General features: G+C 37.9%; 1 long non-coding RNA gene across 1 annotated transcript; it reads right to left on the bottom strand.

Moving 5' to 3' along the window:
• Nucleotides 1–33,513: 33,513 nt before the first annotated feature.
• On the bottom strand, nucleotides 33,514–50,148 carry LOC143679502 (uncharacterized). The gene is made up of 3 exons (XR_013173804.1): nucleotides 50,050–50,148; nucleotides 44,177–44,325; nucleotides 33,514–33,899 (listed from the first exon to the last, which is right to left on the bottom strand). It is a non-coding gene; the product is annotated as an uncharacterized LOC143679502 (long non-coding RNA).
• Between the last annotated feature and the right edge of the window lie 21,941 nt (nucleotides 50,149–72,089).

Genomic DNA, 72,089 nt, shown 5'->3' with positions numbered 1-72,089 from the left:
TAGTTACAAGTTTTACATTTCTTTCAGTATTTAAGACCCTTGCATTCATCCAGTCATTCTTAATTCATTCAATTAAATGGACATTTATTGAACACTTACTATGTGTCAGGAAGTGTTCTAGGCACTAGGGCTCCATTCGAGAATAAAACTTATGTAAATGTATATCTTTATGGAGAGGGGGTACTCAAAACTAACCAAATAAATCAGTAAATCACATAGCATGCATTCTAGTCTGCCAAAGCTGTCAGAATGCAACATACCAGGAATGGAATAGCTTTTTAAAAGGGGACTTTAATAAGTTGCTAGTTTACAGTTCTAAGGCCAAGAAAATGTCCCAGTTAAAAACAAGTCTACAGAAATGTCCAATGAAAGGCATTTAGGGAAAGATACCTTGGTTCAAGAAGGCAGATGAAGTTCAGCGTCTCTCTCTCAAGTGAGAAGGCACATGGTGAACACAGTCAGGGTTTCTCTCTATGCTGGAAGGGCACATGGTGAACATGGCATCATCTGCTAGCTTTCTCTCCTGGCTTCCTGTTTCATGAAGCTCCCCGGGAGGTGTTTTCATTTTTCACCTCCAAAGGTCGCTGGCTGGTGGACTCTCTGCTTCTCATGGCTATGTTGTTCTTCTCTGCTCTCTCTGAATCTCTCACATTCTTTAAAATGTTTCCTCTTCTGTAGGATTCCAGTAAACTAATCAAGACCCACCTGAATGGATGGAGACATGTGTCCACCTAATCCAGTTTAACAACCACTCTTCATTGAGTCACACCTCCAGGGAGATGATCTAATTACAGTTTCAAACATACATTACTGAATAGGGATCAGAAGAAATGGCTGCCTTTACAAAATGGGATTAGGATTAAAACATGGCTTTTCTAGGGTACATACATTTTTTCAAACCAGCACATTCCACCCTCCGGACCCTAAAAAATATATCTTTTCCCCATATACAAAATACATTCATTCTATAACAATATCAGAGAACCTTAAACCATTTCAGCAACAATACAAATACAATATAAAGTTAAAACCAGTACAAAGTCAATTACATGCATGGTCTGTCCTAAGGTAAAATTCTCTTCAGGTTGTGGACCTATAAAACTCAAACAAGTTATTTACTGCCAGCATACAAAGGAGGAACAGTCATAGGAAACATATACCCATTTCCATAGGGAGGAAGGAACACAGGGGTCACTGAACCCCTGCAGTGTCGAAAACCTGCAGGGCAAACTCCATTAGATTTCAAAGTCTGAGAAGCATTTATCTTCAGGGCTTTAGAAAGTGGTAGTCCCACCCTTTCCAAGGGCCTACACAGAGGTCTGCATCTCTCCAAATGCAATCTTGAAGGACATTGGGGAGATCACCTTTTTCTCAGCTCCACCCTCTCCAAGCATTGGGGCTGCACCCAGGCTCTCTGCCATCTCCAGGGCACATGCTCAGCCCTCCACGTGGTGGCAGCCAGGCTCTCCCCAAACTCCAAGGAATGTGCTTCACCCTCTCCAAGGCCTGAGGTGGCAGGGCTCTTCCACTGCAAGGAGGTGGAAGGTTCATCCTCTGCATTTTGGGTAAACTCACCCTCTCCATGGACTTGGGTGGGTCTGCTCTCCTGGCCTGAGGCTTCTTAACTTCAGACCTCAGCCTCCATGGTTTTGCCTCTGAAGTTATTTTTCCTCCAATGTGTCTCTTCTGTGAACCCTCTAGTCTAGACTGGCAGCAGCTCTGTTTATACAGGTCCCACAGCAATCTCGTTGGCTTTCTATGCAGTAGCCTTGAATCATGCCCATCAGACATAAGGAGTTTCCACAAATTCTTCCTGGATAATTCCATGTCCAACCCTGGCTTTCTCTGAAGTGGCTGATTGGTTCCACATTTGGCCAAGACCTCATGTGGGGCACTATTCTCTGGGGTATCCCTTCCTGGAAGCCTAGAATTTTCTAGAATATCAATTTCTAGTTTCTTTGTACCCAAGTGATCAGTTCTCAGCTTATCTCTTTCTTGTTGCATTTCACTATAAACTGTGAGGAGAAACCAGGCTGCACTTTTGACATTTAATTTGGAGATTTCTTCTGCTAAATATCCAAGTTCATGGCTTTTAAAATCAGCCTTCCAGCCAAAGCCACTCGATTTTGCCAGATTATCTGCCATTTTAAAACAAGGTTCATCTTCCTTCCAGTCTATAATAAAAGTACCTCATTTCTGTCTAAGGCTTTATCAGAAGTGTCTTTAGAATTCACATTTCTATCAACAGTCTTTTCAAAGCATTCCAAGACTTCTCCATCTTTCTCTTCACAGTTCCTCCAAAATCTTCCCCTTAGACATCCAAACAACCATTCTAACATCTCTGGTATTTGCAAACTGCAACAGTACCCCACTCCTGGTACCAAAATTTGTTCTAGTTTGCTAGCTGCCAGAAAGCAACACACCAGAGACAGATTGGCTTTTAATAAAAGGGGATTTATTTCATTAGTTCTTCAGAGGAAAGGCAGCTAATTTTCAACTGAGGTTCTTTCTTACATGGGAAGGCACAGGGTCATCTCTGCTGGCCTTCTCTCCAGGACTCTGGGTTCCAACAACCTTCCCCAGGAAGGTTGTGGTTTCTTTCTGCATCTCCAAAGGCCTGGGCTGAGCTGAGAGTCCTGAGATGAGGTATGCTGAGCTGCTTGGGCTGTGCTATGTTGAGCTCTCTCATTAAAGCATGAGCCAATTAAATCAAACATCATTCATTGCAGCAGGCATGCCTCCTAGCAGACTGTAGATGTAATGAGCAACAGATGAGGTTCACGTACCATTGGCTCATGTCCACAGCAACAGAACTAGGCACGTTTACCTGGCCAAACTGACATCTGAACCTAACTACCACACAGCTCATCTGAATTCCAAGAATAATTTCTTTTGCTTTCATGCTAAAATGAAAAGTGTGTTATAAGATGATAACTGTTATGTGGAAGAGTATGGCAGAGCAAAAGGATAAAGCATGCAGGGCCAGGCAGTGGTATACAGTATTGATCAGTTATTCAGGGAGGTTACACCAAGAAGATTGTATTTGATCAAATACTATAAGGAAATGAGGATGCAAACCATATATATATATGAGGACAATATTTGAGATGTAGGAAACAGTAAGTGCAAAGATCATTTTTTTGTTTGTTTTTTTCTGGTGTGGCTGTAATAATTTCTTTAAAAAATTTTTATTATAAACAACAAACAGACAAACACATTCTTGACATACAAACTTTCTTGACATGGTTACATTCAATGGTTCACAATATCATCACATAGTTGTGTATTTATCACCATGATCATTTTTTTTAACATTAAGTGCAAAGATCTTGAGGTAGGGATGCACTTACCTGGAGCACAGAAGGGTAGGAAGAAAATGTTAGGCTGGTGAAAATGTAGGATTGGGATGTTGGCCAGCAGTGACTTAGATAATATATAGACTTGTATAGACAATATAATATTTTGTAGGCTTTGCCCTCTATTCAGGGGGTTATTTGTCCATTTTGCATTTACCAATGTATATGTGAATTATCAATATTAGGCTTTTGTTTCTACATCTATAGTCTTAGATGCATTTAAAATGAGTACTGTCAAAATTCTGATGACCCCAAACAACATCATTTATAGAGCAATGGTTCTTGATCTTTTTATTTGAAAGTGGTCTATGTAATTAATAGTGCTGAATCTTTAATTCTAGTTAAAGGCATCCTTTCCTACAGCTTTCCCATCTCTAGCATACCTTTTGTAGCCGAATCTTTCTGGTCTACCTGTCACTCTAGCTATGTCAATTCTCCATAAAGAAAGGGCAGAAATATCAGAGGTGGAAAGAGAGCTGAGGAAGAAAGAGAAGCACAAAAGAGGAAGGGGAACGAAAGTGAGTCAACATCGAACAATTTTGACAATGAATAAAATCTGGCTATAACAGCCCTGGGCCAAAGTCATACATGATGCCCACTTCCCAGCTGAGTATAAGGTATCAGGTTGTACTGGCTTTGGATTTTGGTAAAGGTTTGTGATTATTATCAGGAACATTTCTTTTTCTTTTCCTTTATGCAGTCTGTAGTCTAACCTTTCATTTCCCTTGCTGCATGTCATTTGAAAATGTTAGTGAGAATTTGTTCTACCTCAAAATCTAGAATAATGGTATTCTTTCATTTTTTTAATACTCATCTTTTAAACATTGCTGTAGGTGTGAGGGGCAATAGAATTAAAGCCATAGAGATACAGCATCTTTTTAAAAAATGATGACAAAATGGTAATAGGTACAGTTTAGTGGCTACAGATATGCTAGGGGCTATTTTAAAGGCTTTGCATGCTATATATCATTAATTTTCACAATTTTAAGAGGTAGACCCTTTGTTTCCATTCTATAGATGGAGAGCTAGTAAGTGGTGGATCTAGAACTCAAACGTAGCCCATTCTGACTCCAGAGCGTATGCTCGTCACCTTGATGCTCTAGTGGGAATGTTTTCCTTTTAATTGACATTTTGCTTTGGGGGGGACATTAACAGAAGTAGAGGGAATAGTATAATAAGCCCTCCACATGCATCACCATAAAGCTAGTCTTGTTTCATCTGTTTTTTCCCTAACACTATCTTCAAGGAACTGTATCACTTCATCTGAACACATCAGAGTTAGTATTTCTAAAAGAGATATGTAACCACAATAACATCATCATTTAAAAATACGAAAAAAACAAGAATTCATTAGAAGCATCAAGTATGCAGTTTGAGTTGCAGTTTGACTATAAGGACATAATCTTATAGGTGCAATATGATTTGGTACAGATGAAGAAATAAATCTACCAACCCACTAATAGCATCATTTGTATTCTAGCATTAACACTTAAAATGGTGTTTGATCAAATGGGACTATTTTACATGCAAGTTGCTTAGGCTATGTATTTCTCCATTTGGCACAGTGGAAAATAATGGGATTTAAAAAATTTAGGTTCAGATTTTGGCTTCCATGCTTAAGTATATCACTTATACTTTCAAAACCTTAGTTTCCTTCACATAAAATGAGGTATTTGAAGTATCAGTGATTGTATTTCAAAGTTGTTGAGTTGCAGATCATTCTAATGAGTATAACTTCAATATAGCTAAGGATAAAGCCCCAAGGAGTTTTTATTTAATAAATCTTTCTAAACTTGAAAAAGTGGAATACTTGGTGTAAAAAAAGGCTAATTTGGTAAAAGATTTCAAATAGCCTCTTCTTCAATAAATTCACTCAATAAATTTATGTCGCTATCCTCTACCCATCCATAGTCTACCAATACATCTATCCATTCATTCATCCACCTACCTATCTATATATCTAGCAAGGGATATATTTAATGACAGTTTTTTAAAAATTATACATGAAAAGAGACTTATTTTTCATAGAACAAAAATAGTTAACATGTAAAGTGCAATGTTATAAATATGATTGCTTTGTTATGCAATGTGAGAAAAAAAGAAATAATTGCAAACTCAGATGAGAATAAGAAAGAAGAGCTTAAGTGTATCTAAAAGCAAGATGGTCTTTTGAAGTTCCACTTTTCTTCTTATGGGCAGATGACTGACCCTTAGTCTCTCTTTACCAAGAAGAAAGTGATAGATCATTAAAAGCTCATCACTCATGGCTTCAAGGAAGAAGTGGCTTTCCAAGAATTTTTAAAAAAATCTTTCTAATCCATTAGCTTAATGAGCAAGAGAGGGAAATAATCTCAGAGAGAGGAATCTGAAATGATGAGCAGGGAATAAGGATAAAGGCAGTTGATGAATAATGAACTTTCATAAACAGAGAATTTAAAAGGAAATAAGTAGAGAATAGCATTGCAGGAACTGAAAGGATGGTCAGAAGCCCTGATTCTCTAAGGACCCATTTAGCTTACCTCCCTAAAGCAATTGGAACTTGTCTCCAAGAATGGAGAACAGAGAAAACTGCTTCCTTAGCATTTAGCATTGCAATAGGTCTACTTAGTTTTAAATTACTTTTAAATTACTTCCTTCATCATTTAGTGGTCTCAGTAGTGGTAGAATATTAAATAAAGTACTCAAAAGCCAATAATGATTGAAGGATTAAATAGGTCACAAATTTTAAAGAGATGTGACCAAAATTTCTTTAAAACTGTTTATAATCAAAATCATGAAAAATATAACCCAACAGGACTTTTGTTGACTGATGTCCACTGATATTCTATACACAAGAGGTGGGGCAATATGGAGGCATAGTGAGGTGTGGAATTTAGTTTGGTCGTCCAGAACAGCTAGTAAATAGTCAGGAAGAGTACACAACAACAGCTGAGGCTACATCAGTGACCAGACACACAGTGTATGCCAGTCTGGATTAGGTGGAATGGCTGAAATCCTAAACAAAACTGTAAATCCCACAAGTCACAGAGGTGGAGCCCCTCCCCCCATGGGCACAGCAGGCTGGTTCCCTGAGGGAAAAGGAAATAGACTTTACTAGTAGCATGGGCTTAGCTCAACCAAGCTGAATTGTGGAATTAATTAAAATTCTGACTACCGAAAACAGGCCCCAGCACAGATAAATCTGGAATAAGCACTAAAGGAACTAGAAGTTTTGCCCCTGCAGAATGAGGCAGGGCTGATGGAAAAAAAACCACAACAATAACTAGAGGCTTTTTGAGTTGGCTAGCACAAAATACTGGAAAAAAGCTGGACCCTAAGAAAAAGGGGTACATAGAGTTTGGAGATACACAGAGCCATGTACAGACTCAAGCTCTTGATTAACAAACCTGAGGAGCAGGGGTATGGCTCTGAAGAGGTTTTTTTTGTTTGTTTTTTTTGTTTGTTTTTTTAACACTTCTTAAAAAGCTCAGAGAGAACTGCAAGTACTCTCAGGCTTCATCACTGCCCTAGGCAAGGGTGGAACTAAAGCTTGTTTGAGAGGCAAAGTAATTAGTCAGTCAGGTGAAAGGGGTTACTTCCTGTGCTGGTTTGAAAGGATGTATGTCTCCTAGAAAAACCATGTTTTAATCCTAATCCCATTTTGTAAAGGCAGCCATTTCTTCGAATCCCTATTCAGCATTGTATGCTTGGAACTGAAATTAGATCATCTCTCTGGAAATGTGATGTAATCAAGAGTGATTGTTAAGCTTCATTTGGTGATGACATGTCTCCACCCATTTGGGTGGATCTTGATAAGTTTCTGGAGTCCTATAAAAGAGGAAACATTTTGGAGAACGAAGGAGATTCAGAGAGAGCAGAGAATGCTGCAGCACCACAAAGCAAAAAATCCATGAGTCAGCCACCTTTGGAGATGAAGAAGGAAAATGCCTCCTGGGGAGCTTCATGAAACCGGAAGCCAGGAGAGAAGCTAGTAGATGACACCGTGTTTGCCATGTGCCCTTCCAGATGAGAGAGGAACCCTGACCATGTTCACCATGTGCCTTTCCAGATGAGAGAGAAACTCTGACTGTGCTCACCATGTGCCCTTCCACTTGAGAGAGGAACCCTGAATTTCATCAGCCTTCATGAACCAAGGTATCTTTCCCTGAATGCCTTATATTGGACATTTCTATAGACTTGTTTTAATTGGGACATTTTCTCGGCCTTAGAACTGTAAACTAGCAACTTTTTAATTCCCCTTTTTAAAAGCCATTCTGTTTCTGGTATATTGCATTCCAGCAGCTAGAAAACTAGAACACTTCCCTAAAGGGTATATCTTTCCCAAAGATCCCAGAGTTTGTCATGGGCTATTATACAATCCTCTCAGATTTTGCTTCTAGCTGTTCCAGAATATAGGAGGCTGGAGGGCTTAAGTTTTTTTTTTTTTAATTATCACAATTGACTTTTTCCCTTCTTTTTTTATGATATATTTATGATTCTAAAAGAGAAAAACTGTCAACCAAGAATTCTATACCTAGTAAAACTGTCCTTCAAAAAATGAGGAGATTAAAATATTTTCAGACAAACATTCACTGAGAGAATTTGTTACTAAGAGACTGGCACTGTAAGAAATACTAAAGGGAACACTACAGGCACAGAGGAAAATGAAGGAGAGAGGTTTGGAGAAAAGTGTAGAAATGAAGCCTATCAGTAAAGGTAGAAAGATAAAAAAAAATTAGACATAACATAAAATCCAAAAGACAAAATGGTAGAAGAAAGTACTGCCTTTACTTTAATAAGATGAAATATTACTGAATTAAACTTCCCAATCAAAAGATATAGATATAGATTGGGAGAATGGATTAAAAAAATAGGACTCATCTATATGCTGTCTACAGGAGACTCACTTTAGACCCAAGGACAAAAACAGGCTGCAAAATGAAAGACTGGGAAAATATATTTCAGGCAAAGAGAAATCAGAAAAGAGCAGGAGTAGCTGTACTAATATCCAACAAATTAGGCTTCAAATGTAAAGCAATTTAAAGAGACAAAGAAAGGCACTAAGTACTAATTAAAGGAACAATTCAACAAGAAGACATAACAATAATAAATATTTATGCACCAAGCAAGAGTGCTCCAAAAGGCATGAGGCAAACAATGACAACACTGAAGGGAGAAGTGGACACCTCTATCATAATAGTTGGATCCAATTCCCTGCTTTCATCAATGTTTAGAACATCTAGACAGAAGATTAATAAGGGAACAGAGATTTTGAATAATATGATAAATGAAATAGATATAACGGACATTTGCAGAACCTTACACCCCACACAGAGTCACATTTTTCTCAAGTGCTCAGGTATTATTCTCAAGGATAGACCATATGCTGGGTCACAGAGCAAGACCCAATAAATTTTAAAAGCTTGAAATAATTCAGACCACTTTCTCGATCACAATGCAATGAAGGTGGAAATCAATAACAGGCAGAGAAAATTCACAAAGGTTAAACAACACAATTTTTTTCACATTTGATACATTTATTGGATATCTGGATATTCTTTATTGTAAGTGTTTACCTTTTTTATTAAATAGTATAACATATATACAAAGCAAAGAAATAAAAAAGCAATAGTTTTCAAAGCACTCTTCAACAAATAGTTACAGCACAGATCCCAGAGTTTGTCATGGGCTATTATACAATCCTCTCAGAATATAGGAGGCTGGAGGGCTTAAGTTTTTTTTTTTAATTATCACAATTGACTTTTTCCCTTCTTTTTTTTATGAAAAATAACATATACACACAAAAACCTATAAATTTCCAAGCACAGCACCACAATTAGTTGTTGAACATATTTCAGAGCTTGACATGGGTTACAATCACACAATTTTAGGTTTTTACTTCTAGCTGCTCCAAAATACTGGAGACTAAAAGAGATATCAATTCAATGGTTCAACATTCATATTCATTTGTTAAATCCTATCTTCTTTGTATAACTCACCATCACTTTTGATCTTTCCATCCCTCTCTTTAGGGGTGTTTAGCTATGGCAATTCTAAATTTTTCATATTGGAAGGGTCTGTTACTAATATGGGGTAGGGAGATGGAACTATCTGATGTTCTGGAGAGGCTGGGCTAGGTTTCAGGACTTATCTGGATGAGAATCCATCTGGAGGTTTTAAGTTTTTTTGGAAAGTGACTCTAGTGCATAGAACCCTTGTGGAATTTTATATATTTCCCTAGGTGTTCTTTAGGATTGGCTGGAATGGTCCTGGTTGGGGGTTGGTAGGTTATGATAGGTAGCAAGGTCTAACTGAAACTTGCGTAAGAGTAACCTCCAGAGCAGCCTCTCAACTCTATTTGAACTTTCTCTGCCACTGATACTTTATTAATTCCACTTCTTTTCCCCCTTTGGTCAGGATAGAATTGTTGATCCCATGGTGCCAGGTCTGGATTCATCCCTGGGAGTCATCTCCCATAAATAACACAATTTGAAACAACCAGTCTGTCAAGGAAGAAATTACAAGAGAAACCAGTGACTACCTTAAGGCAAATGAAAATGAAAAAACAACATATCAAAATTTATGGGATGCAGCTAAGGCAGTGCTGAAAGGGGAATTTATTGCTTTAATACCTTTATTAAAAAAGAAGAAAGAGCAAAACTTGAGGAATTAACTGTTCATTTGGAAGAACTAGAGAAAGACGAGCAAACTAACCCCAAAGCAAACAAAACAAAAAAATAACGAAGATTAGAGCAGAAATCAAAGACATTGAGAATATGAAAACAATTGAGAAAATCAATAAAACTACAAGTTGGTTCTTTAAAAAAATCAATAAACCAATGGACCTTTGCGTGGTTGAAAAAAAAGAGAAAGAGAGGATGCAAAGTAAACAAGTAAAATCAGAAATGGAAGAGGAGACATAAACACTGATTCCACAGAAATAAATAGGGTAATGAGAGGATACTATAAGCAACTATATGCTAATAAACTAGACAATGTAGATAAAATTGACAACTTTATAGAAAGGTATGAACAACTGGCATTGACTTGAGCAGAAATAGATTACCTCAATAAACCAGTCATAAGTAAAGATAGAATCAGTCATCAAAAAGCTTCCAAAATGGAGGGCAGGCCATGGTGGCTCAGTAGGCAGAATTCTTGCCTGCCATGCCGGAGACACAGGTTTGATTCCTGGTGCCTGCCCATGCAAAAAAAGAAAAGAAAGCTTCCAAAATAGAAAGTTTAGGACCAGATGACTTCACATGTGAATTCTACCAAGCATTCAAGAAAGTATTATTACCAATCCTGCTCAAACTCTTTCAAAAAAATTGAAGAGGAGGGAAATATACTTAACTCATTCTATGAAGCCAAAATCATCCTTCCAAAGTCAGACAAAGATACTGTAAGAAAAGAAAATTATAGAAAAATCTCTTTAATGAATATAGATGCAAAAATCCTCAATGAAGTATTTGCAAATAGAATATAGCAGCACATTAAAAGAATTATACTCCATGACCAAGTGGGATTTATTCCAGGTATGCCAAGCTGGTTCAACATAAGAAAATCAATTAATGTACTACATCATATCAACAAATCAAAGTGGAAAAACCACATAATCATCTCAAGTGATGCAGAAAAGACATTTGAAAAAATTCTACATCCTTTCTTGATGAAAACACTTCAAAGGATAGGAACAGAAGGGAACTTCCTCAACATGATAAAGGGAATTTATGTAAAACCCTCAGCTAACATCACCCTCAATGGGGAAAGACTGAAAGCTCTCCCTCTAAGATCAGCAATAAGACAAGGATGCCCACTGTCACCATTGTTATTCAACATTGTACTGGGAGTTCTAGATAGAGCAATTAGACAAAAAGGAAAGAAAAAAAGAAATAAAAGGCATCCAAATTGGAAAGGAAGAAATAAAACTCTCACTGTTTGCAGATGACATGTTTCTATATGTCGAAAATACCAAAAAACCTATAGTATAGCTAATAAACGAGTACAGCAATGTGGCAGCGTACAAGATCAATGAGAAAAAATCAGTAGTATCTTTATACATGTGATGAGCAATCTGAGGAGGAAATGAAGAAAAAATTCCATTTACAATAGCAACCAAAAGAATGAAATATTTAGGGGTAAATTTTAACTAAGGACACAAAAGACCTATACACAAAAAACTACACGAAATTGCTAGAAGAAATCATGGAAGACCTAAATAAATGGAAGGGCATACCGTATTCATGGACTGGAAGACTAAATATAGTTAAGATGTCAATTTTACTCAAATCGATTTACAGATTCAATGAAATACCAATTAAAATCCCCAAAACTTACTTTGCAGAAATAGAAAAACCAATAACAAAATTTATCTGGAAGGGCCTGAATAGCTAAAAATACCTTAAGAAAGAAAAATGAAGTGGATGTCTCACACTACCCGAGTTTTTTTTTGTTTGTTTTCTTTTTTGTCCTGAGTTGCAAGGAAGGGGCAGGGTCTGAGCTCTAATTTTTTGCCAATTCTCTGAATGTTCCAGAACAAATAGGTATAATCAAAATGCTTCCTGCTGACTCTGCAGAACCTTGGAAGAGGAGTCTACAAGTGCTAAACACAGGTTTCCAAATCTTTATCTTCAATGTTGCCCTTTAAGATATAAAGGAGAATGTTTGGGGAAATTTGAAGAACAAACATGCACAAGGTGTGGTGGTTGGAGAGGGTAAGGGGGAACTGAAAAATGTAGGTGTCTCCAGCTGCCCCACTTACTTTCCCTGCCTTCGCTCTCTTCCCCCATGCCTTCACTGCAGTTTCTTATCACACAGAGCTTTGGATTTTGGGAAAGTCTTTGCCTTTTGTTTTATTTTGCCTTTGGTCTAATCCAATCGCAAGCACAGATGAAGAAGCAAGGGTGTGAGAAGTTAGATGCTCTCTGAAGCAGTGTATTTCCTTAAGGTCTTTGAAAATGGATGACAAGAATGATAGAACAGCCTCTTCAATAAATGCTGTTTGGAGAACTGGATATCCATATGCAAAAAAATGAAAGAGAATCCATATCTCACACCCATACAAAAATTAACACAAAATGGACAAAGACCTAAACATTAGAGCTAAGACCATAAAACTTTTAGAAGAAAATGCAGGGAAATATCTTATAAATCCTGTAATGGGAATTAGTTTCCTAGACCTTATACTCAAAGCATGAGCATAGAAAAAAATAAATATAAATGGGATCTCCTCAAAATTAAACGCTTTTCAACATCAAAGAACTTTGTTAGGAAAGTAAAAAGGCAGCCTATGCAATGGGAGACAATATTTGGAAACCACATATCAGATGAGGGGTTAGGATCCAGAATATATAAAAACAATCTTCAACTCAACAACATAAAGACAAACAACCCAATTAAAAAATGGGAATAAGACATGAAAAGACACTTCTCAGAAAAGGAACTACAAATGGCTAAAAGGCACATGAAAAGATGCTCAACTTCACTGGCTCTCAGGGAAATGCAAATCAAAGCCACAATGAGATATCATCTGACACCCACTAGAATGGCCATTATAAAAAAAAAACAAACAGAAAATGAGAAGTGCTGGAGAAGGTGTGAAGAAAGAGGCACACTTATCCACTGAGGTAGAAATGTAAAATGTACAACCGCTGTGGAAGTCAGTTTGGCAGTTCTTCAGGAAGCTAAGTATATAATTGCCATATGATCCAGCAAACCCATTACTAGGTATCTGTTCAGAGGAACTGAATGCAAGGACACAAATGAATGGGCATTTGCAGATCAATGTTTATAGCAGCATTATTTATGATTGCCAAGAGATGGAAACAGTGCAAATGTCCATTAATGGGCGAGGGCTAAGCAAGCTGTGGTATATTCATATAATAGAATATTATGCAGCTGTAAGACAGAATAAAGTCATAAAGCATGTAATAATGTGAATGAACCTTGAAGACATTATGCTGAGTGAAATTAGCCAGAAACAAAAGGACAGATACTATATGGTCTCACTAATATGAGCTAACCTTAACTAGTGAACTTTGAGAGTTGAAGTTAAGAACACAGGTTATCAGGAAATAGAAATAGGGTAGAGATTAGGCATTTGGTGCTCAAGGAATATAGATTGCACAACAGGACTGATTACAAAAATTCAGAAATGGATAGCACGATACTACCTGATTGTAGCACAATAATATAAGTACACTGAATGAAGCTAAACATGAGTACAATTGAGAGAGAGGGATTGGGGGCATATTTGACACCAGAAGGAAAGCTAAAGGATAAAGACTGAGATGGTATAATTTAGGAATGCCTAGAGTGGATAATGATGGTGATTAAATGTACAAATATAAAAATGTTTTTGCATGAGGGATAAAAAATGAATGTCAACATTGCAAGGTGTTGAAAATGGACGGTATACCGGAAAAAATACAATCAATGCACGCTAGGGTCTATAGTCAACAGTAACACTGTAATATGCTTTCACTGAATGTAACAAAGATATTATGCCAAAACTAAATGTCAACAGGCAAGGAACATGGAGGAGGGGTATGAATTCTTTGTGGACGGAAAGGAAATGTCTTCATATAGATTGTGGTGACAAAGATACATCTATTTACCTAGGTTGGATTGTGTGACATGTGAATAAAACTGTTTAAAAATGAAGAGAAAGAAACAAGTGCTAGAGGAAATGTGGAGAAAGAGTTGTACTTATTCACTGTTGGTAGGGAAACTAAGTGCAGCCCTGTTCTAGTTTGCTAGCTGCCGGAATGCAATATACCAGAAACAGAGTGGCCTTTAAAAAGGGGAATTTAGTAAGTTGCTAGTTTACAATTCTAAGGCCGAGAAAATGTCCCAATTAAAGCACGCCTATAGAAATGTCCAAATTAAGACATCAAGAAGAGGTTATCTTCGCTCAAGATAGGCCAATACAGTCTGCTAGCTTTCTCTCCCAGCTTTTGTTTCATGAAGCTCCCGTGGGGGCGTTCTCCTTCTCCATCCCCAAAGGTCCTGGCTGGTGGACTCTGTGTTACTTTCGACCTCATGGCTCTGCTCGGCTCTGCTGTGGCTTTCTCGTGACTCTAAAAAGGGACTCTCTCCAGAAGGTTTTCTCTTTTAAAGGATTAACGGGTGGAGTCACAACTCCATGGTAGCTATCCGATGAAAAGTTCCTACCCACAATTTGGTGGGTCACATCTCCATGGGAACAATCAAAATGTTCCCAGACAGCAATATTGAATGAGGATTAAAGGACATGGCTTTTCTAGGGTCCACCACAGATTGAAACTGGCACAAGCTCCTTGGAGGGCAGTGTGGTGGTTCCACAGGAGGTTAAGGGTGGAGTTGCCATATGACCCTGCAACCTCGTTGCTCAGTATATATGTGAAGGAACTAAGTGTGGGGACATGAATGGACACTTTCACACTGGTGTTTCTGGCAGCAGTGTTCAAGATTTACAATGGATAGAGGTGGGCTAATGCTACAATGACTGAGGGAAGGAAGGGAGAATGGTGGTATATACACACAATGGACTACTGACTGGCCACAAGAAGGAATGAAGTTGTGAGTCATGCTACTAGGTGAATAAAAGTTAAGGACTTCATGTTGAATGAGATGTCAGAAACAAAAAGACAAATATTATCATGCCTCACTCATATGGACTAACTATAACATAAAAACTTGATGAATTGAAGTTGAGAACATGGGCTATCAGATTGGGGCCTATTGTAAAGGGTCCTAGATTGCAAGCTCTTAGAGCAGTCACATATATTCAGGAGTTGTCATGACTATTTCTAAATTCTGAGATAATGAGCTGTTTGTATATAACCTGGTCATTCTCAGAAACATCAGGTACTTATATGACCCCTGAAACTCAGAATTAGTGCTCTGAAGCAATGAAAGTCAGCACTATCCCATACAGGAGCTGTTTAAAAAGTTGACAAAGGGATGAGACTCTGACTAGATATATGAATGGAGCTGATCTGGCTAGGACTAAGTTAGATCAGAATTCAGGGTAAAGGATTATATCACCCATATTTTAAAACTTCAGTTTCTGTGTGAAATCAAAGGGAGAGATGGCTATTTGGTGCAAAATTTATATTTCGGGTAGTGTATTAACTAATGTAACTCGTATGGTCGGTTTATTTAAACACCATAAGTACATGAAATCTTGAATAGGGTGGTTTGTTGGTTTGTCCAGGTTTGTGTGATACCCTGAAACATCCCAGAGTAATTTGGGTATTGAATGAAGAATTCCCCAAAGGGGCTTTAGGTGAGCCCCTGATCTTGGGGTTTGCCCCTATGGAACTTATTCCTGCAAAGGATAGGCTAAACCTACTTACAATTATGCCTAAGAGTCACCTCCAGAGAACCTCTTTTGTTGCTCAGACGTGGCCTCACTCTCTAAGCCAACTCAGCAAGTAAACTTATTGCCCTCCTCATTACATGGGACATGATTCCCAGGAGTGTAAATCTCCCTGGCAACATGGACAGGACTCCCGGGATGAGCTGGGACCTAGCATCATGGGATTGAGAAAGCCTTCTTGACGAAAAGGAGGAAGAGAGAAATGAGACAAAATAATGTTTCAACAACTGAGAGATTTTAAACACAGCTGAGAGGTTATCTTGGAGGTTATGTCATTATATAGACATCCCTATTTAGTTTACGTTTTTTTGGAGTGGCTGCAGGGAAGTACCTGGCACTGTTGAGTTGTGTTCCAGAAGCTTTGATTTTTGAAGATGACTGTATAATGATATGACTTTTACAATGTGACTATGTGATTATGAAAACCCTGTGTCTGATGCTCCTTTTTACCAGGGTATGGACAGATGAATTTAAAAAAATATGGATAAAAAACAAATAAATAATAGGGGAGAGAAGGGGTAAAATGAATTGGTTAGATTGAAATGCTAGTGGTCAATGAGAGAGAGGGATAAAGTGTATGGGATGTATGAGTTTTTCTCTTTTTCCTTTTTATTTCTTTTTCTGGAATGATGCAAATGTTCTCAAACTGATCATGGTGATGAATACACAACTATGTGATGATATTGTGAGCCACTGAATGTATACCATGTATGGACTGTATGTGTTACAGACTATTGGAAAGTCATTTCGCCAGTGTGAGTAAAATATAGAAACCTTAAAAGATCCTATACATAGCTGTTGCTTAGAATCTATGAATATTGTGCATAGAAATTCTTACAACTGTGGTAGCTTTGTACTGTGTCAACATAGCTAAGCTCGAACTATGTTTTCCCAGATTCCTTTCCGTGTATTGTTCTCAGTTAATGCTGGCTACAGACCTGTGTTGTGAGATGTGGAAGTGAGTCAGCAGCCATACTTCTTACATCTGAGGGGTGCCATGGGCTCCAAGTGCTGTCGCAGCTTGTGCATGTTGTTGCTTGTCCATTAGCTCATCTGGCTGGCATGGCATAGCACCTCAACTCACCACTCCTCCAACTCCCATAAGATCTTGCTCCTTCAGTTTCTCCAGGTCCTGGATCAGGTGCATATGCAACTCTATGCTGAAAGGCATTGGCTTCTGCATCACGGTTGGAGATGGTCAGAGACAGAGGCAGGTTCTAGTTCATCATCTCAGGTTCCAGTTTGTCCCTGCTCTCAGCCACATCCAGGTTTCCTCCTATTTTTCAGTCTGGGTGACCAAAAGCCACTTCATGTTAAACATAACTTTCAGGGCTAATCGTTTGCAAATAGTGCCCCATCAGCTCCAACAATTGCATAGAAGTCTAAGACTTATAATGAATCCCTTATTTTCCTGTCATACAGAGAAGTTTGCTCCCTTATCTTATACATAGGAAAACTATTCATATTCAAGAACATATTCACTCAGTGTTTGAGGGAAAAATTTCTTCCAAAATTCATGTAACACTGGCCAAATAGATCCCAAAGTGACAAATGGCTTGAATATTGAGTATAAAATCTTATCTGATCTCTCCTGATGCACCAAGGGAGCTATTAGTCAATATTATGTCCATTAGACCTAAAATATCAGATATTAAATAATTCTAGAGGTGCTCAATTTACTTGGCCATCATATAGAGCTCACAGGAAGATAAATTTATCCCATCAAAATCTAGCACAGATGTTTGAGCTTCATTAAATATTTATATTTTACTAACTATTAGTAAATTTTCAAAATTAAAGAAACAAAATCAAGGGGAAATGCCCAAAACTACACATTAAATTTAGCAAACAACTTCACATGTCCTATTGCTTTAACAATCTCTTCCTTTATATTCCATTTTCCATAACACCTTTCCTGAACTCCAAATCCAAATCTGCAAATGTATGCTAGATGTATGGAATTGAATATTCCATTGGAATCTGATCCCAAACTCAACTTTTCAACATCCTCCCCATTCTCAAGTGAATATGCTCTTTCTCCTGACTTTCTGATTTCTGTTAGCATTAAATGGTATTTGTCAAGAGTTGTGCTCCACCCCAGGATCTTTTTAATACCCTTCTTATGTCTGAGGAATTTTCCCACTTCAGGAAGCCCTCTTTCCAAGCCGCCTTGCTTCCTTCTTTCTAGACTATTCCCATTAGTTGCAACCAGGTAAGACTTTCATCTAGAAAAGACTAATAGGACAGAGTAGAAACCATTTGGAATTCACTTTCTGGCAAAGGTTGCAGTTAGACTCCTTTGGCTTTCCAGGACATCAGGGCTACAGGTTCTGGCTTCTCTTGCCCAGTTCAGAGGTGTGAATCATGGTATCTGTTCCCCATGGCAACAGCAGGGTCTTTGCAGTATGCCTTGGGAACTATTCCTGTTAAATAGCCTCCAAGCCTGATTCTTAGGGCATCTTGGGGATTTTATGAGCTATCTAATAGTTTAAACCAGCTACGGCATTTTTTCTTACTTGCAATTAAGAATCTTGACTGAGGCAGTCACACAAGACTAAAACATCAAAGTCATCTAAGCAGGTGCAAAATCTGACTCCTTTATCATCCATCTGAAAAAAATAGCTTTAGAAGTTGTCCTCTCCTTTCTATCCCAAAGTCATTACCCTAAAGAAGCTCTGAAAGTAGGCTAACAGTGTGCTTTTCACATGTCAGATTGGTCTAAACTTTCTTTTTCTAATTTATTAGTTTATTTAATCTTCCTATCAACTCTGTGTTGTAGACACCATGCTATCTCCAATGAGACTAAGGTCTTAGAGAGATTAAGCAACTTGCCAGAATGTTGTAGAGCTGAGACTGTAAGCCAATTTGTCTAATGCCAATGCCCATACTGCTGTGATAGCTTGTGCATAGATCGCAATCCTTCCTTCATGCTGACTAGAATGAGTTTAATCTGTCATGTTATTCCAGTCACTCCCCTACTAAATTCCTTCAGTGACTCCCTGGTGTCTTTGAATGGAGTTCATTCAAGATCATCAACAGTTTGGTCACAATCATCTCCTCTTCATCTGTGTCTCATGTTGCCTCTGCTTGCCTCCCATGTCCTGAAATATCAGACCACTTTGCTTTTCATAGATGGTGTACTATGCCTTCCCATTTCTTGCGACTCTGCTTTCCTTAATCTCTAGAACCAGAATGACTCCCCAATTTTTGCTTACCCAACAAGAAGTATCATGTACCAGGCATCACATATATACAAAGCCCCAGATAAATAGGACATATATCATCTCCTTCAATCTTTATATTAATCCCAGGAAATATGTCTTATCATATTTCCAGTTTAAAAGCTGGAGGGTCAGAAAGGTTAAAAGACTTGCCAAAGATCACAACACTTGTAAGTAGCAGGGTCCTAAAGCTTAAGCTATAAGCTTTCCATTTTATCAAGATGTGGACCAGATGTTCCTTAGATATGAAATCTTCTTCAGTCTCTCTGGCTAGAAATATTCTCTCCTCTCTGAACCAACAACACTTATTATAAGTCTTGTATGGAAATTATACACTCAATATTTAACAATGGTCCTTTATATATGTTTATTCATTCACTCAACAAATATTTCTTCAATACCTATTTTGTGCCAGACACTGTCCTTGATATTAGGGACATAGCAGGGAACAGAATAGACAAACTCCTTGCCCTCATGGAGCTTACATTGTAGAGGGGAAGACATCAAAGAAACATGTAAATATACATGTAAGATGATAGTTACTACCATAGAGAAAAATAAGGTAGACAAGAATTGTCAGATGGAGGGGGTTGCTCTTTTCTAAAGAACAGACAAGGAAGAAATTTTTAATAAGGTGATATTTGAATAGACACCTAAAGAAAGAGACCAGCTATGGGGATCACTGGAGGATGAGTGCTCTAGGAAAGAGAGGACAACACATGCAAAGATCCAGAGGCTTGTATGATTGTAGCACATGGTGCAAGTAAAGTTAGAGAGGTAATAGGAAAATTATGCAAACCTTCTGTAAGCAATTTGTAAGGCCTTCCACTTTTACTTTAAGTCATATGGGAAGTCACTGGAGAGTTTTGAGGAGAGGGATGACATGATCTGATTGACATGTAGAAATAGTCTTGGGGGCAATAGTGGAATCAGTGAGGTCAATTAGGAAGCTGTTGATTATTGCAGTAGGTAAGAGACAATGATGGCTTGTGTCCAGGTAATAGAAGTGGAAATGGATAAAATGTGAAGGTTCTGCATATATTTTGAAAATATCAATTCCCCAATGGGTCTTTCTGAAGGATGCTATGGAATATGGTAGAAAGAGAGAAGCCAAAGATGACTTCAAGGATTCTGGCCTAAGTAACTGGAAAGATTGAGTTGCTATTTGCAGAGATGGGAAATACTATGAGAGGAGCAGATTTGGGGAGGCAAGACAGGAATTTAGCTAAAGACATGTTAACTCTGCCTATTAGACCCCCAAGGGAAGGCAGCTGACTATGAGTCTGGAGTCAGAGCTCTGGGCAAGAGACATCATTTTGGAGGATTATTTCTATTAAAATCTTGGTAACAGCAGAATCTGTGCTTGCTTCCTCATATTTGTTTCCAGCATGAAAATAGGGGCTCAATATACAACCATAGAGGAAAAATCTAAGGATAAAAATCGGGCTAATATTTAAGAAATTAGCGTCTTAACTTACTTAATTGGCTCACAATATAATATAAATACCCATTAATATTATTCTCTAAAGAAACATTACATCAACAAAATCAAAACTAGAGGAACTATAAATACTTCAAGGTAAAAACTAGTACATTTGTAGATCACGGAACATAAATATATTGTTTATGTGATTTTTATCAAGAGAGTTAAATACAAGAAAGCATAGAAAATGAGCACAATTTGCTGGGAAAAAGTGGCTAATCAAAAAATGTTGAACAAATGAAAAGCTATCTCCAGGGCAAAGAAAATAAAATGTGTAACAGAAAAATTTCAAGATATTATCAATACTGTTATAGGAAAATGAATAAACAAAAATTTGAATTTGGAATACACATAGAAACTCAATAATTAAGAATACCAGAAATCACGTTTTAATGAAAGGATGTGTAATGGATAACCTCACTTATAGAAATATGAATCTATGGTAGAGATTATGAGTTCATTCTTCAGTTTGTTCTGATTTAGTAAAAGTGTGGGATATAAGGCAGAGTGATTGTACATGAAAAATACAGTAATTTTTAAAAGCAGTTTTATTGAGATGTATTCATACACCATACAGTCCATCCAAAATGTACACTCAGTGTTTTTTAGTATAGTCACAGAGTTGTGTATTCATCACCACAATCAACTTTAGAACATTTTCTTTACTCTAGAAAGAAAAGACCCATCCCTTTTGTAGTTACCTTTCAATCCCTCTATTCTTCTCCAGCCTACTTAACCGCTAATCTAATTTCATCTCTCCAAATTTATTTATATTTACATTTTATATTAATGGAATCATACAATATATAATACTTTGCATCTGGTTTCTTCCACTTAGCACAATGTTTTTTAAAATTATTGTAATTTTTCATTAGAGAAATTGTAGATTTACAAAAAAGTCATGTAAAATATGTTTCCATATACTCTCCTATTGTTAACACTTTGCATTGGCGTCTTTTGCTACTTTTGCTACTATTGTTGAAAGAATACTAAAATATTACTGTTAACTCTAGCCCATAGTTTACAATAGGTGTATTTTTCCCCATATACCATGCTATCATTAACACCTTGTAATATTTTCATGTATTTGTCATAATTAACGAAAGAATAGTCTTATATTTATACTATTAGCCATAGTCCATTGTCCACAACAGGGTTTTGACTTCTAACATTCCTTCTAGTAACATACACGACCCAAAGCTTTCTCTTTCAATCACATTCACACACACAATTCAGTGCCATTAATTATACTCACAATAATGTGCTCCCATCATCACTATCCATTTCCAAACATTTACAATCAGCCTAAATAGAAATTCTGCACAAATTAAGCACCAGCTCTGCTGTTAACCATTCTATCCCCTGGTTAACTGTATTCTCGATTCTAACTCAATAAGTTTACTTATTATAATTAATTCAAACCAGTGAGATGATACAATATTTGTCCTCTTGTGTCTGGCTTATTTTACTCAACATAATGTCTTTAGGGTTCATCCATGTTGTTGCATGCATCAGGAGTTCATTCCTTCTTACAGCTGAATAATATTCCATCGTATGTATACACCACATTTTGCTTATCCATTCATCAGTTAATGGACATTTGGGTTGCTTATATTTTTTGGCAACTTTGACTAATGACACTTATAAACATCAGTGTGCAAATGTCTGTTCAAATCTCTGCTTTCAGTTCTTCTGGGTATATATCCAATAACAAGATTGACAGATCATATGGCAGTTCTGTACTTAGCTTCCTGAGGAATTGCCAAACTGTCTTGCACAGCAGCTGTACCGTTTTACATCCCCACAAGCAGTGAATGTGAATGAGGTTCCTATTTCTCCACATCCTCACCAGCACTTGTAGTTTTATGATTTTTGTTTTTCAATAGTGGCCAGTCTGGTAGATATGAAATGATATCCCACTGTGGTTTTAATTTGCATTTCCCTAATAGTTAGAGATGTTGAGCATCTTTTCATGTGCTTTTTAGCCTTTTGTGTTTCCTCTTTGGAGAAATATCTATTCAAATCTTTTGCTCATTTTTAAATTGGGTTGTCTTTTTATTGTTGAGTTGTAGGATTTCTTTATATATAAACCCTTATTGGATATATGATTTCCAAATATTTTCTTCCATTGAGTAGGTTGTCTTTTCATTTTCTGTCAAAGTCTTTTGAAGCCCAGCAGTTTTTCATTATGAACAAGTCCTGTTTATCTCTTTTTTCCTTCATTGTTCATGCTTTGTGTGTAAAAATCTAAGAAACCATTGCCTACCGCAAAATCTTGAAGATGCTCCCTACATTTTCTTCTAGGAGTTTTATGGTTCTGGTTCTTATATTAAGGTATTTGATCCATTTTAAGTTAACTTTTGTGTAAGGTGTGAAAAAGGGGTCCTCTTTCATTCTTTTGTATATGGATATCCAGTTCTTCCAGCACCATTTGTCGAAGAGACTATTCTGTCCCAGTTGAGTGGACTTGAGGCTTTGGCAGTCAAATATCAATTTGTCATAGATGTAAGGGTCTATTTCTAAACTCTCGATTCGATTTCACTGTTCAATATATCTATCCTTATGCCGATACCATGCTCTTTAATATGCTTTAAAGTCAGGAAGTGTATGTCCTCCAACTTTATTTTTCTTTTTCATGTTTTTGGCTATTTGGGGCCACATACCCTTCCAAATAAATTTGGTATTTGGCTTTTCATTTCTGCAAATTGGCTATTACAATTTTGCTTGGGATTGCATTGATCTGTAAATCAATTTGGGTAGAATTTGACATTAAGTGATATTTCATCTTCCAATACATGAACATGGAATATTCTCCCATTTATTTCTTTGATTTCTCTTAGCAATATTTTACAGTTTTCTGTGTACCTGTCCTATACATCCTTGGTTAAATTTATTCCTAGATATTTGATTATTTTAGTTGCTATTGTGAATGGAATTTTTTCTTGCTTTCCTGCTCCTATTATTTGTTACTAGTGTATAGAAAAACTACCAAGTTTTGCAGGTTGATCTTGTATCCCACCATTTTGCTGAACTTGTTCATTAGTTCTAGTAGCTTTGTTGCAGTTTTTTTGGAATATGTATATATAGGATTTGGGGGGAACATATATACACACATATATGTGGGATTTCTGGGACATATGTCACCTGCAAATAAAGTTTTACTTCTTCCTTTCAAATTTGGATGTCTTTCATTTCTTGCCTAACTGCTCTAGTTAGGACTTCTCTCACAATGTTGAATAATAGTGATGACAGTGGGCAGCATTATGTTGTTCCCAATCTTAGAGGGAAAAGTTGTCAGTCTCTCACTATTGTGTACAATATTAAATATGGGTTTTTCATATGTACCCTGCATAATGTCGAGTAAGTTTCCTTCTATTTCTATCTTTTGAAATGTTTTAATCAAGAAGGGATGTTGGATTTTGTCAAATGCCATTTCTGCATCAATCAAGATAATCATGTGGTTTTATCCCTTTGCTTTGTTAATGTGGTATATTACGTTAATTGATTTCCTTGTGTTGAATCATCCCTGCGTAGCTGAAACAAAACCCACTAGATCATGGTGTGTGATTGTTTTAATGTGCTATTGGATTTGATTTGTAAGTAGTTTGTTGAGGATTTTTACATCTATATTCATTAGAGAAATTAGACTGTAATTTTCTTTTCTTGTAGTATCTTTATCTAGCTTTGATATTAGGGTGATGTTGACTTCATAGAATAAGTTAGGTGGTGTTCCTTCTTCTTCAAATTTTGGAAGAGTTTGAGCAGGATTGGTATTAATTCTTCTTAGAATGATTGGTAGAATGCACATGTGAATCCGTCTGGTCCTGGACTTTTATTTCTTGGGAGGTTTCTGATGACTGATTTACTTGTAATTGGTCTGTTAAGGTCTTCTATTTCTTTAGAGTCAGTGTAGTTTGTTTGTGTTTTTCTAGGAATTTGTCCATTTCTTCTAGGTTGTCTAATTTGCTGGTATACAGTTGTTCATAATATGCTCTTATGATCCTTTGAATTTCTGTAGGGTCAAAAGGTCCCTCATCAGTTTATTTGCATCATCTTCCTTTTCTTGTCAGTCTAGCTAAGGGTTGTCAATTTTATTGATCTTCTCAAAGAACCAAATTATAGTTTTCTTAATTCTCTCCATTACTTTTTTTATTCTGAATTTCATTTATTTCTGCTTTAATCTTTGTTATTTTTTTCCCTTCTGCTTGCTTTGGATTAGTTTGCTGTGCTTTTTCTAATTTTTTCCAGGTGTGTAGTTAGGTCTTCCATTTTAGTTCTTTCTTATTTTTTAACACAGGTGTTTAGGGTAAAAATTTTCCTCTCAGCACTGCCTTTCATTGCATCCCATACGTTTTGATGTGTTGTGTTCTCACCTTCATTGTCTCAAGCTATTTACTGATTTCTCTTGCAATTTCTTTTTTGACCCACTGATTGTTTAAGAGTGTATTGTTTAATCTACATATATTTGTGATTTTTCCACCTATTATTGATTTCCAGCTTCATTCCACTATGATCAGAGAAAGAACTTTGCATAATCTCAATCTTTTAAAATTTATTGAGACCTGCTTTGTGACCCAACATATGGTCTATCTTGGAGAATGAGCACTTGAGAAAGATGTATATCTTGATTTTTTTGTGGTGCAATGTTCTGTATATGACTGTTAGGTCTAGTTCATTTACCCATATTATTCTAGTTCTCTGTTTCCTTATTGATCTTCTGTCTAGATGTTCTTTCTATTGATGAGAGTGGTGTATTGAAGTCTCCAGCTATTATTGTAGTGACATCTATTTCTCCCTTAAGTTTTGCCAGGGCTTGCCTTATGTACTTTAGGACACCCTAATTAGGTGCATACATATTTATAATTGTTATTCTTCTTGGTGGATTGACCCTTTTATGAATATATAGAGTCCTTCTTTGTCTCACAACAGTTTTGCATTTCAAGTCTATTTTGTCTGATACTAGCATAGCCATCCCAACTCTTTTTTGGTTACTGTTTTTATGGAACATTTTCCCAGTTTCAACCTATTTGTGTCTTTAGGTCTAAGGTGAATATCTTGTGGACATACTTTTAAAAAGTATGCGTGGATCATACTTTTAAAATCCATTCTGCCAACCTGTGTCGTTTCATTAGGGAATTTAATCCATTAGCATTCAATGTTATTACTGTAAAGGCAATATACTTCGACTATTTTATCCTTTGGCTTTTGTATGCCATATCTTATCTTTGTCTTTCTCTTTATCCTTTTAGTTACGCTTACATCTTCATTTCTATACTCTTCTCCAAGCCCCCCTCTCTCCTGTCTATTCCTTGCAGCCTGCAAAACTCCCTTTAGTATTTCATATAGGGAAGTTCTCTTGTGATGAATTTTCTCAGTTTCTGTTTTTCTGTGAATATTTTAAACTCTCCCTCACTTTTGAAGGGCACTTTTACCAGATAAAGAATTCTTGGCTGATAGTTTTTCTCTTTTAGTACCCTAAATATATCATATCACTGCCTTTTCACCTCCATGGTTTCTGCTGAGAAATCAGCTTAGTTTTATTGAGGTTCCCTTGTATGCGACAGATCACTTTCCTCTTGTTTCAGGATTCTTTCTTTATCTTTGGAATTTGACATTCTGATCAGTATATGTCTCCAAGCAGGCCTGTTAGGATTTATTCTGTTTGGAGTGCTTCACATTTCTTGGGCATATATACTTGTCTTTCAAATGAGTTGGGAAATATTCAGCCATTATTTCCTCAAATATTCCTCTGACCCTTTTCCATTGTATTCTCCTTCTGGAACAGCCACAATGCAAATGTTTGGGTTTTATGCTGTCATTCAACTCCCTGAGATCTTGCTCAATTTTTTTTCCATTTTTTTCTCTGTTTTTCTGTCTGACAGATTTCGATTGTCCTGTCTTCCAGTTCACTGATTCTTTCTTCTTCTCATTCAAATATGCTGTTGTATGCCTCTAGTATATTTTTAATCTCTTCTAATGTGACTTTCATTTCCATAATTTCTGTTATATTTGCAAATTCTTCTTCATGCTCATCCAATGTCTTCTTAATATCCTTTATCTCTTTTGCCATATCTTCCTTCATCTTTTTGAATTGATTTAGGCAATTTGTTTGAGCCATGTTGATTGTTTCTAATTCTATGTCTTCTGGGAAGTTTTGACTTGTTCCTTTGACTAGGCCATATCTTCTTGTTTCTTCATATGACTTGTAATTTTTTGCTAATATCTAGGCATCTGATTATCCTGATGAGTTTCTGAAAGTCAGTTTCTCTCTCTTACTCAGGGCTTTATTGGACTGGCTTTGTGTTAAGGCTCTTCTGTTACACTAGGTTATTTATTCTAGAATGTTGGAATTGTCTATGTTTAACTGAGCAGATTTTTTCTAGCTCTTCTCCACCTTTTTGCCCTAGATACAGGACACAAGTTTTACAAATGAACTACTTGTGCAATTGTTTAACCCCCAGGGTAAAGCTTTCTTTTCTCTGTTACTTCTCTGGTTATCTTGATCTGTTTTGTTCTGTTCTGCCTCTATGTTGTTTGTTGTTGTTGTCATTTGTTATTTTCCTTTTGTCTCCAGCTGCTTTTGCTCAGAGGGCAAATTCTGGGAGAAGGGTCACCCCAGAGACAGCTTTCCCAAGTCACTATTTCCCAGCAGAAACAAGGCCAGGGAGCCATGAAGACAGTGCAAAAACAGATCCAAAGACCCCTGCGGAGAGTGTCAGAAAGATGCCAGAAACTTTTTTGATGACTCCTTGACGCTACATTTTCCTGTCCTGCCCAGTTGATGGCAGTCTTCAGAAACTTTTCCTTGCAGCCCTAAGGAGGTACTGTGTCTTTGAACCTCCACAATCTCTGCCCGTTTTGGGGGCAGGGTTGAAACAACAGCCATGCCATACATGCCCTGGGCAGGCTGAAACAGCAGCTCAGAGCTGAGTTCCAGTGATCCAAGTTCATTGATCAAAAACTGTGATCAGTGCTTGGCTTTGCCTACCCCCTTCCCCTCTGCCTTCATTCTTAGTGAAAGAATTCTCACATCCTGCTCTGTCTGCTGCAGCCAGCCAGGGACCAGATTTGAGGCAATGCACCTCAAGAGTGGGGAATGGGCACTAGCAGCTGGTGCCAAGTGAGCTACTCAATTCCTTACCACAGTTTCTTCCCCCTGCTCTTCCCTGGATGCTATACAGTGCTCCCTGGGTCTCTGGAACCCCTGTACAGTTGTTATAGACAGTTCCTCCCTATCTACTTGTTTTTGGAAGAGTGAGTCCTGGAGCTCCCTACTCTGCCATCTTCCCAGAAGTTCTCCCACAGTAATTTTTAAATAAAAGTAGAAGCATACTATCAAGATAACTTATCTGTAAGAAATAAAACACATTTGTTACTCAAACTAGAGAAATATATTTAGTTAAGTTTATAAATAAGACAGGTAATGTGGGAGGCATCTGACCTTCTCAGTCAAGCAGCAGACTGGGTAATCAATGTCTTTTGAGGTTCTGTGACTCTGCTTTTTAATTTGCAGTATCACTGAAAAAAATTTTCTGGCATTCTACAGTCCAGCCCTAGGGGTAAAGTAATTGCTGACTCTTGGTTTTTGTGAGCAATCTGAATAGCAAAGATCACAAAAGCCACATCAGGGGAACATTCAGTTTAAACTGTATGTTTCTAGGCTGCTGGTTCTCAAAGTTGGATTTTCAGAACTACGTGGTGCCGAAGTATGTCTTGGAAACGGAAAAAGTTCAGAAGAAATTATGCATAAGGTATCAATGTAATTAGAATCATGGAACATTGCTGATCACTATCCTTTTGTCTCTATCCTCTTTCCCATCTTTCTGTGCCCAGAAGTTGAACCACTATGGACTTAATTTTCTGGATGCCAAGGAGGAGAGAAAGTTTGAGGTATTTTCATTTTTCTCATTTTCTGGAGGTAGCTCTGACCCCCAATGGCTACAGCTACAGCCATAGGGCACCTCCTCTGTGGCTCTAGAGATGCTTTTTCCTTCACTCCCCACTATAGCACTAAAGATGACAATGGCTTCTCACGGTTGCTAATCTCTGGGTGCTTCATTATCTCTTTATACACTGTCTTTACCTTGCCTACACATCTGTAGCTAGTCCCTTTGTTAAGATCTTTTGAACCATTTAAACAGGATTCTTCTTCCTTTAATGATATAGATATACCAAGTAAATTTAAGGTGGTGATGAAAAATTGAAAGGTAGAACTGCATAGTCTTATAATCCCCAGAAGATCTTCCATGATACTTGAAATGTAGCGGGATCTTAACATTTCTGGTGAATTATGGGCTATAAGCAAAGATACTGCTTCCTGTATCAACTATACCCAGCTTTCCCTCAGCACAGTCAATTCTCACTCTCTGATGTTTTCTATCATTCCCTCAGAGGATACTGGAGGAGTAGAGATCCAACCTAACAAAACATAAAAATGTGGTTTATATTTATTATTGTTCTGTGGAACTGATATGTGACACAGCAAGGGAAAGATTAAGAATGAAATTATTTGAAAATAATGTTTTCTAGGCTGAAACAAATGTAACCATTTGTATCTATTTGTCTTGCTGGGACTATGGAAGTCCTTGGAGATTATCTTCCCATTACCCTTGACTGATGCTGTCCAGGGTAACAAATGTATAAAGTAATATTTGCTGTACTATTAGAACGCAAAGCAACATACTACAGAATATAAGACTCTCACAACTATAATGGACCATCACCAAGTTATACATCAATTGGCAATATTAAAAATGTCCATGATTACCAAGAATCTGCCATTAGGAAAATGTACCTACAACTCTTTAAAGTAACTTATCACATTTAATTATCTGAGACCAGGTACTAGGTTATTATATATCACTTTAATATCATGGTTCACCACATACTAATTCACCCTATATATCATATTGAATTTCTACTCTAAACTTATCAACATATTGATTACAATTAGACTAAGAAATGGATATCTCAAGATAATTATTCCAAGAGCCTTCCAAAGAGGCACGTTTACTTATTCATTTATTTATCCTGCAAACTATCGAGCACAAATTATGTACTAGGCTAGGTGCTAGATTCTAGTAGTACGGTGACAAATAATATGACCTTGAAGAACACAACATCTGAAAGAATAAGGTAGGGGAGAAACAAATAATTACAAATAGGGAGCCGTTTTAGTTTTCTGGGCTGTTCTAGCAAATACCATGAAATGGTAAGGTTAAACAATGGAAATTTACTCATTGAGGTTGTAAGGTTATGAAAGAGCTCAAATCAAAGCATCATCAAAGCAATGCTTTCTCCCCTAAAACTGTTGCATCTGGGGACTGGCTGCTGGTAAACCGTGGTCCTTAGCTCCTCTGTCACATGGCCTCTCCCCACTTCTCTGATCTTTTCTAGATTCTGCTGAATTTCATCCCCATGAAATCTCTTCTTTTTTATCCCTATGGCTTTCTCTCTCTCTCTGTTTAAATTTCAGTTGGCTTATAAAGTACTTCAGTAATAGGATTAAGACCAATTCTGACTGGTCTGGACTGTACCTTAATTGAAGTAACCTCATTAGGGGATTCGCATCCACAGGAATGGATTCAGGACATGTATTCCTGGAAGATTTCAGAGCTAGTTTTTCTCGGGTACGTATAGCTTTATACCACATGGGACACATAGCATAAAGGGCAGGAGAGAATCAGTGGAGGGCACAAGTTGTACCCTTGGGGTATTTTGGGGGAAGCCTTTGCTGAGAAGTTAAAGCTCGAGTTATGCAGGAAGACAAGGGGATAGGCGACATCTTCCATATAGAAGTGACATTCTGAAAGAAAATGTTCCAATGAAAGGTTGCTTGGGTATTAATAAGGCTGTAGAACCAAGATTATACAGAAAGAGGTAAGGTGAAGGGACTGGATGGACAGCCAGGGACCTTGTGTGTTGAGGGCTTTGAACGTGCTATGTAATCTCTGGAGACCATCAGACAACTGTTTGATTCATCTGACTGTTCAGTCAGTTTGATTCATCTGACTGTTCAAAAAGTATCTATCTTAAACATACAGGAAGTTTACCGACAAAGCAGATACTTATAGCACCAGGCTATAAAGCGGAACCAGATAGAAAATAGCCCTATTATCATGGACAGCAGATTATCAAGGGAAGGGGGTGGATACATCTCAGGGGTACTTCTTTTCTGTCTTTTGATTTGGTGTATGGGAGAAAGGATTAATCACAGCTTATTCCCAGGTTGATGGACAACTATGTGAATGATGCGCCTTTTCTGGAAATGTGGATGATTGGGGGTGAGAGAAAAAGGAAACATAACAAACACACACCTTAGAAATAAAATCTCGCTTGTGTTTGATGGATTTACTAAGCTTTAAGGGGTAGGTAAAGGCAGGGAGACTTCCAGACACTGGAGAACTTTACATCCCAAAGTTAATGAGGCTGCTATAAAACGCTGGGAAATGATTACAATGCTGCTATAAAATGCTGGGATAAGCACTGGTGAGAAATGAGGGGAGTTTGAACTAAAGCAAGGGAAAGGTGGATACAGTGGAGGCATGGATTCAAGACATATTAAGAAGGTATGATTTGGGGGGTTGTAAAATGCTGCAACCACTTTTTTTTTTTTTTTTTTTTGCCAGGGGCAGGCACTGGGAATTGAACCAGCATCTTTGGCATGGCAGGCAAGAATTCTGCCACTAAGCTACTGTCACACAGCCCTGCAACTGCTTTTGAAAACAGTCTAGCAATTCCTCAGACAGAGTTACCAGATGATCCAGCAATTTCACTCCCAGGAATTCCACATTTTCATTTCTCCCACCTGGAATGGGTGGAGGGAGACACATCTCTGCCTAATCCAGTTTAACAACCACTCTTGATTGAGTCACATCTCCAAGGAGATGATCTAATTGAAGTTTCAAACATACAGTACTGAATAGGGATTAGAAGAAATGGCTGCCTCTACAAAATAGGATTAGGATTAAAACATGACTTTTCTAGGGAACATAAATCTTCTCAAACTGGCACAGGTAGATCCTAGCTAATTGATAGCTTGCTGGTACATTTTTATGAGAGCACAAACAATGAAAATTTTTCTATTTTTTTTCTCTGAATAAATACTCTTCAGTATAATTTCTGCCTCAACTATTGAAGATGTTATTTTCTGCTACTATTTTCTCCCTATTGAGAATTTGCATTTTAAGCTTGCAAAGTCCAACCAAGCTGCCATAGTAACAAGGCTGCCCATTCTGGGGCCAGGTTATTTCTGTTTTCTTGATCTTATAAACAGCCTTTGCTATATGTCCAAAGCAGGGAAGAAAAATTGGGAAATGCATGACAGTCACTCCCTGACTTTAGCACCTAAATTATGAATTTCTATATATAGGGTGTCCTGTGCTAAGCCCCAAGAAGTAGGTGGATTGTTTTGTTTCTGTTCTTGGGAAGCCGTGGCAGGTGCAGGGTGGACATTTCCTTCTCCTCATGTACGAAGTGCTGGTGCAGCTGCAGTGGGAGTCTCCCTTGCCCAGCCTTTTCTCATCAGCAGGGTGGTGTCTTCTACAACTGCTTTGAAAATGGTCATATATACTCTCAGCATCTTGAGTTGCCATTCATAAATAAATTTTCCCATAGGAATGGTGAATAAATAGCCATGTCAGTCCAAAAAAATCTTTTTGAATCCCAAACACAGCAGAATTATTACTCTTATATTGTGTCCACACTGAGATTAAATAGACATTGGTGGGCTAGTACAACACATATAACATGAATTTCTGTCAAAGTTGAGCTAGAAATGACAAATTACCAACTTATAAGTGAACTTTTGGTATGCAATCCTCATGTAAAGTGAAAACAGTTTAGGCATAGGATGCTGGTGATGACTCTTTCATCAGAGCTAATCACTCCATTGTTTGCTGCACAATAGCATGACTTCCATAAAGGCACTGATTTCCAAGTAAATGAAAAGTTTTCCAATTACATTTGACTCATTTTAATGAAAGTGCCCATCTTCTATTAAAATTTTAGGTGCTATTATTTGCAATCAAAGGAACAAGAGCTATTTTAGCCAACAAATGCAAATTTTAAAAAAAGTTTAAACTGGTTTCTGATTTATGAATGCGTAACCTGTCCTCTTTTGCATCCGGGCATTAGAAGCAGATCTATTCCAGTGATGCTACAAATCCATCCTCAGATTTCAAACTTGTCAAACTGGCTTCTAAAAACAAAAATCATGGCATACAATAACCAAGCACAATCTCCTATAGTAGTTAGTACTTTATAACTTGCAACATTCTTTCATATGTGACATCTCTTTGGACTTGCAAAGAGTAGATGTTTCCATTGCAATGATGAAAATATCAGACCCAGAGAAAGTAAATGACTTTGCCTCAAGTCATAAAGATATATATGGACAAACTTAAAGGCATGCTACCTTGAAGCCCATTGTTATTCTAATTCATGTACTTTTGTTTTGGAATAAATACCTTTCCAAATGAAATGTAGCTTTTCAAGACTTCTCCTGGACAAGGATGGAAAATTCACCTAACCTCCCTGATCTTATTTTCATTTTTAAAATGAAAACATTGTTTTCCTTCCTCTGTTGTTACATAGAGCAAACAAAATGATGTGAAGATGCATGTATACATAAATGGTGAACAAACTATAAAGTATCATTCAAAGGGAAGTGAGTGTAATTATGCTGGTCTTCAAAAAGTACTTCTATATTGCTCCTCATTGCTTCTTTTTTAAAAAATTTATTTACACAAAACTAGGAAACTGGAAAATATATTGAGAACATTGTCAGCATCAGTAAGGGCATGGGGTTGGTTACAGGAAGGGCTGAGCTTTAGCTCCTGTCACCCACTGTGGCCAGTTGGAATTTGTTTTCAGTCATGCTAACAGACCACATGGAAACCAAGTGAGGGATCCACTACGGCAGGTGGCCAGAGCCCCATGCCATCTTATATGCTGCTGACACTTATCATTTGAGCTCCTTTGCCCAAACACAGACTGAATGATAAAACACATATCAGGTTGGGCTATCTGGTATTTTTCTCCCTCATCCTTGTAATCAAGCATGATTGAAAAGGCACTAGGTAGCAGGTGGCCCACACAGCATTACCAGCTGCACATGCTGTGCATGTGGTTCCAAAAGTAAACATCAATAACCATTTGCTGAGAATTGGTTAAAAGTCCTGATCTGTCCCATTATGCTGTGATCATATTAATTTCATTTGTGTGTACTGCAGGTTCTGCAGATATTCTGATAGACGAGCCAGGATGACCAAAATATATATATTCTGTAATATATATGTTACACACATGCATATTTTCTTTTTTCATTCCCCACAGATGCAAGAAATTGTTTTGGTTTTTCTCTTACAGAAACATTCAGTTTCATTTTAACAAAGCCAAAATGTACTGCTTCCACCTGGAACAGACTTCTTTCTTCTTACTTGCCTCCCTCTCTCCTCTTTGCTGCGGGCATTCACTGAGTTCCACCTTGTACCAAATACCTGTAGACCACAAACGGAAGACTCAGTCCCCAAACTTGCCAGCACGGAACCCAGGCAACTAAATTGACCACTACAATTCACTGGATGCATGTTTTGATGGGGTAAGAGCAAGAAGTGTCGAGCACATTGCCCAGCCTCAAGTGATAGGTGAGGACTTCCTGGATCAAGGTTGCACAAATTATTTAAAAGACAAGATGGCGATAGTGGGTGGAGGTGGACGTGTCCAGAGGGAGAAATGAGCATATGTGCAAAGGTGTGGAGGCCTGAGAGGACACGGCTCTTCCAGGTATTGCAGGTAGTTTTAGCTGAGAGTGAAGGAGGAAGCGAGGCCCGAGTTGGGATAGAGGGAAGAAGGATGGTGGAAGTGATAGGAGATGAGACAGGAGAGATTGACAGGAATCAGATAAAGGAGACATTGAATGTCACACTCAGAAGATTCAACTTGATGCTCAGGGAAGCATTGGCCCAAAAGAAATTAGAGTAGGCTAAGTGAAAAATAAAGGCTTCAGAGCTATGTGTCATCTTTGTCTTTCTTTCCTATTCCTTTTGCTTGGTTTTCCTGTATGTCAGTGTTCAGGGGAAATTACATGTGCATTAGCTGCATGCAGATGCTGGACTCACTCAGTTGATTGATTCAGAAAACTGAAAGAAGCAGTAGGTCAGGTTAAGGAGAAGGCACTTCATATTTCAATATGTGTGCATGGCAGAGGTGGATTCTGTGATCTAAACAAAAATAGGGAAGTGATTGTTTTACCACTCTGAGATGATGGTGGGCATGATTATGGCACCAGGAGTGATGAGAATTCCTTATATTTGTGCATGACTGCACTCACTTGGAGTGCTCTTATGTCCATTTATATGGCATTATTTGGGGAAGCATCCTGTGAGGTGTGCTGAACATGGATTACTAGCCCCATTCTGCAGACAAAAGAGCCAAAATCTGGGGAAGTTATGGAATCACACTGTCTCTTTGATATTGGCTGCAGTTTAGACATTTGTCAGCCCAAATGCCTCCTAAGGATCCTCTCACCTTTTGTCGCTTCATTTTAAGAACAATTACTCTGTGGGTGAATTTAGGGAAAATATTCCCTTTGAAACCTAAACAGCCTTGTTCTGTGCATGAATCTATCAGTGGTGGCATTGAGAAGCCAAATGTTCCCTGGCAGATTTCTTAGTAAATCAGGACTACATCAATTCTCCATGGGTTAGGGTCTAATATCTCAGTCCTCAGTGCATTTAATAAAGATATTGAGGCACTTTCATTTTTTTTAGCTGCATAGTCTGAGATTTCCCAATGGCAGGAGGAAACAGATAGGTTTGGCTTCCTAATTACATTAGGGAGTGTTATGCATGGCTCTGGGCTCTGATTCCGTATGTTTGCTGCCATAGCACAAATAGGAGATCGCTTCTCCTATTTTTGAAACTTTTCGAGTTTCTGTTTCCTTTTTCCCCTATATGGCAAAGACAAAAACCTTTGAGTTACTTGCTATTTAGAAAACACCTGGGAAAAATATAAACCAAATGTGAACAGTGGCTAAATCTCAGTGGTCTACTTAAGGTGATGTTTATTTTCCTCATCTATTAATTTATACTTATTTTCATTTTTCATATTGAGAATATATTTTTAATAAACAGAAAAGCATTAACACTGGATCCTACCTGCAAATGTAAATATTGTCTATACTCCAACTTATACCCCAAACAGTACATGGTTTATTTATCTCAAATTGTCAGTACCCCATAGTTCAGCCATTGGTAAAAAATAATGTAGGAGCTCTCAGAATCTCATCTCCAGTAGGGTACAATGCTCAGACAGTGAATCCTTTGGAGATGAAGCTTCTCACTATTCTAATTGAGGGTAAAAATAAGGCAGTGGAATGAATGATTCCTTAAAAAACCAAGTTTCTGAGTGATCACTTGGGGAGCTTCTGGGACCCAATTTCAGTATATTGACTTAACTCACTAACAATTTCTGACTACTGATGGTGACAAATATAGAGAACCACCCCTTCTTTATCTGTGTATGTTCAAAATATCAATGCCCTATGTCGTGATTTGGACAGATTGTTTTTAATGTTATAATCAGAATCATGTGAAAATGGAAATAATCTGTTTCTTACATCTCTCCTAAGCTTAAAAGGATGTTTATTGTGACCTCCAGAAGAATTTGAAAATGTCCATAATCACAGGCCTGTGATTAGAAAGACAAAGGTCCAGCGCAGTTTTCTAGTTAGTGAGTGGCACAACACTGCATGTCTAAGAACCTGTGTATTCCATATGGGTGATGTTCACTCTGGCCTGTGGTATTAACTGACAATGAATTTTAATATTATATTTATTTATGTATTAATATTATATTTAATTTTTATCACTCACTAATAAGAGTAAATAGTACTAAAATAATAGCTAAAGTCTACTATTATCAGGGTCTATGACAGATGGGTAAACTAGAAATACCCCAACATTAACAAATGAGCAGTTCTCCGTATTGGTAGAAAATGGAGTCCATGCCACAGAGAGATGGAGGGGTTGAAGGTAATTGTGAAGTTGTTGGAAGAGGCGATTTTGGGGGTCTTGGTGTTGCCAATAAACAGGATTGGGAAGGGGAAAAGGGTGAGGATTTGTGGAAATCATGAGTTCAGTTTTAGACATATTGAGTTTAATTATCTATGGGAACATCCAGGTAGACATGCCCAAGAAGTTATTGGATACACAGGTTTAGAACTTGGGAAAATGTCCATGTCTACCTATCTGGAAACCCTTGTCTAATCTCCCTTTTTGTATGAATCCTGAACTTGCAGTGCTGTTCCTGGCCTACAATTCCAAGTAGTAAGGTCAGACAGACATTGAAGAGACGGAAGGTGAGGTATCAAGAGAGAGCATCCAGATAAAAGTCAACATGTTTCAAATCCAAAGGGTCTGAGTATGGAGGAAAAAAACAAGTCCAGGGCAAAAGTGGTGAACTGAGCAGAAGCAGTGGGGTGACAGGTGGTAAGCAGAGCTCGAAAAGAGATTCAGGCACTAAAGCAAAGCCGCAGGTGTTTTTTATGGAGCTCTGAGTCTCAGCTTTAAATGTGGAAGGGAATGTAAAATTAGTCTTGAAAAACCTGATTCCCATTCAAATCATTCCCGAGTTCAAGAGCTATACCTTCTATAAAATAAGTATTCATAAAGTGAACAATATTACACATCAACTATAGGTCACCACACTTTTTTACATAGCTACATTTTCGTGAATATTCTTAGAATAATTCTGTATATTATGGATATGAATCATATTCTTTAGTTTGGATATAAAATGTAATTATAAGTAAAAGTATGAGTACCCTATGGACTATGATGCAACAATTAAAAACATGAAAAAATATAGCAGTACCTAAAATAATTGAGATAATATATGGGAAATGTAACAGTAGATCAAAAATATCTCAAATTAACAATAGCTGTTTAATTAGAAACACAACTATATAAATCATACTTTGGTCCCCTTCCAGGCATTGAATAATTAAAAAAATAATTTAAAACAGTTTTCAAAAGAGATATACCAAAGAATTAATAAATGTCTGACTGAGGGAAGAGATAGAGGGATAAGTCATTAATGCCAAAAACAAAAAGGAGGTGAAGAAAAATAAAAATGGAGGAGTCAATAAATTTGGGAGTAAGATGGTCATGGTGATTGACAGTGGAGCAGCAGTTTCAGGGGTGGGTGGAATTCAGATCAGATGAGGGGCTATGTGGAGACCACTGGGTAAGGAGGGGAAGGCGAGAGCAAAACAGTATGGAAGGCAAAGTCTAAGTGAAGACTTTTTCTTTGAGAGGAAAAATAACTCTCAAGTTTTACCAAAACATCAGATAAAGCTGCATAATGAGAGTTTAGACTATCTCAGATATACACTTAAAGTTTTTTTTAAGATGATACACTCTATACCTTGTAGGAAAGAGAAGCAGTAACTTGAAGTGGAATGATTGTGAGAAGAGTTTCTTCTCTTCCTAACCAACCGTGGGAAAGACACTTCCATTTGATTGGCCTCAGTTTCCTTCATTTTAAGATGTGTGGTTTGAATCAGCTGATCTTTAACAATCACTTCAGTTATAATACTTTATATTAATCTCTGAAATCTCTAATTTTATTTTTAAAGTTTTAGCTTCATTCTGTCAACAGAATGATTAGAACTAAGCATAATGGTGAAGAAAAAGAGATCAAGGATTTGGTTTCATACCCAAATGCCTGATTCCTATGCAGGCCAAACAATCAGTTCACTTGCCTAAAAGCACTTTAACACAAGCAATTCAATAACTGAAAAAGGAAAGGTAAAGTCAGAAGAGGTAGAACAATAAATTTTCCCTTTTATAGGTATCTGAAGGCAAATAAATACTATCTACCCAGGCAAAGGACCAGAAATTATCATTAAGAGAAAAATTAAAGGTGAGAACTGAAGGTGCACACTGGAGGATGCATGGTTTACCTTCCTGAGCCAAGCAAGCCAAGGTGCTTTCTGAGGTGCACCCAACTGCGGGTATGAAACTGTCAAGCAGTACAACACCAGGTGTTTGCCACTATGTGCTTAGGATAAACACAAATGAGATCTGGACAGAGAGAGAGGATCCTGCTGGGTCTTTGGCAGAGTATGATGGCATATTGGGGAGGGCCCAAAGCAAGGTAGAGGGAGAGATCAGTAAGGTGATGAGAGAGCATTTGCCAAACTGCATCTCTCAGATAGAGAGATTCCAGTCTCAGGTAATAAGTAAATAGAAGGTATTTTACAGGGTGCACTGGACATAGGAGGAATCTTCTTAAATTGTGAATAATTAAAAACAGAGATAGCTAAAGTTTTTGAAACATAGTTGGTGAATTTCAGTGATTATTGTGAGAGAGAGAATTTTCAGCAATTTCTATTAATTAGCATATCGGAAGGAAAGTTGAGACAAAAGGAGAGACACAGATCAGCAGGTCTGCATAAGCATTGCAGATGAGGAAAACAAAGAGGAGACATACCAAAGTCACATGTAGTTTAATGTTTTCTCAATTCCTTGTTGAAAAGAGATTAGAGTTGATAAAAAAAGGTCCTAGTCCATAATATTCGATTTGATACACACATATTCACGTTTGACTTAACTATATGGGAACTGTATGGTAAAATACATATTTTCACTCTATAATGAATGAGTATAAATCAGTCTTTTATTGACATAAAAATTTGGAGTTGAACTGCTCTCCAAATATTATAATATCATGCATCCATACTAGGTGGAACTTGCAATGGGCATTCATCCTTTTCTCTACTTTTTTATTCCTAGCATGCATTCACCTTCCCCAAATCACTCCAATTTCCTTTTCGAGATCACACATACATGATGGAGGAGAATAATTCCCCACAAATAAATCAAGGTACTCTTGAAAAGATGAGGGTGCCAGACAAACAAAAACAAAACACTATGTGTCCAATATAGCACATTTTGGTTGCCTAACATCCACCACAATTTAATTTTCACCTTGACAATTCAAAAAATGTCTAGAAAATGACCAGCATAATTTAACTCTCCTTGACACAATAAAAAATGGTCGAATATCTTCTCTCAAAAGGATGATAACCCAGAGTCTTTCCAGTTACTAAATCTATCTCCAAACCTAGATTATCTGAGTGTCCACTCCACCTCTCCTTCCATGTTTCTCCCTCATCAATAGTCTCCCAGTATGTGCTAAAGGGAAGATATGTCACTATATATGTTACTGGGGGATAGAGAGAAAGGGAAATTAGTTCAAATGTTTAATAAATGTATAGACTAGCAAAGAAGAAACAATGAGTAATGGCAGCAATTATTATTTCTCTAACTTGTCACTTGGGCTGCAAGTTTTATGACTTTCTTCTTTCACTCCTACTTCATTGGCTGGGGTGCTTTACCATGCATTCATTTCTGAGGCATCTGACCTCAGTGGATCTACCTTGTGTGCAGCACACTTATTGTCCCTTGATAGTCTAGTACTCTCGCCTAAACACTAACACTTCTTTTGCTTGTCTATCCAGTGGCAGGTGGAGCCTGAAATAACCAAATTGCAAAGAAATTTCTATCCCTTTGGAACCATGCTGTATCATGTAACGGAAGTATAACTCCCTTGAGTACTAAAACTCTTCAACCAGCAGATCCTAGGATTAGGGAACAAAACCTTTATGAGTAGTTCATTGGATATAACCTGAAAGGTGTCACTTTCATTGTGTAAGTGTACTCTGTGAACTGTGAACTGTGTACTCTGTGAACTGTGGTCATCACAAAGAAAGTCAAGATGCTAAGTACTCAGAGTGAGAAGACCAGGAAAAGAAGCTTCCGCTACTGAATGGTGTCAACACATAGCTCATTCCCTCTTGGTATATGATATGTTAAAATTCACCAAAATCATAGTTAGAATACTACAACAATAAAACTGGGAAAATTTTCAAGATGTCAGGATTTATGAATGATTTATCTTTCCTCTAAATGGTCAAAAGGGTAGAGGTAAAAACACCTTTGCCTTTCTTTTTGGTAAGAACAGCTTAGGTCTCAACAGTAATGTAAGTTTCATTAATTCCCTTTATTGATCCATAATACCCCTTGACCTCTCTGAGTTTGATTCTGTAATATTAGAGGACAACAACCTTTCATTAAAAATACCTCTTTTATTTACCTCTCTATTTAGTAAACATTGATAAAGTTGTGCCTCTGCAACTGTGGCCAACAGTTTGAAGAGTGGCTCCTCAAAAATCCACATCCTAATCCCCCGATCCCATGAAAATGTTACCTCATATGGCAAAAGGGACTTTGCATAGGATTAAGGATTTTGAGGTGGGAAATTATCCTGGATTTTCTGGATCGTTCCAATGTAATCATATTGGTCACTAGAAGGAAAGGAGAATCTGAGACTAGATATGATGATGGAAGTAGATGTAGAGGAGGAGGCAGAAGGATAGAGAGAGAGACAGACAGACAGACAGACTGAAACTTCAAGATGCTATGTTGCTGACTTCGAAGATTAAGGTAGGGGCCATGAGCCAAGAAACACAGGTGACCTCTAGAAGCTTGAAAAGACAAGGAAGATGATTATTCCTCAGAGCCTCCAGAAGGAATGTAGCTCTAGCAAAATCTTGATTATTTTTGGATTTCAGACCTCCAGAAATGTAAGATAACAAGATTGTTTTAAGACATGAAGTTAGTAGCAAAATTTGTTATAGCCAGTGATAGGAAACTAATACAACATCATGACTACAATAATTTTATCTGTCAACTCAGACCACTCGGTTATTCTCCAGACACGTATACCCACCTTACTCCTTAAAAACCATCACTTACCTGACTCAAATACATCTCAAACTCAAAAACATATCTTCTTTCCAAAATTTGGTCTTTCTCCAGTGTCCTGCTTATCTGTGAATGGCACTATCATCTAATCAAATGTACAAGCTAGAAACCTGGAAGCCATCTAAAACGACTTTCTCTAACTACCCATAATAAAGTCACTACCAAGTCCTTCAGTTCTCTCTGTTTCTATTTCATCTTTCCATCTCCACTATCAACACCCTCATCCAAACTACCATTACCTTTCAAATGCACTATTCTTAACTGTTTTTTCTCTCATTCACACTTATACATTCTTTGACTTTCATCCAAATTTGTCTTTTGTGGAAATATGATCCAACTATTCCATGCTCAGGACAATTCAATGGTTTTCTATTAGTTTTAAACTGGAGACAAAAATCCTTAACATGAACAAAAGGCTATGAATCATTTTGTCCCTTTCTACCTCTCCAATCTCATCTTTAGTCACTGCCTCCCTTGCCTAGTCTTCTCCAGCCACTCCGGACTTCTTTTACTGCTCCTTTGACATGTTGTGTTTCCTCCTCCTTTAGAGAAAGCAGGGTAAGGCTTGCTCTAACCTTCCGTGCTAGCAGGAACTGGACTCAGACAGCAGTGTTAGAAGTTGGAGCCGGGCAGAAAAGTGAGCGAAAGGCCCAGAGATTTAGGGCTTCGTTCAAGGGAAACAGAACAGCCTCATCTTAGATGAAACCAGGCAAGGAAACAAGAAATCTAAGTCCCAGGAGGCAGGGAGAAGACACTTGACTGAAGGTTCAGTTCTAGAACACAGTCCAGAAGAGAATGCTGATTGGGGCTATGGAACGGGAATGCCCCTCATTCAGCCCAGCAAGTGACGGGGAAATGAATTATCTGGGGTCTGGCAGTGAGAAGACTCAGGGACTGCTAAAGGGCTTTTCAGAGTACATTAACATGTAAAATACCATAAACAGAACCTTTGAGTGATGCAAAGGAGTAACCAGAAGGGCACAGAAAACAGGAGGAAGTATGGTAGGCAAGCCAAAAGAGAAAACTGATTAACAGTGTTAAACAGGGGAGAGGAACGCAGGGGATTGAACACCAAAGAAGTTGAGTATGGACAGTGAGCAGAACAAATACAGTGGGATAGCAGGTGGATAAACACATGGCTGCTGAGAAGTGAAGACAGGGAGTACAGCCAATATCAATGAAGCTACAGTGAAGGGAAGAAAATAGAACAGTAGGTCAAAGAGACTAAAATGTCAAAAGAAGTCACTGTTATTTGTTTTAAGATGGGAGAAACTGAAACATGCTGGAATGTCTGCTCTTCCTTGTAGAAGTGATTAGGCCTTTCATCAAAACAATACATGTACAAAGCTTTAAAAAGTCAAATTGCTCAAGATTTAATAAGAATAAATAGAATTCATTGTCTCAAGTCTCTACCTCTAAGACCTACTTCCCAGAGACACATTTAACATTTTAACCCACTTATTTTGATATTTACCATTGTATCTCTAGGTAATATTCATTTTGGACATATACCTATTGACTCCTTAGTATGAAAGATGAAGACGAAGCACTCTTGGAGAAATCCTATAAAAGCAAGCACATATTTCTTCCCCTCTATTCTTCCCAAATGGTTAATAACAATTTTAATTTAAATAAATATACAATGTTTACTATATAATTATTATTTACATTGTGCAAAAATACGGAATTGTTTTTCTTTTATAGTTTTTTTTCCATTAAGTTTCCCTGTGCTGATCATTAATTCTTCTCCAAACTCTCTAGCAGAAATATATACTACTCTCCATGTAGTCAAATACAAAAATAAATCAGTCCCATTTTTGCAGTTATTGTTGAAGTCTTTTACACCACCATTCTCCATCCTCCTGCTCCAGCTTATCCCGGGCGCTCCCTCCTCACGCTGAAGGGCAGTCATCCTAGTGTTGGCTTGCTAGCATCCTGTAGAGTCATTCCAATCGCCCCTTTCTGGGTTGGATCCCTGATTTCCTAAAATCTGTGCATCTTTCTTTCTTAGTTTACCTTGTCTTGTTGGTAGTTATCTTAGGTTCCCAGTGGTGATCACAAACACCACAAAGTGGGCTTAAACAATGGCACTTTATTGGCTCATAGTTTTGAGGCATCAGCAAGGAGGTGCTTTCGCCCAAAACTGCAGGATTCTGAGCCTTGCTGCTGGCAATCCTTGTGCCATTGGCTTTTCTGTCACATGGTGATGCCTATGGTGACATCTTCTCCTTTCTCATCCAGGTTCCATTAACTGCCAGCTTCTGCTTATACACAAGTTTTATCTTCATAAAGCCTTGAGTAATAGGATAAAGACCCAACTTCACTCAGTAAGGTTAATAAAAATAATATCTTCAAAAGGTGCTGTTGAGCATGGGTTTGCACCCATAGAAATGGATTAAGATTAAGAGCATGTTTTTTTCTGGGGTACATAATTCAACCTGCCACAGTAATGCACCTTCTTCAGTTGCTTTCTAAGAACACATACGTAGGAGGTACATTTTAAGATCTGGGTGTGTAAATATTTTATGATTATATTTAATGGATGGTTTGTCTTAGGGAATGTAAACATCTTTGGAGGAGGCTGAACCTTCCTAGTTGCTTCCATCCTTCCACCAGAGCAAGCTGTGAGCTATCACAGAGCCCCTCTTGCTCTCATACTTAGCCTTTAACTAAGTGTTTACTGCCCTCAGTTTCTCATTATCCCTCTGCAGGGTGTCAATGCAAATTAGAAATAATCAGCCAAATCTGCCCTGCTTGTAGGCATTGTTCCCTTCTTGGCTTTAAGTGCCAGAATTAGCCTGAACCATCATACCAGAAAAGGGTTTTCTCTTCTACTAGGATATTTTTTCAGGTCACCACCACTGAAATCTTAAGCAATTGAGCCACCATCTTATGTCAGGGACACTCCATTGTCCATCTTCCACTCAGGATCGAGTCCTCCTCACCTGCTAGGTGGTGAATGAGCCAGTCTTTAAACTCCATCACAGCACCTGGCTTCTTGGATTACTCTTAGTACCACTTCCTCAGTTCAGATCCCCTGAGAAGCAGGTCTCAATACAGGATTATATGTGCAAGAGGTTTATTGGGGAAATATCTATGAAGGATACAAGGGAAGGAATCAGTGGTAGGCAGGAAGAGCCTTCAGACTACAATAATTGGGTAGAAACAGGCTGAGATAACGAATTATTTTTCTAACTTTTTATCATAGTAACATATACAAAACTCAAAATTTCCCTTAACCATTTCAAGTAAAAAATTCAGTGGTCCAGAGCAAATGGAGAAAATTTTGCCTTAGGACTGCCCATGCCTTTAACTAACTTTGATGAGACTTCGTATTGATTTTAATCTCGTACTAATCTTGTATTTGAAATGTTACTGGAATGGTTTAAGGTTCCCTGATATTGTTATGGAATGAATGTATTTTGTATACAGGGAAAGTATGTCATTTTCAGGGTCCAGAGAGTGGAATATCCTGGTTTGAAAGGATGTATGGCCCTAGAAAAACCATGTTTTAATCAAAATCCCATTTTGTAAAGGCAGAATAATCCCTATTCGATACTGTATGTTTGACTCTATAATTAGATCATCTCCCTGGAGATTAACTCAATCAAGGGTGGTTGTTAAACCAGATTAGGGGAGATGTGACATTTCTATAGACTTGTTTTAATCAGGACATTTTATCAGCCTTAGAACTGCAAACTAGTAACTTATTAAATTCCCCTTTTAAAAGCCATTCTGTTTCTGGTATATTGCATTCTGGCAGCTAGAAATCTAGAATACTATCTTTGAATGGTAGTTATTTTAGGAAAACTGGAATGCATTACAGCCTATCCATCCATTGTTGTTATTTTTATAGACACATACACATAAACACACACACACACACATCTCTTTCCTCTACCACTTTTCTCCTATATTCACCCATCTTCCACAGCTCTGTTCCTCCATTTTTTGGGCCAAGAATCCCAAAGCATGTTGAGGATACCAAGAAATTCACCATACGTCAAGGATTTCATGAAATTCCTGCATTCATTAACTTAATATTTTGATACCACACTGTGTGCAGGCTCAGTTCTGCGAAATTGGAAAACACAGAAGAAAAGAATTCTTTGTCCTTATAGAGTCTCAGAAGAGATGGAAGCATTCTAGTCACATACTGACCTTCTCAATCATTTGGCAGCAGCACGCTATAGGATTCTTAACTGATGACAATGAGGTAACTGATAAGCGCAAGAGGTGGCCTTTAACAGTGCAATAAATTAATTCTTCTCTCTAACAGTTCTTCTCTAGGGCCAACTCACAACAAATTCTCATTTAAGCACATCGTCCTCATATATGTGAGCTTCCCTGAGACCTACAGTGTTCATGAGTTCCAGAAGGCAAGTCCAATGGAAATTTGCTATCTCTTCTAGGATTATTTGCAGATCTAAGAATCTATCTTCCTAGAGTAGGGCAAGACATGTCACAAATAACTTGGATTTATGGGTGCTCTACTGCAGCAGAAATCGTTTCACCTTTTGAGGTGACCTTTATAGAAGCATAAAATCAATCAGTTTCATTTGACATCCAAATCAGAGCTCTGCACTAAATAGAGTGCTAACACTTTTACCTGGAGAACAAAGCAGAGAAATTAGGAATGCGCCCAGGGCTAAGTGGAAGAGGGCACTGGAACAAGAGCTGGACCATTTAGAGTTCACACAGTTGACTCAGTGTCAGGCAGTGCCCTGAGCTATCTGTACCTTGGTCACTCAGTTTCTCAGTATCCAATGTCCATGATTCTGGTGGATGACACAAAAACGAGCTCTTGGCCTTCATTCTGGAACAGACCAACGAAAACACAGTGGCAGGCTGAAAATGAACTACATGCAGGTTGATTTACCTTTCTATACTGTTTGGTTTGGTGTCCACGGGAATCCATGCGGACTTGGAATAAAGGAAGACAATTCTAGGTGTGTTCTCTATAAGCAGACAGAATATATTTGGCCTAGAAAGTTTCAAACTCTAAATGATTCAGATGATGAATACATTAAGAAGGGAGTAAAAAGTATGCAAATGTGTGTGTGGGTATGTTTGCTTATGTGTAGTGTGTTGTATATACATATGAACATATTTAAATAGTTTCAAAGAAAATGTTTATGGCTCTAATGACTGTACAAAACTGTCTTCAAAAGTATTTGATAGGCAGAGAAGCCCATATAATGTGGTAGTTATTAGTAAGGCCTTTGATTTCAAATTTAAATTGTATAATTTACAAGCTGTGTGTCTTTGGTCAAAATGCTTAACCTCTCTGGGCCTTAGTTCCTCAACTCTAGTAATAGTAGCACTTACCTTATTCATGGCTATTACTATATAATCCAATAATAGTGCCTGTTTCAGTGACTGCTATGTATTAACTATTATTACAATTATGTGGCATGGTTGTACTCTTTGGACAAAATCCTAGCGTTGGAGTAGAGACGATATTGTATGAGGCTGGAGATTTGGCAAACCTACATTTGAATTCCAGCACTTTCATAGTGCAACCTGGAGCAAGTTTCTCAGTCTGAGGCTAATTATGCCCCATAATTATTGTTGGGAATTTTAAATGAGATAGCATGTGTAAAGCAACTAGCATAATGAGTGTTTCATTGTTGGTGCTCTATAAATGGGAGTGATAATTGTTAGTTTCATTCACACATGCAGGCTTTGAATATCAGCACAAACCTACATGTAACTTTTAACTATCTCCTGGCATGCTGAATTTAGGATGAACTCAGGCAAGTGAGGAAATTGACATTCTAGACAGAAAACTACATCAAATGAAAGAGGTCAGGATACCCTATAATGTGCAGTGTCAGAGTGACCAGAGGGTTTCAGCTTCAGAGTTCTAACACATTAAGGCAGTTGTTAGGATGTGGTTGCAATGTAAGTAAAGAATCACCAGATGCTTTTTTATTAGCAATTGGATTTCGTTTCTGAGATGTGCTAAACTGAAGCCATCTCAATGGGATTAAAGCCGTGAAATCAAATACACCATTTTAAGTTACATGTTGGACAGCCACATCAAACAATGTGGAAGCACTGCAGGGGCATAACCTCCCAGAAAACCACCCTATCAGCAGCCATGTATAATTGGGGAGCTCCTATTATTCAAAAAAGTTTGGGAAGAGTCACCCTAGTCACGAAATGGAAGAGCAGACTACCAAACTAGGGTAGTCTGTCAGTCCTGTTAATAGACTCTCTGACTTGACCTTCTCACACATACAACCATAAATCCCAGGGAAGACAGAGATCTTTAAATGTAACAGATATTTACATGGTCATTTTTAATTGATGATGTCATTTAGGGACACAAACAAGCTTTCAAAATACAGTAGAGCATTTGGCTTCACCAGCTTGCATATCCTCAGAAAAGTATGAGAGCAGAGAAATCTAGTTTTTGTGAAATTTCCAACCCAATTTACCCCTGGCTGAGAAAAATGAAACCATCATTTCCAAGCCCTCCCTGTTCACCAATGTATCCCAGTGCCTAGAAAAGTGTCTGACATACCATTGTGTTATACATTTTCTATCAACTATTGGGGGATCTGAAAGAAAGGAAATGAAACTACCTGAAATAATTACCCCTTCTATTTCATTTGACAAAGTGTGTTCAATAAGAACAGTGAGAACAAGCTAGCCAAATAAGCATACCCAAGATTATGGCACATTCAGCAATGTATCAGGTCAACCTGGATACATTTTATGATAAGTCACTGGTCCCTGAAATGACCAGTTCTGGTGACGCTGCATAGGGCACAGCCCTGAGTGAAAACAATCCAGAAATGAGAAGTCATGTGGGGGAGTAGATGAACTTTACCCCCAAAGGACACAGCTCCAAGTGTCAGTCCTAGTACTTACTGGCTATAGTGATTTGGGACAGATCAAATGAGACGCTACATGAGAAAGCACTTTGTACACCGCTCAAGGGCCACAAGAATGTCATTAATTTATTGTTTCTGTAAAACATGACCTGGCAGTCCTTGAGAGAATACTGCACCATATTCTGTCCCAAATAAATGCTGCTAGAAAAGTGGGGTTGTCTTTACATAATATCTGTAGTCCCCTCATTATGCTTATTCAATTCAACAAATATTTACAGGGTGCCTACTGTGTGCCAGGCTCTGCTTCAGCACTGGGTTTATATCAGAAGATAAAACATAAATATCCATGACCTCATGGAGCTGCTTTCTGGCAGGGGGAACAGGACAATAGACAGTAAAAAAATTATATAGAATATACATACAAAGAGAGAGAGAGAGGGAGAGATAGAGAGAAAATTTGAAGGTAGTAAGTTCTATGGAAAAGAAGTAGGAAATAGGGATAAGGAAGGGGAATGCAATATTTATCTAATATGTCTTGTCTCTTTTGTTTACATAATACTGTTCTTTCTTCATTGTTCATTTGTTCACAACTCAGGGGAGCCACGAGGGAAATAAAAGTTAATTTGGGGATTAATTGAGTTGGATGTATTTTGAAGCTGTCCTTTTTTAAAACTTCTAACCATTTAAATTTTTTTTCAAAGCATAAACCTAAAAATTTGCAGAGCTTCTCTTTTCTTTCCTGCCATAACGTGTTAATGCGGCAAGAAATAAGTCAACTTCAAATATTTAGGTAAAGGGACAAATCACATAGACCTTTCTAAGGCATGGTGGAATACACTTCATTCCTCAGCCCTCATTTTCTATTTTCAGAATGGTCTCTACTTGGGTGGTGCAACAGTGGCTCAGTGGCAGAATTCTTACCTGCCATGCTAGACCTGGATTTGATTCCTGGAGACTGCCCATATATGAAAAATAAATAAATAAATAAAAAAGGTCTCTAGTTTCAGGAGCCTGAATAACATTGGAAGGATAAGAAAAACATTACTTTTAAAACCATTTCCAAGATACTTAGCTCTTCAGTATGTGTGCTGGTTGAAATGATGTATGTACCCTAGAACAGCCATGTTTTAATCCTAATCCCATTTTGTAAAGGCAGCCATTTCTTCTAATCCCTATTCAGCATTGCATGTTTGAAACTGTAATTAGATCATCTTCCTGGAAATGTGATGTAACTGAGAGTGGTTGTTAAACTGGATTAGGTGATGACATGTCTCCACCCATTCGCATGGGTCTTGATTAGTTTCTGAAGTCTTGTAAAAGAGGAAACATTTTGGAGAATGAGAGATTCAGAGAGAGCAGAGCAGAACGACAAAACCATGAGAAACGGAGTCCACCAGCCAGCAACCTTTGGAGATGAAGAAAGAAAATGCCTCCTGGGGAACTTAATGAAACAGAAAGCCAGGAGAAGAAGCTAGGAGATGATGCTATGTTCACCATGTGCCCTTCCAGATGAGAGAGAAACTCTGACTGTGTTTACCATATGGCCTTCCACTTGAGAAAGAAACCCTGAATTTCATTGGCCTTCTTGAACCAAAATATCTTTCCCTGGATGCCTTAGATTGGACATTTCTATATACTTGTTTTAATTGGGACATTTTCTCAGCCTTGGAACTGTAAACTAGCAACTTATTAAACTTCCCTTTTTAAAAGCCATTCCATTTCTGGTATATTGTGTTCCAGCAGCTAGCAAAGTAGCACAGTATGAATACTCATCTTTATAACTAAGTATAAAAAGTTTAGTTCTAACTTACCTCAAAATTGTCACAGAGGCTGCTTTATAAAAAAAATAATAATACATAGTCACATTTGATGTTAATTTCACTTTTTGGAAAACAATGAACCATCTACTTTTATAACTAAAGAGAATTCGTTCTATATAGGCTTTTTTGGTTTGTTTTGGTTTTTTTCCCTTTTACCTTTTAGGTTGTCCTATAAGAACGTCTGTTTTCTGGTTCCCATTTCTCAGATCTCCCCTTTTTTTATGAAGCATTAATTGATCTTCTCATATTTGGGCCTAATGGAAACATTGTGAAGCATGTAGGTGAAGTTTACAATCAAGAGGCAATTCTGACCGCAGTTCAATTCACCTATCTCTTTAAAATGAAGTTACACTCTTACACACATTCTGTTTGATTTATTTTGTTATTGATTATTGGTCTCAATTCCTGGAAATCCTGAGTTGGAAACATAAGGTGTAAAGAAGGAGCCTGCCTGGCCTGGCACCCATAACATTTGAGCAGTTTGATTCCCTTCCTGGGTTTGTGTGTCCTGCCACCCCTGAGGAGTCTATACCTGGACCAGTTCCTACCCTGTCCCACCCCAGCAGACATGTGCTGCCTGCCTCAGGTTCTGTGATGACAAGGCAAAAGTTTGGTTCCTTGAGCCACATTGCTTGTTTTATAGTTTACAAATTTAAATGCATGGTATCTGTCCTCTTGTCCCAGCCCGAAGAAGAGAAAGAAGGGGGGGGTGGGTAGAGCCAGATTATGAAAAGTATTATTTTTCAAGCCACAGATGAGCACTTTTCCCATGCTGTACAATAATCTTTCTGCTTATTTCTTTGTTTTCTCCCAAAGCTTTAAGCACCTAGTGCATTTTTTATGTGTCTTCAAATCCGATAACTCTGCAATTGAAGGTGGGCAACATCTGTGGTATCTCACTGACAGGCTCTTCCTCTTTCCCCTAAACATCCAAATCTGGCACCAAGGAAGCCCAAACTTCCAAAGACCTTTGATCCATGCCCTCTCTTCATTCCAAATGGCCTGTGAGTCTGCTCTTACCCCCACTCAATCTAATGTCTTCTCTGGTTGCCAGATCTCAAGTAGATATTAAGAATAAACCTGTTCTATGTTACATTTTAAAAAGCAATTTTTACACTTTTGTAAGTAGTAAGCAAAGATGAGCATATTAACTATAATCAGTCTGTCCTGGTGAGGAGAGTCTGAGATGCCAACGTACTTTTCCTTCCCTATAGCCAATCCTGACTTCCTCTTGAAGACAGTGAAAGAACAGTTAGCAGCATAAGACATCCATCTTATCCAGGGTTTTAGAACCTGCCCTTTATATTTTCAGAATTTCCCTTAGCCACAAGGAGCAGAAACTGCAGCCATAGAACAAAGAAACTTGTATATATGTAGGTAAATATCCAAAGTAATAGGTGTTAAATGGAAAATGCACTCATCTCTCCATAGGACTGCTCTCCTCGCAGGTATTCATTTATATGAATCAGTACTTACATAACTAATGTTCCCACTTATACTAGGTTGGAGCTGCATAAGCAGTCTGTTTCCTGTTCTCCCATCACACTTTTCATTCTTAGGGCTACTTTGATGTAGATTCCAGCTGGATATACTCCTCAGATCCTGGGTTAAAATATTGGGGTTTTATCTCTAAAGAAAAGTATTTAAAAATGGATCCCCAAAACATGCTTGTGTTTCTGTCAGCACCAGGTAATTTGCACAGCTTGGGTTAACTGATGACATGGCAAGCATTCATTTGTTGTATCAGGGCATATTTATATTCTAAGAGCGCAATGATAGGTAGGATTCATGATAATTTGGAGTATTTTATTCTATTACAAATGCATTTTTAGACATTTCAAAGTTGACACTTAAGTTTACTTGTCCATTCATAAAAATATTAAAGTTCTAATGTTGATTACAATAAAAATTCATAGTTGTTTGTACATGTTTTCACTTAAAGCTCTTTGAACCAAGGATGTTACTATAGCAAGGGGTGAGTGGAAATTCATTAATAACAGTTAGACATTCCACATGCTCCTGGCATTTTAGGTCTTGAAATCCAGTACTGTCATTAGATCTCCCAAGACTATCCTTACTTTCTATGGTGATGTACAATTTAGCTGTGAAAGGAGCTGAGATGATGATTACCAAATACCTAAAGCCTGTAGTAATGGGTGGTGAAAAGAAGATGCTTGGTTCTTAGTGGCCAAAAAGGCAAATATGAAGTCCAATATTATTAATTTTTCCCTCAATGTTGAATGTATATTGGGTACCAATCTGTGTTGGCATCAGTGAAAGACACTGTCCAAACCAGTGCTTCTCAAACTTCTCAAACCAGTGCGTATGAATCACCAAGGGGCTGCATTAATAAGCAGATGGAGGGCTTCAGTGGGGCTCGAGATCCCATATTTCTAACAAGCTCCCAAGTGATGCTGATGCTGTTGCCCAAAGATCACAATCTGAGTGGAAAGGATCAACAAATACTGTCTAACAAACCAAGGAAAAAATCCTATCTCTAATCTCAGAAAGAATGTTACATGACATTATCTATTTCAACTGAAAAAAATAAGAGAAATGCCACTTTTCAGTTCTGCCTAAACCATGAAAGCAGGAAAAAAATAGGTTTTAAGAAGTAAAATAATGGTAAGTGAAATGAAATGAAGCCCTCGGTAGAAACTATAAAGCAGACTGATCTCTGTCTTCATTTAGGCTAACAGGCACAAGTGTGGAAAGCTGAGATTCCTGATTTTCATTCCAAGGAGTTTATCCTCAAAAGTGAAAAGCCAGTGCCAATAAATATGGTTCACTTGGCTCTAAAAAAAAACAGAGAGGTGGCCACTCAGGCAACAGAGAGAATGTGATTACTGAAAGCAGATGGACATTGACCAGCCAGGTCACACAGGTTACTAACACCCATCTGATGCATCTACTAAAAAAAGGTAGGAAAGCATTTCCAACCTCAGAGAGTAAATGGAGGCTGAGAACAGATTTAAATGGTATATTATTACCTCATAAATTACATTTCATAAATACAATTGTCCAAATGCTGTTGAGTCACCCACCTAAAAAGCCAAGAGAGTTAAATGCAGGGATTTAAAGAATAATTCATGGTTTCAATATTTTTAAGTTTGAAAAAATGACCTTAGAGACAGGGTCAATCAAGATGGCAGCAAAAGATACTCCAGGATGCCATTCCCCTACAGACTCTTGGAACAAGTAAGCAAAAACTAGCAGACATCTTCCTCAAAATAAGTATTGGAGAGGGTGTGTAGAAACAGGAACATTAGTTCATTTTGGGGGAGAATGTAAAAGGGTGCAATTGCTCTGGAAGACAGTTTGTTTTTTTCTCAAAAGGTTGAATACAGAATTACCACCTGATCCAACAATCCCACTCTTTGATATTTACCAAAAACAATTGAAAGTGGGAACTCAAACAAACATATAAACACTGATGGTCATAGTGATATTATTCACAATTGACAAAAGATGAAAGCAACACGAGAATCCATCAACAGAGGAACAGAAAAACAAAATGTGGTATATACAAACAATGGAATATTATTCAGCCATAAAAAGGATGAAATTCTGATACATGCAAAAGTATACATGAACCTTAAAGACATCATATTGAGTGAAATAAGCCAGACACATCAGGACAAATATTATATGATCTCACTAAAATGAAATAATTAGAATAAGCAAATTCATAGAGTAAAAAACTAGAAACCAGGGGCTGGAGTAAAGGTATTAATGCTTAACTGTTACAGAGTTTCTGTTTGGGGTGATGGAAAAGTTTTAGTAACGACTGGTGGTGATGACAGCACAGCATTATGAATGTAATTAACACCACTTTATATATTTGAATGTGGTTAAAAGGGAAATTTTAGGTTGTATATGTTACTATAATAAAAATTAAGAAAACATAGGATTGTTCAACATAAATGGTGTAATTTTAATGTAAACTATAGGCTATAGTTAATATAATTATAATACTGTTTTATCAATTGTAACAAAGTACCAAACTAATGCAATATGTTAATAACAGGGAAAACTGGGTGTGGGAGGAGGTATATGGAACTTTGTATTTCCTACATTACTTCTCTGTAAACCTATAACTTCTCTAAGAAGAAAAGATCCTTTATAGTTGGTCACCATATTTTTTAAGCAAATTTATGGCTTTACCTGTTTAATTTTGTGCATGCACATGTGTGTGTGTTTAGGAGCCTCACAATCCAGCTAAGTTAGTGCTACTTCATTTTCCACACCGAGTTTCCAAAGGGTTAAATACAGACAATGCAGCTAAACAGAAACGAAGAAATTAAACCATGTCTGTTCTTTCTTTCTAGTGAGCAGAAGGCACCCTATTTTGATGGCCCTACTTTCACTCTCTCCTTGAAGCAATGATTTCTTTCAATGAAAGCTCTCTGTAATTTATTAGGGGCCTTTTCCCACCTTTTACAACAGGCATGGAAGCAGCCAGCTCAGCAAGGTGAGCTAAATGTGATTGGGAATTTCTTACACAGCTTAAATCACACAACTTGGCTTGAGAGACAGCAATTTTATTCCAGATGGCCCTTTCACCCCAGAGTTAATGTTCTAACAGAGATCTTTTTCCTAACAGCAACCATGTCGTTTAAACATAAGAAAATAAGTTCCTTCCCAGAAGTATTATGGCTTTTGGGTTTAGACATTTAGACAAGAGTGAGAATGATCAAAGCAGGACGTGATTTTGGACAGAATGATTCTTATTTAAAACCTGGATTCAAAAATATATATTAACCATGTATAATAGAGAACAATCTGGAATGAGAGAATGGAAAGTGTGTTTCCAACTCAAATATGAAAAGCTAAGAAATATTCTGAAGTCCGTGCATGTAAATAGTTCCCTGGTTCCCTGAAGCCAAATACGAGGAAACAAAGAGCTCTAAAAATGAGAACTTTTAAAAAAGGATGCCTCCTGGGAGTCTGCGCTTATCTCAAAATTGGACTTGTGGAAGACAGAGGGGCTAGAATAATCAGGGCCTGACTATAGGAGCAAAGTCAGATATGACCAAAATATTTTTTCTTCTTTTTTGGAATCAACACAACCTATTTACACATTATCCAGTATCAGTCATTCTGCTGCTAGGATTATCTTCACAATGAGAAAAAGGTGAATTTTAGTAACTGAATCTTTCAGCTTATCCATTCAATCAGCCAGCCAGACTTCCTTCCTTCTACCATTTATTCATTCAAGAAACAGTACTTGGTTGGCACGCCAGGTACTGTTCTAGGCATTAAGAGAAAAGCAGAACATCACATAATTCTATTCTATGTTGCCTTCTTTGTTACTTCCAGACAGAATCAATCACTCTCTCTTCTACTCTACAGATGCTAATCCATATGCTTAAAAAATCATCAGGGTGAAAAATAGGGTTAAGGTCCTCTGTGAAAATTAAGATTGTTGACCAAAATGCTCATGAGAAATAAAAGATAATTCATCTCCACTCTAATAAGTCTAGTTCCCTTTTATGGCTAAAAATTTCTTTCTTTCCCTGAACAAAGAAATTTTGTCAGTTTCTCTACCTTCTACACACCTTAAACTACAAATATTGACTGAAAGAAGGAATAAATGAATGCACTTTATTCTTGAACACTCTGCAGAGTTTGGCACAGGCTATAGATATACCCCCGAAATATTAACCATATCAAACCGAAATTGCAGAGTTAAAACCTAGTGAATAAGACAGGCATAGATATTGTTAATTAGCACAGAGTTTGGTCCATCCCTTCTACATAAGTATGTCAAAGGGTAGAGCATATAGGAGAAATTTATAGGTGCAGAAGACAGAACATTGGAAAATTTTAGAAATCTCAAATTTGTTGGCCGTTTTGTTTCTTCACTCTTGTATATAGATGCTAGAACTTGAGGGTTAGGCATAGTACTTTATGTTTTACATGGGAGTATACATTATCCTTTGTTCCAATCATTTCAGAGAATATTCAGACATTCACAGATATGCTGAAGCTTTGTGAAAGGTTTTTCCACTTCTAAATACAAAAAAATATCCAGGGTGGGCCACGGTCACTTAGCAGGCAGAGTCCTCCCCTGCCATGCTGGAGACCCAGGTTCGATTCCCAATGCCTGCCCATGCAAAAAAAAAATTCCAGCAGTCTCTTCTCAACACCCCTCCTCCAACTACTTTAATTTTTATCTGTTTCTTTTTATGATATCTACATTTGTGTAAATAATTTGCTATACTGTTTTTTCTTAATTCTTCAGGTCTCTACAGAAGACTAAACTTTTGCTCTTTCACTCCTTATCCCCGCCCCCCCCCACTCCAATTCTTCTGCACATATTCTTCCTGCACAGTTATACTACAATGTTTGTTTAGATCAATATACAGTGACTCATTTTTATAAGGTTGAAAAACACTATTCATGGTGAGCCATGTAGTGAAACATTATCACATTTTTTTATTTTATACTATATTACAATGTCCTTGAGTTAGTAATTGTTTCGTGTGTGTGTGTGTGTGTGTGTGTGTGTGTGTGTTTGGTTGGTTTGGTTAGTTTGATATTTGTCTATTACTAATTAATTCCTAAACTCTTTACTATAGATATAAATCTCCTCTTAACAGCCATACATATCAGGTATACTACTGAATCTTCAAGGCATCCTTCCACAGCCTTCAGCTTTCCTGCTTTAATCTATTCTCCTGATATACCAATGAGATGTTATCTTGGGATCTCCCTTCACCTTCATCCTGAGTGATTCCCTTGGCTGCTCTGCTATATTTGATCAATTGTTTCCTGGATCAAATGTCTTTTTTACTGGTTTGCTCCCTCATTTGGGAGGGTCCTCCTTCTTCAGTAGCTTACTGAGAAATGGTGCAAAGGAAGAAGACTTTGGGGCCTTGACCAATATCATTACTATTTGATTCTCTCATTGATAGTGTGGCTGGGTATAAAATTCTAGATTGCAAATCATATCGCCTCAGAATTTTGAAGACATGCATTGGTCATTTAGCTCTGTTTTCCAGTACGGTATTGAGAAGTATAATTCTATTCTGAATCTTCCTCTTTTTTTTTTAAGTTTCTGAAAGCTCTTCAGAATCTTTTCTTCGTCTCCAGTGTTTTGAAATTAAAAATGATGAGCATTGGGTTCTGAAATTTAAAAAAAGATGCCTCCTTGATTTGGCCTACCTCTTATGCTCACACTTGGTAGTTCCTTTAATATAGAAATTCATGTACTTCAGTTCTGGAAAATGTATTAGCATTTATTGGATAATTTTCTCTTTGATTCCTCTTTCTTTATGGAATGCCTGTGGTTTGGATTTTTTAATCTCTTGGGTTAACACTCTAATTTTTATACAGTTTTTCTCATCAAGCATATCTTTGATTTCTCTCCTTTCTAGAAGGATTCCTGAACTTTTTCTTCCAGCCCATCTATCAAGATGTTCCTTTTTCCTGTCATACTTTTTTTTTCAGCAGAAAATAAAGATACTTTATTTCAAGAATGATCATTTTGCTTTAAGGACTCTAAATGTGACATGTTAGATTACTTGTAATACTGCTTAACTAGTACTGTTTGAGTTTGATTTCCTAAGAATGAGGTAAGACTTCTGAAATTCAAATACGTCAAACAAAATGTCATGGACCAACTGTTCATAATCAAGATTAAATCACATAAAGTGAACCCTAATGTAAAACCATTGGGTACAGTTAATAGTATAATTATTATAAAACTGTTTCATCAATTGTAACAAAGGTACCACACCAACACAAAATGTGAATAATAGGGAATCCTGTGTGTGTGTGTTGTGGGGGGAATATATGGGAACTCTATACCATACTTTTAAAAATATTACAAGATTCCTCTGTTTTCTGAGTGTTCGTTTATAGAAGTATCTTCTTGTTTCATGAATGAATAGCCCTTCTCAATCTTTTTAAAGTTTTCTTTTATCTAAATTTCCCTTCTTCATTCTAAATTAACTCTTTCTCTCTCACTGTTTATAGTCATATTTGACTCTCAAATTATCAGGTTTCTAAAATTCCTGATCACCTTTAAATATCTGCATACATATGATGGGCTCTCTAAATCACCATTAAAAGCTCTTTGCAGGGAAGTCTTGTGCCCAGATTGAATCCACTTAATCTGGTTGGTCACTTCATGGGGCACTCATGGCTATAAGTATCTCCAGATCCCACTCTTCCCTCCCAACCAGTCATATTCTTTGGGGGGAAAACTTCCAATCTACCACCTAAAGGGTATAATACTGGCTGTTTGAATTATGGGTATTAAATAAAGGAAAGGATATGAAGGTGGAGATTGTCTCACAGCTCATAATATAAACTTCCACTTAATTTTTCTGCTTTTGGCATACCGAGTGGTATCCTGGAACAAGTTTGCCCCAATTTCCAAAAGTTAATTGTGTGCATCTCTCCCCAATTCCACCATCAAAGATATCAAATCATTAATTTGAAATTAATCTTGGTAGGAGTACTTACATTACTGAAATTGGTAATGACTACAGATCAGGTCTTCCACCCCACAACCCAGCCCAAGCTGATAGTTAAATACAACTAGCACACCACTGAACACACTGCACCTGATCCTAGCAGTGTCAGGTATCTCTAGGCCAGAACTCCTCTGGCTTAACCCTGCCCCCCCAAATAAAAATTTAATCTTTTGTTAGGTTTAGGGGAAGGGGACATAGTCATGGGGTTGTGTGGAGTGAAAGAGGGAATATAGAGTCTAAATGCTTCTTAAACAAGCTTTCAAACTATTCTCCTATTTTCAACCCTCTGCTTACCCCCACTTTGAAAAGTCTTCTTTATCTGAAGAATCAACCTGTCTTCTTTATCTGAAGGCCAATTAAAGATTTTGTGCTGCTTTAGGAGCAGGTCAAGAGTTCTGAGTGGTCCAGAAATTCTGCTACTTCCCTGGTCCACCCAGAAATGGTTCTGAAGACCCTGGGCAGCCCCATAGCCAATGTGCTTTTTCTTACACTGTTGTCAATGATGTGTAGCTTTTTCTAGGCCAGGCAAGTACCCTGAAGATTGGTCGGGATGGCCCCCAGGGGCACATTCAGAAGCAAATTAGCCAAGAATGAAGTCACCACATATTCATTGGGCATTTGCCTGAATATATTTAAGGTTTGGTAAACTACTACCAACTTGATAATTTTAACTTCCTGAAAACCCACCCCTATTGGCCTATTCAAAATTCATGCACGTTTTTTCTCGTGGAAAAGTTTCCAAGTATCAGGGCAACCTGAAGAGATCATGTGGATTTGAGTCATTACCTGTAGTTTTAAAAAATTGGTTAGAAGTTATTTGGCAATTGAAAAATAGCTAATCTTGCTCCTGCTTTATGTAGCCTCAAGGTTCACACTATTCATCTTGTAAAAATCAGCTTTTCAGTTCCAAAAGGTAAGGAGGCAGCTCAGCATGAATAACTCTGAAGAACAAGTGACATTTCTGGGCAGATCGCTTAACAAAAACCTATGCCAAGCAAGTAAAAAAGCCTTGTTGATTCCTATTATTGTGTGCCCTGTGGACCTACCAGTGGTAAGTGTAGGATGGCTGATTATTGTGCATTGGAAAGGTTCTCTACTTTTGGTTTCTAGATTGGCAACAATTTCCAAGACAAAAAACACTGCTGTCACTGTAGGTGGCCATGCAGCACCAAAGAACAATTGGAGAACATGCCTTGAATTGTTGGCCCAGACTCTTAGGTGACCTTATTTAACATGAGTTGGCATGTGCAATGGTGTTGTATTTTAGGGCCAGTTATTGCAGTGGATTTCTTAATTCCACTTTCAAGAGAACAACTACCCTGCAGAGACAAGATGGAAAGGCAGCCATCCTTTTAAGAAATACCTCTTAAGTGTGGGAGCCAAAGAGATAAATGATTCTATAGGGAAAGTGTAGTCCCTTGTAAGGGTAGTAGAGCAAGCTATCGGCTAAGTATACAGATTTGTAGTTAGAAATATACAGCTCCAAATCTCTCCACCAATTTCTTCCTGCTTTTCTTTAGGTGACTTATCTTCTCTAAACCACATCCTACCCTTCTTATGATATGGGCAAAACTATTGGAGGAGACCTGGGAAAACTGCTGTGGGGGTGGGGGGGGGGGAGTGGAGAAAGAAGGTAAAGCCCTTAGCCCACAGGCTGATTCCTAAGTTCCATAAGTGTTTGCTATTATGAGCTGTTACTGTAGGCATGTCTTCTCCAGTCAGCTCAGGATCACACCAAGGTGGCTACCCCTGAAGTTATAGATCAATGAGGTGGGGTCTACCTTCTAGAGAAGTACAGGGCTACTCCCTGAGAAGGCAGAGAATGACTTAGTGAACCTGAGAATGATGCAGAGTTGACATTAAATATTTGCTAAGCATCCACAGCCTGCAAGAAAGCAGATGGATTCATTTTTAGGAACATTTCACTTTAATTTAAGACAGGCATTAAACGCCCATCTGAACCACACCACATGTTCTCATTTAATCAGTAATGAGAAAGTACCTTAGGAGCCATACCATTACATTTCCTTTATGCCTGGCAGCTCTGAATCTTGTCCTATCACTTCCCCTCCCCTCTGTTTCCCACCCACACAGTTCACTGGCAAAGCCCTGTATCTCCAAGATAAACAGCCATAGTGACAGTGTATCTTGGCTTGGGCACAGGCATGTTTCATCAAATCCACACACACAGCAAACATATTGTGTGGAAGGTTCCCAAGTTCAAAGATGGGTTTGAATCTTTGCTCCTCTCTAGGCAGTTTTAATTAGTTTTTGAACAGTAAATGTTTGTGCATGTGTGTGTAAGTAAATGCTAACACATATATTATTGCATGTATATTCATACTAAGAATGGAACTAATGATCCCACTTTTACTTTTAATGATAGTAATTATTACTACAGAAAATTACTGTGGATTCCATCACGTTCTACGCAAAACATTCACTAACACTGAAAATATAACATGTAAGACATATACCATAATATAAAATTCTCAAAATTTTCCACGGATGATACAGTAATATTGATTCACCTCTTATATGATGCTACTTGTTATGTATGATCATGCACTATTTTAATTTTCCTTGGGCTTTATCTAATTGAAAGAATAGAATACTAGTACAGAGATTTTTCTTCCCACATTCTGTGGACAGAATTGTCTCAGCTAAACTCAGAACATTTCCTAATGATACAACAAGGCTCTAATTTTAATTTTCTTAAAATTTTCTTCCAGAAGTCTCAAATGAACATTGTCAATGAATGAACGTCTTTGTCAGGGATTCAGCCTGCATTTGTTATTTTTCCCCTTTATGTAACCAGTCACTCAGCATCTCTCTTTCTCATCCATTATTGTGATGTCTGCGGACTCCTATTCTTTCCAAGGTCAAATTTGCACATTGGCAGTTTAGGGGGAATGAAGCCTTGACTGATGCCTGACTCTCTGTCGTTTCTTCCAATTCTCTAGTTCCCTCCTGTTGTGGATTGAATCATGTCCCCCACAAAGACATATTCAAGTCCTGACCCCCAGTCCTGCACTTGTGAATCATTTGTAAGTAGGATCTTTGAAGATGTCAGTGGTTAAGGTGAAGCCAAGGTGAATCAGGTTGGGTCTTAATCCAATACAACTGGAGTTCTTAATAGCAGAGAAAATTTGGAGAGAATGAGAGAGATACAGAGAGAGAGAGAGAGATGACCAGGGCCACCTAAACAGAGGCAGAGATTGAGTTAAGGATTGCTGGTAAGTCACCATCAGAATGCTACAGACATCAGAGAAGACATGGCTGGCTGGCACTTTGATTTTGTGGACTTCTAGCCCCAAAATTGTGAGACAGTAAATTCTTGTATTTGAAGCCAACCCAGTCTTTGGTAACTGTTATAACAGCCCTGACAAATTAAGACACCTCTTTTGCTGCCTAGAGCCAGGAGTTCCTCAGCCTTCCTTACCCCAATCCTTTCCTATTCTCCATATGTTTTTCTTTGATGTCACCCCTTAACTCTGCAACCTGTTCATTCACCTGCTTACCCACTATCAGGTGCCTCTGTTGTTTTTAAACAATATTTCTTTTTTTTCTTATGAAGACATGACCTGGACACTAGGAAAACTAAGATCAATATTTCCATTTAGACTTCTCAGTACCCTCCTTTCCTATGCACTAAAATGGACCTCAGAATCTGGTTTGAATGCTATTTATTTTCCCTCTAGATATGAAGAATAGAAAAAGTTATAGTTTTCATTGACCCCATTATATTTTCAGGAGCTAAACTATAATCAATGTGAGAAATGGATATGAAATGGACTATTTCACCTGCAAGTTGAGAATCAGGTAAATATGAATATGCCTTTAGTTAGTAGGAAAAATGATTGTATATTATCAAAGTGGTACCATTCTTAGCTGCTGGTGGGGCTACTGCTAACATTCAGCCAAATCACAGTACTGGGTGGGCATGATTATTGAAATAGTTAGGGACAACTGCCAGCATGAATGTGGACTATGTAAACACAGCTCAAATAATTACCTTCATACCCTTTGAATTTAGAAATGTCAACAATCCTTGATGAATAACATTCCCCTAAGTATCTAGTATGGGATTAGTATAAAGTGAATGGATGTGCATTCAGAACAATAGGTACCATTTGGTACTGCTCAGGCTTTGTCCCACTTATCTACTTCACAAGCAACCAAAGAAACAAGAGAGTCAAGCATAAGTTGTTCATTTAACTTCTCAAACTTCCAGACACTCTTCTAGTTTCTGCTCCTGTATGGATGACTGCCCTTATGCTCCCTTTCCAATATAATCTGATGTCCAAGATTTTCTTCTAGATGCTGCAGCCTTCCACCTTGATACTACCAATTTATCCTAAACTAACTGGGTTCTGATGTGTTCATCACATCTGATGTGGGTCTATCTCTAATAGAACAGGGGGAACCTACCAGTCCTGCTGCAGATCCGAGAAATGAATGACAAGTGTGGCTTTTCAGCTGCAAGATGACAAGTGTGGCTTTTCCTGAAAAAAAGGAGATATACTAACCAGTGGTAGCCTGGAAGGCTGCATTTTGGTCCTGCCCACCCCATCTGCAAGAATCAACAACCTGTGTGATTGTTGGGTAACTGGCCGAAGTGTCCTGGGCACCCTGGGAAGCTGTTCCTGGCTTTGGGTAGAAGGGGATATTCACCATGCGTTACAGAGAAAATACTACAATATGGCTTTCGATCCTGAACAGATCAAAGGCTGTCTCTATAGTCAGAGCTTCGGGAAATTTTCCTCTCCCAATTATCCCCACAATGTGAAAAGTCACCTTCATAGGACCCCTTTTCTATAGATCTTTAGCTCCCTAGTGACCATCTTGAAAACCTGCCATTCAAGTGAGACCCTTGGCCAAAAGCAATTTTTCTATGCTTATTTTTCATTAATAAGTCATACGATAAGTTGAAAACTTCATTTCATTTGGAATGAACAGTTAATGTCAAACCCGATGCTTAGATGGACTATTAGAGAAAAGATGTGCTATCTGGCCATGATGGACTGGATCTGTGATTGGCAAAGTTATTTTTTTCTTTAAAAGAGAAAAATCATTTCTTCAAATAAAATCTTATGCAAACACCTGCTATCCACATCAGATAAAAGTGCACCTGAAATTGAGGTAGATCGGCTGCTTCATCCACCACCTTGCCATGTTTCAGGGAATAGTCTCTGAGCTACTCTTGCAGATGCCTTAGTGTACCTCAGGGCATGGTGCTCAGAACTCAGAATTAGATGACTGGCAGCCTCTTTTCTGCCCCGAACTATTATTTTATAACACAGCTGGACCATCCGGCTTCAAACAGCAACCAATGTCCATATCTTTGTTTCCCTGTAAAAATAATGATAACCTCACATATAGAGGCTGAGGCATAGCTATAAGAATAGTAGCTAACAGCTATTTATGAAATAATGTGAAGTACACAATTAATATCAAGGTCTATATGTTTATTTTATATCACAAGTTACCATTCCAGGTATAATGAGCAATCACATACTCAGTCATCCTGAATTTTTCTACTTTGTCACATTTTTCTCTTTCTTCTCTTTTTAAATTTCCTTTTTTGCTCCCTCCTTTTCCATCTTTTCCTTGACCTCATATTTCTCTCTTTCTTTGTCTCTATTTTAGTTTCTTTCTTAACATGGTTACATCTAGTATTTTCTCAGTTTCTATCTTCTTTTTCAGTATAGTCAGCCTAGGCCAGGTTACATGGCAGTAACAAATATCTCCCGATGTCAAATGCTTAAAGCAACAAAAATTTATTTCAAAATCATCCCATATGTCCATCCAGGCTGATGGAGCAGTCATTTTCTCAAATGTTGCTGGAGTGAAGGGAGAATGCGGGGGAGTATACATTTTCTCTTGAACATTCCACTCAGATATGAAATATGCATCACTTCCCTCATATTTCAATGGCTAAAGCAAGTTATCTGGACTCACTTCAAGTTGGTGGGAGAAGTGCAATTCAACTATGTGCCTATAGGTTAGAGGGCAGGAATATACGGGTATACCCCCAGTGAGATCCAGTTATTATATAAACTTCACAGCCCTATTTCAGAACACTGACCTATTGACTGCTCCTAACTTTCTCTCCATCCCTGTCCCTGTTCATGTTGTGGCTGCCACCAAGAGTAATAGGAAGCATCGCTTAGACGCAGAGAGGGAAGCGTCACAGATTTTAATGTATTCTCTCTGGTGTAACATTATGACAGTTATGTAAACCAAAGAGAAGACTGTATCAGGACCCTACAGGTTTTGCACCCAAGTGCAAGTTCCTCACTTACTAACGGGCTCGATTCTGTTAGACAGTACAGTGCTCTTTCCCAACTGCTAATGCTAAGACTGCTTAAGGCTCTTTTGGGCATGTTCTCCCTTTTGTCATTATATATGGTTCCATGTTATTAATCCTTTAAACTCTCTTCTTCATACCACTATTTAATTGCCCCAAAGTAAATCAGGGTTAAGACCATTCACACTATACTTCATAAATGTATAATGAGCACACAAAAGGTAAAAGATATGAAGGGATACTCAGTTTCAACTACAGTTTGAATGAGTCCTGAGTAATATTTGCATTGTAAAATTACCTGGAAATCTGAATCCTAAAGCCAAATCTTCCCTATCAATAAAACGTTTACTGGGAGTCTTAACCCTGTGCTGCATCAGATAGCACAGTGGACCAGTAAATCTGAAGCCAGTTCACCTAATTTACTTGTCTCAAATTATCCAAATTGTTGAAGACTCAGTGTACAGTTTTGCACCTTAGATTCCCTCCCTGAGTGGCATTCAATGGTACAGGGCCACTGAGGGATTTAAAAGGTATTGATGGCAGAAAGGCCCTTCAACAAATTCTACAGCATTACCAGGAATCCAAGACTCAAATTAGTTAATGGCTATGAGGTATGCTCAGATACAAATTGATGTAATGTTGGGACTAATTACGTGTAAATGATTACTTATATGTAATGAGTTAACAGATACGGGAAAGCTTCTCAGACATCTCCCTCAATGTTAATTTTGTTGACAAAATTTCACAATTGGAGAGTTATTCCTTTGGGACTAAATAAGTTTTCAAGAAGCACCAATAAACAGGGTTGTGTACCTAGGAGGAGCAACACTAATTTTTAAGCCACCATTGACTAATACCATAATGCAGAATTGACTGGAATCATAGATCTGGGCCAGGAAGCTATGAAGAAAGTGAAGAGCCTCGGTTGTCAGAGTTGATGAGTGATGTTTCTTGAGAAACTAGTAAGACCAAAGGCAAGATTTACCACCTTCTCATTTTTCTTGAGCAACAGCTCTGATTTTCTCAAGGTGAAACAGGAAAATTTCCTACTTTACCAGAAACAAAGGAAAGCTTCCAAAGCTGCATGTTAGTACTATTCCTGAGGCCACCAGCTAAATCCCTGATTTCCCTCTAGGGTAAGTCAGCATCTCAAAATTTCCTGGGGAGAATCCTTTCGAGTTGTTGGTTCCAAGATGGAAGGTGGGAAGCTTCGAAAACTGAGGGAACAGAGCAAAAGGAGATCTACGGTGCATGATCTATGCCGAACCATCCCATCACAATTTCTAGTCAAGAAGAGGAAAGACAGAGGTGGAGAGTATAGAAATTAATACCAGCATGTGTGGAGATGTTTCTGCGTTGATTGGGGGAGATTTTGAGGAACTAAGACCTGAGACTATTGTGCTTTCATAGTACTTCCAAATACTTTCATATACATAATCGGAATGGAGATTGTTTTTTAAAGGGCAAATGCATTTGGCATTTGATGATTCTATTTACAATTGAGAAATCAGAGCTGAATACATTATATCAATAAGATAAGCCCAGTTCCATTCTTTGTAGGGAATCAAATACTGATTAATAAATGAAAACAAATGCAGAATTAACATCTTTACTACACTTTCCTATTAAACCAACTACTTTCTACTGTTTGATATACAATAATAAATAAGTAGAGTTATAATACGCATTAATTTTCATTAAATGAGAAAGCTAGCATTCCTTGGGTTTTTACTCCTTTTGTCTTTTTTTTATTTTTTCCTATCAATGTTCTACCTACAGTTGGTAGTAAATTTTTTATTTCTTTTTTTTGCTTTTCAAATTAACCTTCCTTCTTGCTCAATTTCTTTGGTGAAGAAATATTGTCAGTGCCTCAATTTAAGGAGCTAAACGCTCACCTCTGCAGAAGTCTCTGCTTTCCATATGCCTTCTGAACAAACAGCCATGGGCAATGTAGTAGTTAACATCTCAGGTTCTGCTTGGTAGTGACTCAGTTCACAGAGAATGTGAGTCATTCTGTAATGGAAGGGAGTTTACACTCACAGCTTAGCAACAATCACTGCTTTCCCCTGACCGCCTCTCCCTCCCCTCAAGAGCTTTGAGGACTCTGAGCTAGAGTAAACGATCTTATAGAATGTAAGAGAGAAGTGACATCGAGTGTGTGTGAATTATAGTGGGCACAGATGCTCCAAACAAATTGTGGGTATAATATATTTACATTTCAATACAAGAGGAAAAAAATATGTGTGCTGCTTTTCAATGAAGAATATTCAGCATGCAAAGCAGGTGAAAAAATTCTAACATGTATCACCTCAGCTAACTAAGTACTACCTCTGAAGAAGGAACTGGCACAATTGGTTTGGAGGTGGGTCAGGGGCTGGGGTGTGGTGTTTTTCTATTATTTTGAAGGTGGTTTGATATTGTCTTTCAGATTTGTGTTTTTAATTACTGAACATAGATCATTCAATGAGATCCATTTTATTCAACGCCATCCCTCACTGCCATCCTAGGAGCAAGATCTCCAGACTCTCTGGAGCTGGAGCTTATATCTAAATGTCAGGGGTCGGACAAGTATAAAGGGCAATTTTGAGCACAATTATGGGGGTCAAATGATTAGTTTTGGGTTCTTCTCCTATAACTTTCTCCTTTTAGAGAGCCTGTGGCTCATAAGTTTGCTCAAAATAAAGCATATTAATTTCCGTAAGAGAAAGGAAATACATTAAAACTGAGTTTTTATGATCTAAAGATGCTAAAATTTTCAGAAGCTTATATACTATTTTTATAAAAGACAATGCAAAAACCTTTCTCGAGATTCTTTTTATCAGAATCTGCCAAAGGGAGTGAGAGAGAGATGGGCGCATGGACTATTTCTCAGAAGGCAAACCAAGAAGAAAAAAATCTTAAGAAAGATAAACATGATGTCATATTTCTGAAACTTCCTGATTTCCCTTAAAGTAGACCATCTGTCCCTGATGATGGAACTCACTGGATCAAACCTTGAGGAATGTAACTCTTCGTAAAAAATTCTGAAACATTAAGTTTGTTTCCCAGTATTCCAACTTTGTAGCAAATCTGCTACCCAGATGTAAATTTAGAAGCATCAGAGCTCTTGGCTCTCTTAAGGAAGAGTTTCAATTTAGAAAAGACATTTTAGACTATAAGAAGAGAAGAATGCCTCAAAACCTAAATTACCCAAAACAAATCAGAATGCAACATAAGGGAAGTAAATGGAGAATTCTGCAATAGAGGAAGGTAAACTTGAGCAGCTTTTACCACTGGGAGGAAAATACTATGACTGTAACAAAAATTAAACTCACCAACATAATCCAAATGCTTAATATATGGTGCACTTTTGAAGAACAATTCACATTTGCTAAACATTTTCCTCAGCATCGCTTAGCACATGAGTTATTTCAAATTTGACATTACTAAGGGTGAGTGTGTGTGTGTGTGTACGTGTGTGTGTGTGTGTGTGTGCATTGAGTGAGTGAGTGAGAGAGAGAGAGAGAGAATCTGATCTGTGTATATTTCACCAGTCCTCTTCAGAAGCAGATGGCATTAGGAAAAAAAAATGTTGTCAAACAGAGAACTGCGGTATAAATCATGATAAAATCCTTAAGCAGAGTGTAAACAGGATGAAAGAGTCCTATAAAAAATCAACAAGAAAAGCTTCAAGAAAGGACAGGTAAAATGGTAAATAAACATCAAGGAGAAAGACAGATTTGGAGAATTAAGCAGGTAAAAGGATAGCCAACAGGTTCTAAACATCTATAAGAGAATCAAGAGAATGTCTAACCTCTACGTAAGAAAGCAGAGGAATGTAAGAGCTGTCTGTGAAAACAGACAAAGTAAGAAGGCTGGCAGAGGAGACTTTTAAGAAAGGGCAGACAGGGATATAGCGTGCTTTCTCCCCAGCCATAGTTGCTGCTTCTTGCTCTGAAAAGGCTGAATGCTTAATGGGTTGAGCAGCCTCCAAAACTGCTCAACAGAGGGTCATGTGGCCTCTGGCTGTGGGTGTCCCCACAGTTTCAGACGGGGTTCCCGGCATGCACTTCTAAAGTCAGACCACACCACATGAGAAGGTTCTTTATATTCCATGAACAACAGCCTTCTGAGTATATTTGAACAGAGTGGTTTGGTAATCAAAAAGACTCACCAAAATGAATCTGACATAGTCACAATATGCCTAATAACCACTATACATGTGGCAATTATCCTGTAAATAGGTCTTATAAATCATTAGATGGCTTTTACTGTGCCAAACAAAAGTTTTAATTTTACATTTTATTAGCATGATCATAGTCATGAGAGTAAAACAAATACCACAGACCCATCACATAGAATTAACAATTGTTGACATTTTGCCATACAGATTTTATTTATGTATTATTTTTTTTTTACATGGGTAGGCATCGGAATATGATTTTATTATTTTTTGATGTAGTATTTAAAATTTAGACATCATCACATTTTACTCCTGAAGACTTCAGTAACATCTCTAAAAACTAAGAACATTTCCCTATATAATCACAGTACCTTTACTACACCTAACCAAATTAAAACTACTACCTACATAATATGATACTTGTGCCATATTCAAATTTTCTCTGTTTTCCCTTAAATGTGTTTGATGGCTCATTTAATCAAAGTAGGATTCAATCAAGGGTGACAAGCGTATTTGGTTGTAATATTTCTTTATTTTCCTTTAATCTTGAATATTCTCTTCCCATCCCGACCCCATATTTTTGTTTTCATGTTATTGACTAGTAGAAGAAACTGCCAATGGTCTGATGGCATGGTCTACCTTCTGGATTTGTCTGGCGTGCTCATGGAGTAATTTACCTTGGTTCTCTAACCCCTATATTTCCTGTAAACTGGAAGTTAGATAAAATCAAGTTTAACCTCTTTTGTGTGTATGTATGTGTGTGCAACACTACCTCACTGATGATACCTGCATACTGCATGGGGAGTTGTCTCAGGACCCAGTACTGGCTTTCTTTAGTGATAACAGGGGCTTATTGGACTAAGGTGATGGTAACCTGAGCTACCTCACTCTGGAAAAATTCCATTCCTTAAAACCTAAGGTTGTCTGTGCTGACACCACACCCAAGGCCCAGGAGGAAGCTCCCTTTTCTCACCCTTTCCAAGCCTCCCTCTCCTCCCTGTTCTTGAATCCTCCCCTCCTAGACCCTGGGACTATGCAGCCAGCCTGCTACTACATGATTGGCAGCCATGTGTGATACTTATATATATTAATAGGCTTCTAGTACCTCATGTGCTGAAGCATGGTCATATTTAAGAATAAACCAATTAATATCAGGTAATCTTTGGTGGGGGAAAAGAGGGTCTAAAGCAGGAAAGAAAACATATGAAGCAGAATTTTTATGAGAATTATAGGTATGAAGAGATGGTATACAAACAAGACTTTTTGGAGACATTTTCTTTAAACATGTAGAGTGATATATCAGAGTGCCTGAGAGTTAGACCCCAAACTCAGGAGATGGGGATTCAAACAATGTCTCTCCTACTTTCTGGTTGTGTGTCCTTAGGTATTTGATTAAGCTTCACTAGGGCTTCTGTCCTTGTTAGTAAATGGGGATAGTAAGGATTCCTCTCTGGTATTGTTCCTGGGCAGATCATGTGTGCCAAGTGCTTGGCACAAGGCCAGTGCAATAAATAGTGGCTACTCCTATTGCTAAATCCTGCAAAGAGTTAAGGAGTCATTTGCTTGCCCCTATCTTTCTGTTAAACTCTTATAAGAGGCTTCTTGAGAAAGTGTGGGTGAGGGGAGAGAACAATGAGAAGCAGTAGTTGCCTGAGGGTCAGGAGCACTATCCAAATTTCCCAAGCCTGACCGGGCCCAGGACAGGGGAGCAGCTAAAATGGAAACTGTCTTTCCCCCGATGGCACACGGCTGGGGGCTTCCCGGGCAATTTCCTCTTGCTCTTCTCTCCCAGGTGGCCACGAGGTCAGTAGGATTCAAGGTGCTAAGGCTCTCTGTCCACCTCTAAGCACCTTAGGGACATTTCTGGAATTAGGAAGACCTAAGGGGCAACATGGTTTAGAGCCCAGTAAACGCAAATCACATTTCAAGACTCTGAGTCATAACCCTGGCTCTTACTTAGTCTTAGTTTCTTCATCTGTAAAATGAAGAATGAACTAAGTTCTCATTTAATTCTGACAAGCCTCTGGAGACCATACTCACAATTGGAAATCTTCTCAAACATCTTTCTCAATGTTAATTTTGTTGGCATAATTCACAATTGGAGAATTATTCTTTTGGGGCTAAAGAAGATTTCAAGAAGAACCAATAAATAGGCGAGTGTACCTAGGAGGAGCCACACTCCTAGTTTATGGCACAAACTGGCAGTAGTGGAAATAGTAATCAGCAAAGACAGAGGCAGTAAAACAGAACATCACCAAATGCCAGGGAGATAAGTCTGGGATGCTCAGATGATTAGATTCACTATGGAACATTTTCCTTTTCCTCTGAAGCATTCGATTTCTCCTTTGCAATAACCAGGCACTAGACTTCCTGGCTCAGTGAGCACCTCTCAAATATGAAATCTCATGTTCCTTTGGGATTTTCATAATGTGGTATTTCATTTCAGTAATCAAGGCACTCTGCATTCTATAAAATGGAAAAACCAATGAATTTTACCACTAGCAATCTTACTCTGACAGAAATTAATGTTGAAATTTTCACCTTGATTGAGCCATCCACAAAAGCAAGCAGAGAAAGCACTGAATTCCTCTAAAAGCCTACAGTTGAGTAACACATCCCAGATAAACATTTACACTTCAACTTTAGGATGATTTTCCTGAATTTCACTTTCAGCTTTTAGAACAGCAGAATCTTGTCAGGATGACTGATACTATTCAATTGCAACAGGACCTATAGGATTTAGGGATCAGCTTCCAAAAGAAGGGTACACTCAACTTAGCAAATATTTATTAAGTACTCAGTTTAGTAGCTCCCATGTTCAGGGTCTCCCAGGCGCTTTAGAAGCCACTTGAATCATAAAACATATCCTTAATCTCTTCTGCAAGCATGAAGAGCATACGTAGGGGGAGCTGAAGAGTCGGAAGAAGCGAATGAGAATGTTGAAGGTGAGGCAGCTCCCCTTCTCCAACCCATTTCCATGTTTAGCAGAAGGGGAAGGCCTCCATCTTTCCTCTCATTACTACCTCACCCAAACAGCACCATCTGGGACCTGTCCTTCAGAGGCAGGCCCCTCACCATCGCCTACAGACAGCAGTTTTGTGGAGTAGGAAAAGTGGGTGTCAGCCAGTAGCTGGGAGCCCCACGCCACTCTCCTCTGCATGCCATATGGGCAGAAACTGCAGACTGAAAGGACTGATTCGTTTGGTTGGTTGGTTCTGTTTTAATGAAATCATTGTTAGGG

The sequence above is a fragment of the Tamandua tetradactyla genome, chromosome 4, assembly GCF_023851605.1.
Source record: "Tamandua tetradactyla isolate mTamTet1 chromosome 4, mTamTet1.pri, whole genome shotgun sequence".
Lineage (NCBI taxonomy): Eukaryota > Metazoa > Chordata > Mammalia > Pilosa > Myrmecophagidae > Tamandua > Tamandua tetradactyla.
The sequence above is the reverse complement of the archived record's forward strand: the minus strand, read 5'-3'. Positions and strand labels throughout refer to the sequence as shown.